Below are 70,002 nucleotides of genomic sequence, written 5' to 3'. Positions count from 1 at the left end.
CAAGTTGTGCACATATTTTATATTTTAATTTCATTTATTTATATGGAATTTATTTTTCTATTTTTTCATTCCAATTGTAGTATATGTATAGTGTGATATGATTTAGTTGTTTTCTCTTCCATTGATTTTTTTGTTATATATATATTTTTTTAAAATTTTAAATTTCACTTGAGATAAGCAGCCATTAATGCAGGTTACACTCTTCTCCACTCCAGTGGGTATTTGTTCAATTTTGCAAACGTGCAGATTTTTTTTCCTATCTATTCATTTCCCAAAGGAAAAGAGGTATCTCAAGTGTAATTGATGTCACTAGTTTGCTTTGATGCACTTGCTAAAGCGTCAAACAATGGAGTATTTTGCTCACTAGATTTTTTTTTATCAATAACTGTGGATTGAATTAATATTAAAAACATGAGAAAATTACAGGGCAAGGGGGCTAAACAATCTTAGCTCCCAAGAACAACCATTAAGCATCAAAAGAACAAAAATTACAAGACAGCCCAAAAAATAGAATGTCTGTTCACCCCTTGTTTAGCTAGACCATCTGCCAAAGTGTTTGCACTTCTTTTGCTCACTAGATTTCACTACCAATTGCCTGGATTTTTGAGTTAATGTTTTAATTTTTGGGTCATTTACTAAAACAACTCTTGCAGTTTCATAAATTTACTAAAACCTACCCTATACTTTATATTTTAATAAGGGAAATTTCCACTTTAATACCCTAAACTTTGGGGATAGTGTCAAGTTAGTGCCCAAACTTCCGAACATGTCACTGTAGTACTTAAAATTCTTGTCTAGTTATTTCTTTGCTTGAAATTCCACTTTAATACCCTGAACTGGTTGAGATGCTTGAAATTCTGGACTAATGAAGTCATTGTCTTCTACCTTTAGATCTGAAACACATTCTTGTCTAGTTATTTATTTGCTTTTAGTTATTGTTTCTCTCCATCATATTTCATGTTTTTTTCTCTTTTTTTTTTTTTTGAAAACAATCGGTTCAGTCTCAAAGTAGAAGACAATGAACAATGTCTTCTTTTGAAGGGTAGTTTTCACATTTTCAACATATAACAAACGGTCGGTTAACGATAGGGACCAACTTGACACTTTTTAAAAGTTTAGGTACTGAAGTGACACGTTTGCAACAGGTACTAACTTGACACTACCCCCAAAGTTTAGGGTACTAAAGTGGAATTTTCCCTTTTAATAAAACACCCCTATAGTTTGCAACCAATTTACTTAAGTGACCTTCTATTAAGAATTCATGTTTTTTATTCCAAATTAAAAGTACCCTAAAACTTTATACCAGGTTCTTGGAAAAAATAAGGTTTGAATTTCAAATCTATCAAAAAATGTTTGAGTTTAGTAGAATAAAGAAGAGAGAACAATGGCATCCAGGGTTTTTTATCAACAATGGTTTCTCTTCCTTCTTCAAACAGACAACAAATTTTATCAAATAGAGTTGTTTCCCATGTTTTGCTAGGGACAAGAATGACATTTCCATTTTTGTTTATTTTATAGATTAAGTAGGGGACTTGGTGTGTAATTAATTAACTAGAGAGAGAGAGAGAGAGAGAGAGAGTGGAGTGGGGGACTTGGTGTGTTTGAGAGGAGAGAGACTTCCCTCTATCAAGTTATATGATGACAACCTATTCAAATAATATTAGTCAGTTAATTAATTTATATTTTATATTTTTATAATATTATATTCAAGTGAACTTAGATCAATCAATTAATTTATATTTTTAATATTCTTTAACATAATTAATTTAACAATTTTATTATTTTTGTGCTTATACTTTTTCATTATTTTTTGCACTTTTAATATTATACCAACAACCTTCCTTAAATTTTAATTTCATTTTTTATGATTTTTACTTTTTTTCCATATAGAAATTTATCACTTTATATTTATATAAATGGGATTCTAAGGTAAGCTAAAGAGGAGGAAATGATTATTTTTAAGAATATTATTGAGGCTATTAATGCTATTTTTTTCTATATTTTAAGAAAATTAGTGTTAAATTTTTTTTTTCTATTTGTTCTTTCATTTGGCGATCTCCATTATTTAGACTAATGCCAAAGGCCCATTTTTGTGAATTTTGGTTAGGTGAAAGCTTTGGTGATGTAGTAGGTTGTGTAATCAATGATAATGCCTCATGCTAGTGATTAGGGGTGGATTCGAGCTGAATAGTATGAGGCTCGAGCTTGGCTTGCCTAGGAAGTATAAGGGTCGAGCTCAAGCTCGGCTCGAGTCATAGCCTCGTAAGCTCAAGCTCGAGCTTGATTTGAGAAAAAAATTTATAAAAATTAAAAATTATATATAAAAAATATTTTTTATTTGATATTTAAAAAAATAAGAATTATAATATTTTATTATATATATTATTTTCTATATATATATATATATATATATATATTTGAGCCGGCTCGCAAGCCTCACGAGCCGAGCTCCATTAGGCTCGAGCTTGCTTGTTTATTAATCAAGCCTGTAATTTGGGCTTGAACTCGAACTCGAGCTTGGTTGAAACCAAGCTGAGCCGAGCTCGAGTAGCTCATGAAGAGCTTGACTTGTGGCCAACCCCTACCAGTGATAAAATACATGGGACCCACAATAAGGGGTTGAATGATTGGAATCCGGATTAGCTTAACTCTTTGTCTATGTATCAGGTTATGGGACCAATGATAATGCCCCACACCAATGATAAAATATGGCCCCATGTATTTTATCATTGGTGTGGGGCATTATCATTGGTCACATCTTGCTAACAGCTATTGCATTCAGCTAGTTCTATCTTAAATGGTGTGGGTTCGATATATTTTTTGACAACACATGAATCAAAATAGAGAGAGAGAGGGAGAGAGAGGTTATGTGGGTCCTGATGCCAAGAGGTTATGGGCCTTGTGTCATAATTAGGGGGAATAGAGCGGCTTATGTGGGACCCTATAGGGCTTAGTGCCGGGTGTTAGCATAGAGAGAGAGAGGCTATGTGGCTTTTAGTTTCTAGGCAATACTTTTTTATTTTAATGAAAATAATTTATTTTTCTTTTATTCAAAAAGATAGTTTATTTTTCTTTAACAAATTATTTTTCTTTTTCTAATGACTTTTAATCTTGCAACCCCCTAAATAAAATTATTTATTTGAAAACTATTTATTTTTTTCCCTTGCAACGTAGGGGTCCTCATTAGTTATTATTAAAGGCTGTGCTTGAAAACAATGCAAATGGAGTGTAAATCACAGTTCAGCGTAAATTTGTACTCAGATTCACTTTGGACTGTTTGGCAACATTACATTTATGCATTGATAAATGACAGATTGATGCATATTTACATTGATAATATGATGTAAAAGTACATCAATAAAAAATAAGTAAATTTGCATTCAAGTGGACTTTTGATAAAAAAAATATATATATATATATACTTTATTGGAATTCATGTTTGCATCCATTACAACTAAAAGTCTATTTGATAAGAAGATAAATTTGCCAGTGCAAAACTAACCCTATTTTACAATTTATATAAATCTTTTTACACTCTACATATTTGTATCGTTTTCAAACACGCCCGAAAAGGCAGAATAATGAAACAACTTTAACCAATCAAAACCCTGTAACCACTTTTATAACACCGGTTGATTGGTTACAAGTTTTTCTAATATCATGTCTTCGGATGTCATAATTGAACCCTATTATTACACATATCCTAACACAACCATCGAGTGCAACTAATTCAGGCTCCAAGGGATTGGATTAAATTGATGGTGTGTGGCAGATATGGGAATTATTAAGACCAATCCGGATCTCTAGGCACTTACACCATCCATAACCAACAAAATAATCCGTTTCAATTCACTGGCTCTGTCTCCTCACTAACAGAATTTGGGCTCGGATCTGATACCCACAAGCTGTTCCTACTTGGGCCACATTCCTACCCACACGATATTGCAGTTGTCAATACAGAGCGGTAGTGTTATGTGGGATCCAAAGTGACAAAATTTGGTTCTCTACTCCGGTGACAGATGGGTTAAGTTTTCTTCTTTGTCAATGAGGAGATAGAGCCAGTGTTGCCACTCTTTGCCTTTTTATTAAGGACCTCTGCGGTAAGTTTGTTTATTTTTGGATAGTAGTTAAGGTTGCGTTTGCTAAGAACGTAAACATTGAACTGAACATGTTTGTTTGCAATGCAAATCTAATATATATATATAAACAAAATACCGAGTGGGTATATACAAGTTTTTTTAGTAAAGTGACATACCTTCATCGTCTCTTGACTATGGGTGGCTTTTGGAAATTCCATCAGGGTTCCAACAACCGTCGTCCCAATAACAATTACAGCCGTGCATTGGAAACATCTACCTCCATGACAAGAGATGTTTCTAATATATGATTGCAATGACTGTTGGGATTAGATCCAGATTTTAGAGTTCTTCCTAAAAAAATGGTTCAATTATGATATCGGAAAGATAAGATATCGGAGAAACTTACACCCAATCAATCAATATCAAAGTAGCAGTGACCAAATTGATCAGTTCATAGGAACGCTTTGAGTCAAAGCTCTTTCGGTAACATATCTTTTCGGAAATCTTTTTTTTAGCGTTGTTGCCTTGCGAGTATGTGATGTCAATGCCTTAGAATTTATTGCAATCTCTGGTGTGTAAGCATTTTATTGAGAGAACCAATGCGAGCTCCTTCTTTCATTTTGGAAAGGTAGAGAATAACGTTTCTGAAGCGCGGATGGAATCTCGACCTTGATGAGATGAGTAATGAGTTCACTACCAACTACCAAGGCAGAATCAAAGGCGCCCACCCAATCCATGTTGTGGCGTATGTGGCCTTGTTATCCACCGTCGGAAGGAAAGAATTCCAAGTTTTACTTCTTATGCGTCACAGAGTTCTGGGAAGTAGATGCACGAGTCCGACCGTCTGTTGAACCAACACCCTATCTTGTCATTCTTGCGAATATTGACCATTCGCTGCAGCTTCCCCTCCCCAGTTTCTAGACTCTCCACTACTTCATAAGTTACGACTGTTGTTGTGTTATATATAGCTCGTTCAAAATTCTCTAACCCATTTGTTTAGTTGTGTTTTCAGCATTTGCACAAACCAGTGCATTCAACCAACAACTTATACTCTCTCCCACTTTGGCTGACTAATTTGGTTGCTGTTTTGTTTAACATATATAGAAAGAACTGATGAATGAGCATATCTTCTTATCGATCGTTTTTTTCTGCTACTTCCTCTTTCTCCATTTTAGAACTCTTTTTACACTCTAATGGAGGTGTGCCAGCTGCTATCTCTCTCCTGCTGGTTGCTAGTTGAGACTTGGGATGAATCTCGGTTTTATCTGGGTTTGGGGATTCTTGGGTTTGTAGGAGTTCACTTTCACTCCTTCCATGAATCTGAATGCACCAGGACACAGGAGGGACTTCATGGAAGGAGGGAAATTGAACTCAGTTTGGGGTAATTGAGTAATTCCCTACGCAAGAAATGTATCTTTTCTCTATACAATTAAAAATGTATAAAATTAATGTGTTCCACAAATGAGTTTGCATCCAATAAGATGTATAATTAGGGGTGAGTAAATGGTTAGGCTCTATTTGGAATCAAATGGAACCAACCTTGCTTCTGCATTAAACTGACCCTATATATCCAGCCTGTTACTGGGTAGAGTCTGGCTGTAAATGCTTAGAACTGACCCTACCCAATCTGCTATTGGATAGAGTCTGGTTTCAAATTCTTAGAACCAACCCAGTTCTAGATTCTAGGAGTTTACGCTACTTGAACCAATCCCTTAGTTGATGCTAGTGGAATAAGTCTTGGAACTAAACTTGTCTAAAAATAAATCCCAGAATACTTTGAGGATGTAATGATGTGAACCCAAGACTCATGTTCCATGGTCTCACTTGACCATTTAGGGGGTGTTCAAAAACAAAACCAACCATGTTAGTTGAACAACTCCTTAATCACTTGAGTGATTTGATCAATGTTTTTTCAATTTAATATTTGAATATGTATAATAACTAATGCAAAAGTTATCACAAAATTTAAATTATAATAATAATTTTTTAACTATATTATTATTATTATTATTATTATTGATGAAAATTAAGATTTTAAAAAACACGTTCTATTTTTTGGGAGAAAGGATTAAAGAAAGAACAGATTCCGCAAGAAAACCCTGAAACCAACAAGGCCAGAATCAACATTAAAACTGATTTTGATAAAATAGGTTCTGGTTCCAAAAGCCTGAAACCAACTTCTACAATATCGGTAAGGATTAAAGAAAGAACAGGTTCCACAAAAAAATAAAAAAAAAACTGAAAAACCAACAAGGCCCGAATCAACGTTAAACTAATCTTGATAGAATAGGTTTTGGTTCCGAATTTGGAACCAAACTTCTACAATATAGGTTCTAGGTTATGCCTTAGAACTGAACCAAATCCATGTTTACCATTATGTAACTCTCCTAGAGAAATAAACATACTCAAGGATCTGTACCAGTGTTTTCGAACCACCATTGATTGGGACAGTTGGATTGTTTGGCTTAAGAACCGTTTAAGCAACTGGTTCTGTTTCACCCCTAACTTGTTCCTTGACCAAAACTCTTGACTTGGTCAGTGACCCATTGACTTGGGTAATGGAATTGTCGACAAGGTTCAAAGTATCGATACGATATACCCGATACAGGGTGTATCGTATCGTATCTTTTAAAAAAGATAAGATACACTACGGACCGTTGTTTCCAGGTGTTTCGAGCCCCTAATTTTTTTTTCATAATAAAAAGCATCTTATATACTTCCCAAAAAACCAAACTTTGAAAAAAAACTATCAATCATTTTTAAGTACCGATACAATACGACCGGAATTGGTATCGTATCGATACTTTAAACCTTCATTGTCGATCCATTCGACGTTTTTTTTTAATGATTTTTAATTATTTTAAACAAATACGGGCCATCCGTTCAAACCGCTTACCCAAAACCGGTGGCCATGCTTTTGTGAATCGGTTTTTAAAACATTGATATGTAGGGTCATTATAACCAGATATGAACCAGCAAGGTATCAACTGAGTACTGACGTTCACTTCTGGTTTCATGTAAACAGTTATATATGTTCTTGCTGCCGGTCACAGGGATTGTTTGTAGCAAGTCCCGTGAGTGACAGGGAAACCTACGGGGAAAAAGACACATTTGCGGTCGGGAAAATTAAAGGTAATGAAGTTGTTCCGAATATTGATATTTTATGAAATTTTGTGATGAACTGATGGTCATAAACTGAAGATCTTCTTCTCTTTATTCCTAAAACCATTGAAATCTGTAGAAATATCAGTGTCAGTGGGGCTTTGATTATTCCTAAAACCGTTCGCGTGATTGGAGGACGCGTGTCCTCTGCTCGTGTAAACGTTTGAAGCATGTGCGAGGTTGTTTGAAACGTTTGACGCCGTTAGCTTTCAAAACCCACTTTTTCGAGTCCCCTCCTCTCGCTCGAGTGTGGCAGGTTCTCTTCTCCCTCTCTCTGCTTCCATCCACCCGACGGTTCTCTTCTCCCTCTCCTGTAAGTGAACAAAAAAATGATAAACAGAAAAATAAAGAGAAACAAGTTAAGAATAAGAAGAAGACTTACTGGAAAATCGGACCACTATATTTCTTAGGAACAACCAGAAATTGAGAAGACTGGAGCTTAGGACGCAATAGAAACACAGTGAATTCCCAATGCATCTGGATAAAGCCCACACAAGAAATGAATGGAGTCCTCTCGGTCGGGCTTCGCTGCATCTTCATCTCAATAACCGATTAATGCCGTCCTCATCTTCATCTCCACCACCAGGAACAATGTTGGCTAACCGCATAACTGATATACTTATCTCTTCATTGCCATAAGTTCGTCGGAGCACTGGACCGTTTGAATCGAGTGCGCCTTTCAGGATTGTGAAAGGAGCCGGTGGGTTCACCTTCTGTGAAACACAAAACGTGGACAGATTTAGGAGAAGTGCTTAAACCCTAGACAAAATTAGGGGAGATAAATAGAAACTCAACACAAATTTAGCTCGACTATTTCTGAGAAATATAGAGAAGGGAGAGTTTGTTTGATGGATTTACTGGTGGTGGAGTCATTTTAGAGACTTCGAGGTTGTGCTCTTTCAGCTAGCGGAGCACGATAGAGTCGACGGTGGAGCAAATGGAGGAGAAGCGACAATTTGATATTGATGAAGGTAGATTTGGCCCGACCTCACAAGTTATGCGACACGTGGCAAAAGCAACAGCTCGGCACAAAAGCAAGCCTAAGGCGCAAGCACCAAGGGGAGAAATCAGCGGTCCGAACTCCTTACTAGGGGGCCCGAACTCACCTTTGCCCCAAACCAAAAAGTAATCCAAACTGGTCTGCCTTGTAATAGCTCGGGATACCCCTCGCCGAATTGGCCTACCTTGTAACAGCTCGGGATGCACCTCGCCGAACTGGCCTGCCTTGTAACAGTTCGGCGAGGTGACCTGCCCTATATATACCTCTGAACTCAAGACTTCGCCTCGCTCACCACTCCACCACATCACCTTCAGGGCACCAAAACCAAACAAACCGTATTATGCCTGACACTGAGGAAGTCTTTACCCGAGGGCGCCGCACCTGACTAACTTGGGATCTAACGCCTGACGGCCGCACTCTAAAAGACCACCTGCCACCGCCTCCTGACACCGCCATCTCTAGTTGGAGAGACGGTTAGGTAGTGACGGTTCCATCCCAACAAAAAGGACGACGGCCGAACTGACAGACGCAAGAGTAATCATACCCGACCTGACAAGGGCCTCGGAGCAAGTGCGCGAAGTGATTATAAAAGCCCTCTGCCCCCAACAAACAAGGTATATGAACTTTGCGCTATCTGGTCTACACTTCGCCTTTGAGAGATTACTGACTTGAGCTTCGGAGCTATCCCATCGGGTTCCCCCTGGAGTTCTCCCATCTTTCCCGTTTCAGGCTCCCCGACGCTCCAGCCCAGAGGCGAGTTCTTTGACAGCTAAGACCGACCGGATTGCGCTCCATCAATTGGCGTCGTCTGTGGGAAAGCTTCCAAAAAGCCTCCCTCTAAATCTCTTTTACCTACCCTTCTTCCAAAAACTCCAACACTGAAATGGCCTCCTCCAGCAGTGCCGAACGTGGAACCAAAACAGCCACTACCGGAGAACAACTTCATGTTCCGGCGGTGTGCATTGGGCAGTTCACCATCCCCCTTTCAGTGGATGGGATCCCAAGTCTGAATGTGCCACAAGCGGTGGCACCTCTGAACACTCCCTCGCTGAACATTCCCCTTCCACCCCCCATCGAAACGAACTTCGCGGAACCAACTGCTGTCCCACTAGCAGCCCGCCAAAACCAGCTAGATGACCTCATGCAATGCATGCGGGCAATGCAGGCCCAAATGCAGCAATTCCAGCAGCACCAACTCCAGCAACACCAGGTGTTGCACCACCTCTCCCAACACAATTATCAACAACAGTTCCCTCAGCTACCCTTGAACCAACCACTGCTTCCACCCCGACACCCCATTTCAAAGCCGGTCAAGGCCTCCCCTCAAAGTGGACGACCTCACCAAGGAGAGGCTTCCCGACCACAGAACCCCCCTAATAGTCAGTCCTCATCCCCGGGCCGAAAGCAAAGAAAGATCACCCCCGCCTCAAAGCCCGCGGGTGGGTCAAGAACCTCGCCAACAAAGTCAACTCGACCCTCCAAGCTCGAGTTCCCATTCACGAAGAACCGTTTAAGCGCCTTAGTAAGGCAGTCGAGGGATACGGCTCGGTTTGTAGAACCTACATCAGTCCTACTTGAAGAGTTGTCTGAGCTATCAAAGCTAGACATCGAGGAAAGTAGGTGGATTCAGGAAGGTACTCACCGGAAGAAAGTTTTGAAGTCTCCGGAGACGGGAACAAGCCAAAAAACCTTGGAGGCTAAGTAACCAGCCTAGACGCGAGCTGAAAAAACTTGGACGCGAGCTGAAAAACTTGGACGCGATCTGAAAAGTTGGACGCGAGCTCAATAGGCAAACTGCAAAAGTGACAAATCGACTGGGGTCCCCCACTATTTATTGCTATAGTAACCAAGAGCCAACCGTGCAGATCAAAGACGATCCGATGACCTACATTCTCGCTGACCGCACGTCCCCTGAGGTCGAGACGTGATTGGCGCACGTCTTTCCGAAAAGAGCGAAACGTCAGCGCACGTCTTTTGAAACCGACATCGCGCCGGCGCACGTCTTTCTGAAACTGACCGCGCCGCACGTCTCCCAGCAACTGACAAAAACCGCCAGCGCACGTCCCTTCAGAATGGCAGTGGCGCGCTTTTTTCAAATTTAAATACCCGCTGTCACATCCTAGCGGCACAAATTTTTGAAATTTAAACGCGTGCTGTCACGACCGTCAACATTTATGAGCAGTAGAAACGTTTCCCGCCTTCTTGGAATCGAAGAACCCTGGCAAAAGCAACTCGTGCAGTCAAGATTCGAAGAACGGGACAAATCCACCTACCACCTCGCAAAACTCCCCGCACCAGGGCAAGACCCTTGGCGCGAGGAGTGGGGGGCAATTGCTGAAGGAAGATTTGGCCCGACCTCACAAGTTATGCGACACGTGGCAAAAGCAACAGCTCGGCACAAAAGCAAGCCTAAGGCGCAAGCACCAAGGGGAGAAACCAGCGGTACGAACTCCCTACTAGGGGCCCGAACTCACCTTTGCCCCAAACTAGAAAGTAATTTGAACTGGCCTGCCTTGTAACAGCTCGGGATACGCCTCATCGAACTGGCCTGCCTTGTAACAGCTCGGGATGCACCTCGTCGAACTGGCTTGCCTTGTAACAGTTTGGGATGCACCTCGCCGAACTGACCTGCCCTATACATACCTCTGAACTCAAGACTTCGCCTCGCTCACCACTCCACCACATCACCTTCAGGACACCAAAACCAAACAAACCGTACTATGCTTGACACTGAGGAAGTCTTTACCCAAGGGCGCCACACCTGACTGACTTGGGATCTGATGCCTGACGGCCGCACTCTAAACGGCCATCTGCCACCGCCTCCTGACACCGCCATCTCTAGTTGGAGAGACGGTTAGGCAGTGACGGTTCCTTCCCAACGGAAAGGACGATGGCCGCACTGACAGACGCAAGGGTAATCATACCCGACCTGACAAGGGCCTCGGAGCAAGTGCGCGAAGTGATTATAAAAGCCCCCTGCCCCCAATAAACAAGGTATGTGAAATTTGCGCTATCTGGTCTATACTTCGCCTTTGAGAGATTATTGACTTGAGCTTCGGAGCTATCCCACCGGATTCCCCCCGGAGTTCTCCCATCTTTCCCATTTCAGGCTCCCCAACGCTCCAGCCCAGAGGCGAGTTCGTTGACAGCTAAGACCGGCCGGATTGCGCTCCATCAGATATCATATGCCATTGGTCCATGGTGGCACCGGTGCCGGCGAAGAGCTTCCTCAACATCCTCTTTCGTTATTCTTCCCGCTAGGTTGATGGTTCTCCGCACCCTGTATGTGGAATTTATTTGTGACCGTGTTTTTGAAATAGAAGTATAGAATCTGGCGAATAGAGCCGACTCGGATTTTGTGACCGTGTTTTCTCTTGCCGCTCGAAGAGCCTCTTGAGACGCGATTTCACGACAGGCTTAACCGCGATTTCACAAAAGACTCTTCAAGCAAATGGCCATCTAATGGCTGGATCTTGAAAGGAGGCATGTTCTTTAACGAGACTAAAACCAGAGAAATTCTCTTCTGCCTTCAACTGCTGCTCTCCATTTTCAAGAGCGGTTAAAACAAGGCTCGTGAAAGACGTGACTGCGAAGAACGGAGATACGGACATTCAGGCGATGTATAGAAGGATCAATTGCCGGAGTTCTCATTTCTCCGGCGACGAACAGAGATTTTAAGCAAAGTGGAATTTCAGATAGCGTGGGTTTTGAAGGCTTAACGGCATCAAACGTTTCAAACAACTTCCCGGCATGCTTCAAACGTTTACACAATTGGAGGATGCGTGGACGGTGCCCTGACTGAAGCAGCCCGGACCGAAGCCGGACTCGCCAGCAACTGTTACTAATCTTGGAGACCGGTGGGTGTGATGAAGCCCGATCTTTTGTTAGGTGAAAAATACATCACGTGGGGTTTTATGCAATTCCAAGATTTACCAGGTAGGCAAGTTGGCCGATGTGTATGCCAAAAGATATGGTGACAATTTTTAGTTGACCCTTAATGTCGGAATCAATTCATAATATGGCCTATCATAACATGCCACGTCCGTAAAAACGTAGGACCCACGTATATGTACCTGACGTGACAAGCATTGGGAAAGAATAGTCAACTGAGACAGCTTTGTTAACCAGAGAAGACTATTAGCTAGAAATGTGGATACCTAATTACGAGGGTAAGAGTAATTATTGCAGCATTTTGCTGACTGCTGAGTGTTTGAATTAAGTCCTGTGTGTGTAATATTCTGTCCATTTTGATGGGTTCTTTGTCTTCCTTACATGTCTGGCCGGCCTGGCCGAAGGTTGAAGAGCGGTCTCTAGCATCAGGCCTCACCAGAGTTCACTGAACTCGATGGAGAAGAAACCTGGTGTATACACTTACGACGCGCAATGGCCGGTTTGTGCAGTAAGTTGGTCAGTTCGTCGCGATAAGAAACACCGCCTCGCCATTGGAAGCTTCCTGGAAGAATACAGTAACAAGGTGGAGCTGGTGCAGTTCAACCAAGACACGGCCGATTTCTCTAATGACAGTCGCCTTGTCTTCGACCACCCTTACTCGCCAACGAAGCTTATGTTCTTCCCCTCCGAGGATACACTGAACCCTGATATAATTGCAACGTCCGGCGACTATCTGCGGCTGTGGGAGATTCATGACGATCGGATTGAGCTCAGGGCCCTTCTCAATGGGAACAAGAGCAGCGAATTCAACTCGCCTGTCACCTCATTTGACTGGGCGGAGTTCGACCCACGTCGAGTAGCAGCCTGTAGCATCGACACCACCTGCACAATCTGGGACCTAGAGAAAGAGGCTGTCGAATCTCAGTTGGTGGCACATGATAAGGAGGTCTATGATGTTTCTTGGGGAGGGCCCGGAGTTTTTTCTTCAGTCTCTGGGGACGGCTCGGTCAGGGTGTTCGACATGAGAGACAAGGAGCATTCCACCATTATCTACGAGAATAGCAGCCCGGAGACTCCATTGTTGCGTGTGGAGTGGAACAAGGCTGACCCAAAGTTCATTGCGACGGTTGGGATGGACAGTAATAAGGTGGTGATCATGGATATTCGATTTCCGACCTACCCAATAGTGGAACTCAGGAGGCATAGGGGGAGTGTGAATGGAATCGCTTGGTCGCCGCACGTCGGACGGCAACTGTGCTCAGTAGGGGACGACTCAAGAGCCTTGATATGGGAACTGCCGCTGAATGGGGTTCGACCAGAGTCCGGTGATGATATAGAACCTGTTATGTGGTATGGAACAACAGCTGAGATCGTTCAGGTAAGGTGGTCATCGTTGGACTCAGATTGGATAGCAGTTGCTTTTTTGAATAAATTGCAGATCTTGAGGGTTTGAAGACTTGATTAATTTTCATTAGTTGATGCTATGTTAGTATTTATTATCAGGTATCATGAATTTAATAGAAACAGAGGCCCTCTTGCTCTTGCTTCTGCTTCACATGAAAGTACAGTTAGGTTCTGTTTGCTTGCAGTGCAAATTGGACCGAATACAAATTTTATATCCGGTTCAGTTTTGCATCTGTTTGTTTGTAGATGTAATATGCACTCTTACAAATTTTCTCTTTGTTTGTATCCGGATTGAGCCCCAGTCAAGCCTAATATATCCAACCTGGCCTGGCCAACATTGAAATTTGCATATATTTATAAATGTATATATGCAAATTTACAAACATATATGTATGTTTACATGCAAATATGTATCTGTATATGCATTTATAATGTGTATAATCAGCTTAGGCTCGGATTGGGATAATATCAAGCCCAAACTTTTGCACCCAGGCCCAGTCCAAGGATGACAAATCCAAGCCCATCCCATGTACGTAAAATTGCAAATTGGATCGGCCTATGCTTGGGTTGGGCCTGCTCAAATTGGACGTTAAATATAAAGTGGTGACCACAATCACCACATCATCTTGCTTCTTACCAGGATCCCAATCAAATAACTCTTGGCATATCTCCATTCTCTTTCATATAAAGTGGGGGCTACTTCATTTTACTTCCGATTTCGTTTCCCACAGAGAAATAAATCAAAAATTACATTCAACTTAATTGCACTCCATACATTTACAGTGGCACAAATGAAATTTCACTACATAACCGAGTTTTAAGATCCCAGTGCCTTTACGTCCAGACAACCACTCCAAAAATTTAGTTCATTTGGTGAAATATGTGCTTAAGGTTTAAAATATCGATACAAACTGATACATCGGTAGGGGTATACTGACCTGTATCAAAACTCACTCATCTTTTTTTTCCTTTGAAACTGGTTCAGAGGGATTGGTCTAAGGCTGGTCTATTCCCTGAACCAGGTCACACCCCGATACAACTCCTGTAGGGGCATATCATTAAGCCAACAATATGATATGCCCAATACGGAACATATCCTATCGAAATTTTGAACCTTTTTGTGCTATTTAGTGTTATCTGTTTCAATTGTGGGATCATAATGCTCATTGCCCACTAAATGTTAGGGCATCACAAGTACATAAGAAATGTTCAATTAGGGTGTTTGACAATGTAAATGATTAGTATCAGAAAGAAGTTGATGAATTTAGTCAATGGAAACAATTCAGGAAATGAGTAGTAGCAACCGATTCATCCCTAAAAGAGTTAGTTAAAAAATATAGCTGTTGTTGCAGGGGGTAGGGGTGCAACTTGGGTTTGGATTCCTTAGTTGAAGATTTTATACATGCTTAGCTCATTACCTCAACCCAGCCCACCCAGCCCATCCATGTATGATAGCATTTCATAATTCCGAAGGTTCAGTTTGGAAAGAATAAAGATAGAAATATGTTCACTACAAATACATATAAAATACAAAGGATTTGCACTCTAAATATTTGTATTTATACTCTTTTCAAACTGAGCCTGAAGGACTGAGGAGATGAGGCTACCAATTCAAGTATGATAGCTTTTCAACGATAAGCTAGTCAGCATGGCTGTCTAGGTGGACTTGGACCCAAGCCTAAAGGAGAGCTGTTGGCCACTAAGCAAAAATACCTAAATGAATAATTAACAAAGCTCGTAATGAGGTCCATGGCTTTGGAGTATTAGAGATAGGGGTCGTAAACTCGTAATCTTTATCCAACATGCACTCAACCCATTAGAATCCATCCAAACCCATCCTTTATTAGCGGGTTGGGAATGGGATGAATCATTCATTGGGTAGATTTAAATGGATTGGTTTTGGTTTAAGTTGGGTCATGGTACTTATTTGGTTAGTTTTTTATGAATAAAATTGAAGGCACACCCAAGGTTTAAAGTATAGATACGTATCAGCCCATATCAGCTGATACATATCGTATTGAGAGCTTCCCGATATGCCCCTACAGAGGTGTATTGGGGTTTTGACCGGTTCAGGGGGAGGATGGACCTTAAACCGGCCCCTTTGAATCAGATTTGAAAAAAAAACTATCGATATGCCAACAGGGGTGTATCTGGTGTATCAATATTTTGAACCTTGGGCACACCTCACTTTATGGAGATACGATAGTAGAGATGTGATCAAATGTTTTTAGAATTCTTTTTTATATTCTATACTTTTATGTGTTTTCATCTTTTTTAATTATTATTATTATTATTATTATTATTATTACTTAATTGTGACATCAAAGGTACTTAAGGAGAGGAAATTGAATGAACAGAAATGTAATAATTCAAATTGCATTTTGTGTCCTTACAATTAGAGGGACCAAATTCAAAAATATGGGTGCAACTTGGGTTGCTCCAATCTAACCCTGGATAAATCCATTTGCAATTTTGGGCTTTTTTATTTTTTGGATTGGGCTATGGCCTAGTCCAAAGTAACCTAGCCCAACTTGAACTTAGCCCAGCCTTGGTCCAACTTACAATTAGAGAGGGACCAAATTCAAAAATATGGGTGCAACTTGGGTTGCTCCAATCTAACATTGGATAGGCCCATTTGAAAATTTGGGCTTTCTTATTTATTGGATTGGGCCTAGGCCTAGTCCACAGTAACTTAGCCCAACTTGAAGTTAGCCCAGCCTTGGTCCAATCCAAGTTGATTGATCACCAGAGCCTGGCTTGGCCTGGCCTGGGACCCAATCTTAGTATTAAATTTTAGTGCAGGTTGGGCCTGAATTGGACAGATTGAACTTGACCTTGGGCTCAGTCCAGGCTCAGCCTTGGGCCCAATTCATAGGATTGGGCCTGGGTTGACCTTAAACCTGGTCTGGCCTGCCTGACTTGCACCTCTACTGAGATAGTCCTGGTTGTTGATGGTTTTGATTGGGTAACGGGCAAACCACCCGTTAGATTCGTTCAACTCATGACCATTTGGCTTTCCTTGAATCTGTGTCAGTTGTTAAAACATTGTTATATGGATTTTATTAAGAGTGCAAAAAAAAAAAAATCTCGGGGTGGCTTGAATTATCATTTTACACAGTTTCAGGCTCAAGTTGTGCAGTTGGGTCCAAGGTTTTTAAAACTGAACTGGACAACGAATCGGTTAGGGGTCCAGTCTCTAGGTTGAACCAAATAGATGGCTCGTTCTGATAAAAATAAAAAATTAAAAAATAAAAATTGATCAAAACCGTTGGACAGTTCGAACAGTTCAACCGCCTGAGTCAATGATTTGCTGACCAAATCAACGGTTTTTGGCAAAATAATGATTCTGGAGTAAAATAAAACCGATCACCTGACTGATTCCCGGTTTTCTGGTCCAGCCCAATTTTAAAAACCATGGTTGAATCCATTCAAATATTGACAAAAGCGGAAAAGCCTAATCCGAGCCACCCAAGTTGCACCCCTATTTTATGTGGTACTGATAGAACGAGTTCATCAGTTAGAAAGGGTCCTTTTCGTTCTTAAATAAAGGGCAAATGCCAGGAAGCTCTGCGTTCCAAAACAAAACCGTGTAGTAAACGTTACCAAGTCTAAGTCCTGATACAAATGCCGGTGCAAAAGCATCTATATCTTAGGTAGCAATAAAGAGGTCTGAGAAAGGCAAGTTTTGTCTTTGTATTGTCTAACTCTAACTTGTACGAGTGCAACGATCAATCAATTAGAACAATAAAACTAAAGCTTAACAGGGACTGGTTTGAGGCTACTTCCAGCTTTGCTGGGACAAAATAATGCACAGACCACGTTACCAATAATAAAGTGTTATCGCTCCATAACCATGGCGGTTGACCCGATTGACTCACTGGGTAAAAACTCTTTCCCTATCATATATTTTCCCTATCACATATTTTTCCTTTTAATTTAACTAAGCTAGATAATGACTAGTTGACCACCCCGTACTATTAGGCGCAACTACTTCTACTTGTCTTCTCCTGTCAATTTTGTGCGGGACCCGTTATTTAAGTGATAAATATGGGTTGAGTTTTTATTTGATTTAGAAGATTAAATTAGATTTTTATCCATTTTACTAAAGAAATCGGACCCACAACGATGACCCATGTGAGGTATTGAAAGTCTTTTACTCAATGTTTTAAAAAACGGCCTGGAATCCAATCGTTCTGGTCAGTGGTCACTGGTTTTCAGGTTGATGGTTTGATCGATTGGTCCGAATGGATGATTTGTTTTGAAAAAAAAATTAAAAAAAGGTCAAAAATTATTGAACGGATCAATAGTTCAACCATTTAAGTTAATGGGTCATTGATCGATTCAACGATTTTTTACCAGAGACCAGATTTGGGATAAAACAGAACTGATTGTCTAAATAGTTCCTAGGGTGAATGGTCCAATTGTTTGTGACAACGATGGTTTGAAAACTATGCTTTTACTTCGTTTATTACTTAGCTAGCGGGGCCCATGAAAACCTGATGTTTAATGTGCGAATAAAAGGGATTAAAAGTAACTTATTTCATTGAAAGAAATCATAAATTAATATAAGTAGAGGTACAATTAGGTAAGGATGGCAATTTTTCCATGAAATCAGGCCCCATACAAGGAAGGGTTGAAGGGACGATGTTTGCATATAATTCCCCAAACCTATTTTAAATTTGATGGTAAACTATTAAAATATCCCTATGTTTAATATTAATTTTTAAAATACCTTTAAATTTCCCCTAAATTCCTAAAATCCAATTTCAAAAATACTTCCAAATTCTCATAACCATATTTGTAAAATAACTCTAAAATTTAACATATTTTTACCTCACTTCCTTCGGACAAGAAAAATTTGGGAATTTGGGAGGGGGTGTCCTGCCCTGAACCTGCCCCCACCGATAGAATATCCTATTAATTATAATATTAATTATATACACATATTCAAAATATACAATTATATTTTGCATATAATATGCATATATTTTTATGTTAATTATTTATATCAAAAATTAAGATTTGAGGCCAAATAAAGGCATTTCTTTGGCAAAAATAGTGGGACAATGTGCCTTTACATCTTTGGAATTTATAGATTGCAAAGAGCTACCCAAAATAAAATAAAAAAGATGACCCTAGCTCAACCACCAAGTGCAAAGTTTTCACATTCAAAAGTTTTTGTATTTTTGTATAAATTGTATTTGTTGGCGAAGGACATTGGCTATTGGACATTGGCCATTAGGTAGTAAAAATTGAGATCGGCTTAGGGCAAGCCCATGCCCACACTGTTCCAACCACCATTTGTAACCTTGCATTTGGAATATCTTCCCATGAAATAAAATATATAAATATGAGATATTTTCAATGTAAGGCTGTAAAGGCTGCTCTAATGGGCTTTGCCTTGACGAAAGCTGAACTTATAAAAATCCATATTGACGGTTTTTGAGACCTAGGAGACTACTAGCATAGAGATTCTTTGAAGAATGAAAATTAGCAATGTGGGGTATGATTTTATGATTTTTTTTAATATATTTTACGACTTTCTTAGTGATGTAGCGCGATCTGGTCACTCCTAGCTGGCATGGACCTCATTCCTAACTGGTGACGGACAGCACCTGAGAAGGGGAAGAAGATGAAGGATTCCCAGGGAGCTCGCCCGACGGGAACACTTCGATGCTTAAGTTAGAACTCGATGGAAAGCTTAGAGAGTAGTAAAGGAAAATGAGCTAAGAGTGGAGATGCACGCTTTTCGATTACCTTTTTCCTTGGGAGTCGGAGCCCTTATATATTAATGCTCTGTCAAATCGGGTGTAACCGCCTCTAATTTTCTGCTATAGCCGTTATTTGCCAAGCTGATTCGATTGGTGTAGGTATCCATCACAGAGTACGGTTCTGTTAGTTGAGAGACGTTATGTAGAGCCGTTGTGCACGACGCAGCCTGACGTGAGACATGGGCGCAGTCCTCTAGACTGGCAGGTGCTGCATTGCTAGACAAGAGACGTGGGAGTAGTCTGACAAGCACAGTCTTGTCGAAGACTCTGGGTTACTCAATAGCAAGCTCCAATGTAGCGAGCTCCCTTGTAGCCAACTCCTCTGTAGCGAGCTCCCTTGTAGCGAATTCTTTTGTAGCGAGCTCCAATAGCGAGTTGCCTTGCAGCAAGCTGTTCTGTAACATGCTGTAGCAAGCTGTCTTGTGGTGAGTTGTTCTGCTAGGGTTTTAGCGAGCTCATTACACCGAGTTGTGGCCAAGCTGTCATGCTGAGCTGTCACTTATGTCGAATCATATCCACGTGTCCCTTAGTTAGGAGGTCGGGTCAAATCACCCTCCAATCACTTAGTATATTATCTTTATTGGATATATTATTATCAATTTGATGAAGTTGTTAGATAAATTGTACTTCGTCTTATTAATTTCATTTTTTATTTTTTTTTATTTTTAAATTTCATTTCTATTTGAAAGTTCCAAGATCTTTTATTCATTTGCACAACTGCCTTCTCAATTGACTAAACTGATTTCCTTTTATTTAGTTTTAAATAGGTGATAATTGCTTCCTTTAAATTATCTTTTATTTTTTTTCTCCATGCAACCAAATGCAAAAGCTTTTCTAGTTATACCCATTTCTACACATTTTTGTCCATTCTAGAATTTTTATTATTGGAAAGAATGCACAAGAGTAAAAATTGAACCGAACATGGCCTTAGTATCTACATCTTAGAAATGTTATCTGAAACCTATTATATATCCATATATGTGTGTATCATACATAAATTTATGGCCAAACAACACTTGTGCTAATGGCATGTATATCAAGTTGCATTTTGATATCCATGTAGTCTTAAACTTTAATATACACTTTTTTAAACAAAGTAGACCCTGATCCTATCACTAACTTTTTTAAATGGAGTTTCACTCAAAAGATATCTTTGGATCACATTACCTTTAGGCTTTAGCATATTTTATAGAGTTCAAATCAGCCTCTCGTAAGATTGACCCCTACAACGTTCCACAGCACATTTCCACCGTGTATTGAGAACATCTCCAGATGATAATTTCAAAAATAATAATGTATCATCGGGAAATGTTCCCAATACACGATGGGGATGTGCTATGGGACGTTGTGGGGGGCAATCTTGTGGGAGACTGATTTGAACTCTATTTTATAGAACAGATCTAGTCACATCCTATAAACAGAATTCCAATTGAGAAATGCGTATTTAAATTGGTGTGACGATTTATATATCCCATCGCTAAAGCTATGATTAATTTATAAACTATGATTATTTTCATTCTGAGTTACTATCTCTTAAAAGTAGAGTGGAGGATAAAAACAAAAATTTAGGAAAGTGAATTGTTGATCAGGAAAAAAAAAAGCACTTAGCTAGGAATGGGACCTGTTTTTATGAGAAATTAGAGGATAGAATAGAGGGAAGTTGGAGATAATTTGGATCATCTTATACTTTAGAAGCATAGGTAATTAATTGGGGCTCTAGTAAAGGAGAGAGGCATGATGACATGGCTTAATGTGAATGGATAATAACCTTTATAACTTGTCTTCATGAAAGGAGCCCAAAGGATAATGGAGAAAGGAAAAGCATGCTGACATGGATTGATTTGATTTACAGTATTATGAAGAGAAGTGCCTAACTCATAGCCTGGAGATTAATTGCCACTCAGTTCACCTAAGATATATGCCATATTATTCAAAAGACTAATTAGAAACAGATAATGGGTCTACATCTTCTACAACTAAGTCTTGTTCCAAATGGATGTCATATATCTATTGTTAAATTATTGGCGCTTACATTATTTCTTTGAATCCTATCAAATCTGATTGAATCTTCTGATCAGATCAGATCTGACATAAACAGTATCAAATTGGATTCAAATATATCCTAATTTGATTCCGGTCCAATCCATTTGCATTTCTAGGTTGTGTTTGATTTATCCCAAATTTATCACACGAGTCCAAATGAACTAAAAACAACATGGGCTAGGCAACCTATCATAAGCAATCACGCCATGATATCGGATATCATAATAGGCGTGGGTGTGTGACTTATACCTTATGTATAAACACTGGCTGTTGAGGATACGTAGCCCGTAGCCATTTTGTTTATAGGACAATTAGGTCATTGTCAATTCTCTTTAAATGTTCTAATCAGTGATAAAATATATGGGACCCATCTTTTATAGTGGGGCTCTGGAATTTATTACTGATGTGGAATTTTATTATTAGTTAATTCATCTCCTTCACGCCCTAATCCTTGGGCCCACATTATGCTACACGAGATGTGAGTTCCCGCGTGCCAAGTACCACCAAACCGCGTACTAAGTCGTGTTTTATAACTCCCTGCCTTGTAGAAACGGTCCATCCCCTACATATTTATTTATTTTTTTTTGGAGAGGAAGAGATGATGACGTGGCATCGTACATTGGCGCGATAGATTCTAATCAGATGGATGACAGAATGGTGTGGGACCCACTTTTTATTATTTTTTTTCTTGTGACCATGGTTACAAGGTTTCCCTACCTTTCCCTTCTTTTCTCTAATTTTATTATTGCAACCAAACACCCTAAAGTTAATATCCTTTTCACGTTTGTAAATTTGTCATAAAGAAATCATTCTCCACAGAAGAATTTACGCTTCTTGAAATTAGTTTCTACCCAGTAACAAAAATTTCTTGATTCAGAAACTGGTATTCATTCATCTCTACTTCTTCCATTTATTTTCTTTTATTTTTTATTTTTTTGAATTTTTGGTAGGTAAGCTGCTAGGGAACTTTTTACTGTCGTATTGAAACCTAGTTTTTGTTTGTTGGATTCTGTTTCTCGACTGAATTGGTGGGGTGAGCCTTGTTTTTCGTCATACCCAATTCAATTGCTCCCAATATTCCCAGAGTGAGTGGAAATCTTCAGTCATCTCCCAGTCGATGCTTTCTCCAAGCTGAGAGGGATGAGATTGGTCGCCTCCTGAGGATGAGCTCTCAGATGATGAACTGGGTTTGTCAACAATTGCAGGATTCTGCTGAGAGGGATGAGCTTGGTCGCCTGAGAATGAGCTCTCAGGTGAGCTGGGTTTGTCCACAGTTGCAGGGTTCTGTTGATCATCTGTTCTTCTCTCCACATCACCTCGTTGTATTGGCGCCAGACTTGTTGTGGCAGCCGGAGGGCGTCGGTCGAATGCTCTCAAGCGTCCAGACCTCACGTATACTCGACACAGACTAAATTCATGCCTTAGCTGCAAAAGACAGAAGTATATATATCTTCAGATATCAGTGGAAACGGAGAGAGAAAGAGAGACTGTAGCTAGTTCAACTTGAAAGCAAGCAATTTGCTGAGAGCCACTGTGTGCAGTGCAGTGATTACTTCTTACCAATGGAGATGCACTGCCAGATGAGGTAGCTTCTCCTTGAATGGCTCTGTACTCATTCATCTTCCATTTGGTCTTTTTTCCAGTAGGAGCTTTGCCATTGTAGAAAACCATGGTTTTCTTCACACCAATAATTCGATTACTTGATGAGTAAACGTACCCAGGAGAGCCTGTAGCCTTCCAGTATCCAGAATTCGTTGTTCTGTTTGGCCTCCCTCCACGGGCTTCTCTCTCTTGTCTAGGAGTGAAGAAAAACCATTGCTCTGGGTCTCCATGGCACAAAGCTCCTGAAATCTCTGAAACCCAAGAAAGAAAAAACAAAGCTTAGTTTTAATTTCTCCTGTCGTTTCCTGTAAGAAAATCCCAAGGGACAAAGACGAGCGACTGTGATGATGACGTGAAGCTCATCAAGAAGAATCAGGTTTAGGCAATTTCTACTTAAAAACTCTAAAATGCTGATCTTCAAAAAGACTGATAATTTAATTTCTAGCTAGTACCCGTCTAAGCAAAGAAACTAAAAGGAAGAGGAGCTAAAGGAGGCAAAGATTCTCACTTGGGAGCTGCCATGGATCAAGCTCGTAGATGTCCACCACAGGAATAACACGTTCTATATCCTGTCTACTCCCCTCGAGCTTGTTATTCAGATAGAACAAAATCAGCTCTTCCTCCGTTGGGTAGAAGCGATAACCTGGTGGGAGATCCTCCATCCCAGTTGTCCCTCTTTCTCCTCTGTACAAAATATAGTATATAGAAGCCAGAAATCGTACGTTCTCTCTCTCTCTCTCTCTCTCTCTCTGCAACTGTCTCGTTGGCTTTGGTTTAATCTCTGCTTTGATTTGCATGTAATTTAAAGAGGAGAAACGAAGAAGAAAAGAAGATGAAGCTCGAGAGGCATAAAGAATTGCCGAGTGGAAATAAGAAAATGTTGTGGGGCTCCTCATCAGTCATCACTGCGTGGAAACTTCCACGCGTTTGTTTGGAAACATTGTATTAGCTGTATGCTTTGCTCGTTCAATATCATTATCCGATTTAAAACCCTTTTGAACCAGTCAATCTCCATCCCTATATTGTGATCCAGGAATTTTTTTCCTGCATCTTCAGGCACGAACATCGATTGTGGATACATCTGCCCCACAAAGCAAATCCAAGACTATTTCAGGGAAGTATGAACCGTCTGATTGAGATCTTACATGGAGGAATTCACACAGACAAGTAAAATTAATAAGGACCTTTTGGATTGAGGATTGAGGCCAGCCTAAACCATGTTTATTTGACGTAGGGGGTTATAAAGATTGAATTAGGCCTGAAAAGAGAAGTGATGTTACAAGCGTAACGGATTGATGGTTCACTTTGGGTTTGTGGTGTTTATTGGGCACATGTGTCACTGATGATCAGAAACTCAGGACTCAGGTTAATTTACCAAAAAGGAGGTTTTGAAGATGGATTCACGGTAATAATAAATGTTTTAAACCAACCCCAGATGCTTACTACCCTCCCTCCGAGACCGGATCTCTCCTCACGGAGGGCGCCTCACACGCATATCCTACCATACATTGGGAACATCTAAATTATTATTCATGGGAGATGTTCTCAATGCATGGTGGATGTGCTTGTGAGGCTTCCCAGTGTGAGGAACAGATCCCATCTCCCTCTATACTTGGGGAGATGTTATCAATTCACGGGGTGTAGTGTATTGTGGGTAAGCATGAATAGAGTTCTTGTGGACAGAAGGTTTAGAGTCCTTGCTAGGTTGTTGCATGAAGTAGCGGTGACAACGAAAACGGTAGGATCATTCGGATTTATCTTTTCTATAATTAATATTTTCTTGGCTTTGGTAATATGATTAAAGTTAAATCCAAATGACTCTATATGTTCCTTTATTTGATATTAGGATTGTCAATGGTTCGGGTTGGAGCCAATGCACCCGAACTAATTGAATCGATTTTAGTTCTAAGAACCAATGTTTAAAAAAAAACGACTCAGAAACGGAATCATTTTGGTCATCGGTTTTCAAGTCAACTGTCCAACCTTCTAGTTCGAACAGACAGCCCGTTATGATAGCAAAGTTAAAATAAAAAAAGTCAAAAACTGTTGAATGGGTTGACGAATAGACAATTCAACCGCCAGACTCAATAGTTGACTTTTTCAACGATTTTTCCAGATTCTAAGATTTGGGTAAAACGGAACCGGTTGCCTGAACAGTTATCAGGCCGAATGATATGACTATTTGGGTCAACGACGATTCAAAAATGTTGCTAAGAACTGAAAGTAATGAATCGGTTTTAGTCCTTGATATATTGTCTCGATTTTTATTAATATGGAATCAATTCCACCAAGTCTAAAACTAATTCAAACATGACCTGATTTAGTTATTAATATTAAATAAATTAAAAATATATAATATTTTTAGTAGGTTTATTATATTTGAATTCACTAAATCCACCAAATCAAAGTATATCGCTGTAATACGTACGATTTACGGGATACACTTCTGTTCGTAGCGCACCCCGTATTGTCATAAGTTGATACCAATACGATACACCATGTATTAGAATTAACATTAGTGTTTTAAAAGCACAAGGCACAAAAAAGGTGCAAAAGCCAATTTGCACCCAATGCAGGTGAGGCGCATGCCTATTTGAAGCAAGGCACAAAAATACAAATATTGCTAAAAAACAAAAAACAATGTCAAAAAATTCAAAAAATGCCAAAAAATTAAAAAGAAATGGAAAACATCAAAAGTATTAAACATATTAATAAGAAATACAAACTTAAAATTTAAAATTAATGGTTTAAGAAACTTATTATCTAAAATTAAAATACATATACATAACATTTAAAGAATATTCAAATGAAAATTTTAAAATAAAATTAAACATATAAAACATTTTCAAGCATGTAAAACCCATAATCTTTTTTCCACAATTGCATTAGTTCAAGTAGTTAATGTCATGTAAAACATATTACATTCCTGATTCTACGAGTCGACTTTGTGCTACACCCCTAGAGGCAAGTCCAAACAAATCCATGCTAGGGTCTTAAATTCTTAATTCTCATACAAAAAAATAATGATTTTATAAGTCCAAACAAGTCCATGCGAGCGAATAACCTGATGTAGATCTTTTATCATCAACAAACCCTACCCAATCTGCATTTTTTTAAGCCTAAATCTTTAGCTAAAATCGATAGAAGATGGGCAAAAAGTATTTGGAAATCAAGGGGAATAAGTAGGGTCTTTGTACCTTCTTGGGGGGCTCCAGAGGTATCGTTACACTCTCTCTCGAGAGGATATTGTGCAGGTAGTGGAGTTAATAGGAAACTTCTTGGTGTAGTGGAGGATGGATTCACATGAGCACTATATGGACCAAGAGGGATTTGGGAAGGTACTTGGTGCTAAAGGGGGGGAGGGATTTCAATGTAATTCACTTTGCTAATGAATCAAATAATCCTTAACAAACCATTACAACAAGCATAAAGAAGTTCAATGATTTTATAAATAATTGCGAGTTAAAAGATGGGAAAACAATTGGGAGAATTGTCACTACACGTAATCCAAATTTCATGAATCACCAACTTGCTCAAAGTTGGATAGGTACCTCTTTAATGATGAAGGATGGGAAAACAATTGGGAGAATTTGATTTCTAGAGATTTACCCAAAGTTACCTATGATCATTATCCCATTGAGTTAAGACAGGAGCCTTTCAGGTGAAGACCCCAACCCCTTAGGTTTGAAACATATGGCTGATACACCCGAACTTTGTGAAGAAGATTGAGGAATGGTGCAGGGTAGAAATAAGGGGAGTGAAATGGAAACGGATAAGATTTCACAGAAAAAAAAAAAAAAGAAAAGTTGGATCAATTTAGGAGAATAGAAGAAATGAAATCTTCCTTGATGTCCCAAATAAAGGATTTGGATGCATAGGAATCCCAAAGAACCATGAACTCTTAAGAAAGAGAGTGGCAGTGGAAATTGAAAAGGGATCTAAAAGAGGTCCTTTTACAAGAGGAAATTTCTTGGAGGCAAAAATCTAGATGTAAATAGATCAAAGAAGGTGTTGAAAACACTAAATTCTTCAACAAACTACCAATGGAAAGAGAAGGAAAAATCTAGTAACTAAATTTGAAGTGAATGGGCTAGTTTATGATTCCCCAGAGGAGATAGCCAATGGTTTTGTTGATCACTTCAAATCAATTTTAAGGAGACCCCTAGGCACTAGAGCAGAATTGGAAGGTGGGGCCTAGCAGAGGCTAACTGAAGAAAGCAAAGGCTAGTTGGAAAGGAATTTCGAAGAGGAGATTAGGCAAACTATTTTCTCAATGAATAGATCCAAAGCATCAAGGCCGAATGGGTTTACTATGGCTTCCTTTTAAGATTGTTGGAATGTAATCAAAGAAAACTTGTTTGAAATTTTTAGAGAATTCTAGGATAACTCAATGATTAGTCGTGGAGTCAATGCTACCATTGTAACTTTGATTCCAAAGAAGAAAAGAGGCTAAGCAACCTAAGGATTTCACACCTATGAGCTTGGTGACTAGTGTGTACAAGATTTTGGCTAAGGTCATATTTCTGAGGATTAAAAAGGTGCTCCCATCCCTCATTAGTCAAACTCAATGTGCTTTTGTTCAAGAGAAACAAATAATTGATCAAATTCTAATATTAAACGAATGTGTGGAGGAAACGAGGAGATTGGGTGATCAAAGTTTCACTTGCGAACTGAATCTTGGAAAGGCCATGATCTAGTGGATTGAAATTTTCTGTTAGAGGTGCTAAGGATATGTGAGTTTGGGGACAAATGGCAAATGGATAAATAGTTGCATTACTTCTTGCCATTACTCTATCTTAGTCAACAGGGTAGTTAATGACAAGGCAAGGTAACCCTCTATCTCTTTTCTTTTTCACACTAGTAGTTAATGCTTTTAGCAGGCTCACATATCAGAAGTAGACAGGGTGGGGTCATTAAGAGGGTGGAGAATAGGCAGAGACAGAGTTCCAGTTACTCATCTCCAGTTTGCAGATGACATTATAATATTCTGTGAGGGGTGTGACGTAAGGGAGGTGAGAAATCTGAAGAGCTTAATAATTCTATTTGAAAAGGCTTCAAACCAGAAAAATCAACCTTGAGAAGGTATATAAGAGTTTCTATCCTACTTAAAAAGGCACCTTGGTAGAAGTCTTCTCTTAACTAAACATGGCAATAAAAAAGTGAAAGGTTATACTAATGCTAACCAAGCTGGTTCTATTGATGATAAAGGTCCACTGTTAGTTACTACACTTTTGTAGGAGGAAATTTGGTCTCTTGGAGGAATAGAAAGCAATATTGAGCTAGGTGTGTGGGATTCAAATCTTATGTCATTGTACTGTGACAACAAAGCAGCAATCAGTATTACTCACAATCCGGTTCTTCATGAGAGAACTAAGCATATTGAGATTGACAAATACTTCAACATTGAAAGAGTGGAAAGGGACAAAATTTGTATATCATTTGTAAAATCAAGGGAGCAAGTGGCTGATGTGTTTACAAAAGTTTTGATTTCCCTACACCATGAAGAGCTACGTGGCAAGTTGTGTACGTATGATATCTACAACCCAACTTGAGGGTAAATGTATTAAGGGACACATTATTCTATGTTATTGCCATAGGGGGTCTTTAGTTTTTCTATTCTTAGGGACCACTTTGTAATATTAGAAGGGATGATCAAGGTTCCATTCTTGGGGATCATTTTCTTAGGGACCACCCTAAAATAATTTAAATCTTGACCATCCCTTCTAAGGTCATTTAATCAGATAAACTATTTGCTAAGCTTTAACCCAAGAGAAAGTGATTCACAATTCCCTCACTAGGTATCTTATCCCTCATGATGTATGCTACAGTCCTTAATTGTTATTCTTCAACAAACCCATGATCACCATAGAATCCTTTTCCACCATTATATTGCTATAATTTAGTGATCCACCCACTCTCAGTCCACGTAATGCCACTAGCAATGCAGCTGTGGAAAGTGTGCTGTTGCATCTTTGTGTGTCTTGCAAGCATCCCCTTAATAAGAAACTGCAGCATCTTGCAATTTAAGATGACAAACTAATTCCTACAACTTAAATATCTAATTTCCCTATATTGGAGCAAACACAAAAGTTCATGTCTTGGCTGACTTAACAATAGATTAACAAATTTTAGCTTGACTGATACATGGAGTTAAATTATTCTACCTGATGAGCATAAATTGTATCATATACAAGTGACCAAAACACTCCAGAAACATATAGTGGAAGGACAACAGTGAGATCCAGATTTCCTCCGACTGCAGCCCATCCTAATAAAGCTGCTCAATTGATGGTTAAACCTAAATATGCTTGAGGCTGCATGCATGAAAAACCACGTCATTAAACATGAAATACTAGTCATCAAAATAGATAGCAGAGAGAGAGAGCAGGGAAAAAATTCATGCACTGGCATATATTCAGTAATGTTATTACCCAATGTGTCACCCTCTAAAGGAGGGGATAGGTGAATGCAAGAAGCAATGATGGTGCCCCCAAAACTCGGATGATGGAAAACATGGAATCTATTAGCTCCAAATAATTACAATTGAAAAAGAAATGTGTGCTCTCAGAAATTGATTTGACCAGATTCTCAAATAACTATAAAAAATTTAGAAATATTTCAAAAGGAATCTCATGCCTACATCACCCATCCTCAACATGACAGTTTTAGCATGATAATCTAATGAAAAAATAGCTAAATCCATATTAAAAAGGGGAAAAAGATATTCAGGAGATGTTGAGAAATGTTAAATTTTCTGATACGTTTAAGAGAATTTTTGTAATTTCAGTTATAGAAGGCATACTTGTAATTTCCTACTTGTATAAGGGTGCACTTATAAATGCCTGTTTCAACTCTAATATGAATAGCTTTGGGTTGAGGAGTTGATAAGATACTCCTTGAAAACCATAGCTTTCTCCTGCTTTCTTCTCATACAGGAACAGCCTACAGAAGCCTACATGATATTAGAGCCAGGGGGTCGAGTCCAAGAAGTTCATAGTTGCTGACCTACACCCAAAATTTCCCATGCAGCTCTAGGCCATTAGATAATGTTCATTCTTGACAATACCAATGGATTCAAATTGAAACAACCTATCAAACCTGCAGATATTTCAAATCATTGTGGACACAATCATTACAGAATACAGAAAGGTTACAAGGACATTAAGATATAGAATAATATGAAGGCAAGGGTGGGCCTTGGCACAACAGTTGGGTTGCTTCATTGCGACCTGGGTTACCAGGGTTTGAATCTTGGAAACATCACCTCTGTGTATCTTCAGGCAAGGCTGCATATATTTGTCCTTCCCCAGACCCGCATTGGTGGGAGCCTCGTGCACTGGTTTGCCCTTTTTTATTATGAAGGCACTTCAACATTAATATAGACATTCAATCAATTTCCCAAGCTGTTCAAATAGAGTGGTTCACATAAAACACGCCCAAGTTAGGCCAAATTAAATAAGTTACTATTATAGCAGCCATTGACATCTAGAAAGCACCTTTTAAAAGAAAATAAAGACAATATTCACCTATAATTGTTTAGCTGAAGGAGAAATTCAAGATACGAAAGCATTTGACACCCAAGAAAGATAAGGCCATGAAATGGTATCAAAAGACCACTTGCAATTGGCTGCGACTTTGTGCGCTCAACCTGCAGGGAAAAATAACTTCTCATATAATCAAGTTTTCATAGTTCATCGGTTTACACAGAGAAAAATGACAGGCATACATGCCTTTCCAAATTAACTTTAAGCTAAAACATCTACCAGCTCAGGGAAATATTTTGTATTAATAAACCAGAATATATATATATATATTAAAACAAGGAAGTCTAGGAATTTTCTCCTTTTTTTGAATTTTTTATTCCATGTCATTTTTTAAACAACCAATGAGATGCTCTCCTTCCCCATAAAAATTACCTAAAATCTCTCTCTCACACCGACACGTTCCCAACAATCTCTTCTCCTAAAATTACTCCTAAACACACTTTCACCCAAGTCATCTCCAATTCCTATTTATCTCCTAACTTATCCCTAATTCCTATTTATCCTCTTCCCCACTATTTATCTATATCTATCTAAAGTAAGTTTAAATTAAAAATAAAAATAAAAACTATTTAAATACTCTAACAAAATTATATTATTAATAATTTTATATTTATATTTTTACAAAATTCATCACAAAATTATGTACTAGTAATATAATTTATGATTTTCCGGATTATTCAAATAACAGAAATTTAACAATAAAAAATTATTTAAATATTTCAATAACTAAACATCTTAAATAATAAAATAATAAAAATATCTAAATAATTATATACAAAACATTTAATATTCTGTAATAACTTTAAAATAAATTAAATTCAAATAATGAAAATTTTTAAATATTTTATATATTATTTGAATATTTATATAAATAAATACTTTAAATAACGAAATAATCAACATAACTATATTTTAAATAGTTAAAATAACAAAATTATGTAATATATTTAAAAAGTTTCTTAAAAATAAAAAATAATCATAACATAATAGTCAAATTAATAGTAATAATTTAATAGTATACAAAATAAAAAATCAAATTATGTAATAATAGTATAAATTATAATTTTATGGATTATTAAATTCAATAAATAATTAAAATTATAAATTTAAAAATTATTAATTAACTAAATAATATCATAAAAACCAATTTCACTTATATCGATTAATAATTCTAGAAAAATAACTTAAAAAAAACAATATTTATTAATAATGATTTTAAAATCTTAATCTATATTTATTATATATTTATATGTACTAAAATTAAATTTTATTGTATTTTCAGAAATTATTTATAGTTTTTGTGATAAATATATTTTCAATAAATATGTATAAATCTATTTTTGTTTTGTTATTTAATAGAAAATTTTAATAATTATTGTAGAATAAATTACTGTTATTTAACTTTTTGAATTTAATTTATTGTACTTATTGTATTTATTGAATTTTTATAATTTATTGATTGATATTTATTAGAGATTAAACTATTATTTGAGATTATAATATTTATTAACTAATTTAATATATTTTTTGGTATTTATTGTATTTTTGTAACTATTGTATTTATTGTATTTTCATTATCAATATATTTTCAATAATTGTGTATTTTTGCTATAAATTTTCAATAATTATTGGAGATTAAACTACTGTTATTTATTGGAGATTAGATTATTAATTTAGCTAAAATTAGGAATGTTCACAGGCTTGTTTAGTTCAGTTGTAGGCTATTTGGCCAACCAAACTACTGTTATTTATTGGAGATAAGACCATTTATTCTAACTGCATTCTCTATTAACATTACATCATCGTTTTATGCATAGAGTTGCCCATGAATACTCTTAAATTTCATGTAATCTTACATGATAGAATTCCTTCATTTCATTTTTCTGGATAGTGGTTTTCATTAGAAATTGAATTCTCCATCATCAACTCTCTCAGTTTCAGCAACATTTAATCATTGTATTGTTATTCATTCATTCTATTCAGCTGGCTCGATTTGATTGGAATCAATAAGATAATTCATTGCTTGCTAAGTGCTCAACAGGTCAGTCTCTTCCTCACTCAATTCATGTTCTCCTAGGACTGCTCATTATCATACTTGCTAGGTTTTAATGTTTCTTATCATTTCTTAGTGTCAATACTTCTCTAGTTGTCCATTTGACCATTTTAAATTAGATTTTAGCTTGTTTCATGTCTGTATTCTTAATCATCCTCATGTTAGTCACCTAATCGCAATGATGTGGTTCTTTTCCTTTGCAACATACCATTTCTTCAGTTTATTAGTTAATTTAGCTTTTTTCCTGATTCAGTTTGATTGCTTAGGAATTTTGTCATTCGCTTTGTTAATTTAGCACTTTCCTTATGATTAGCTCATTGGTTTAGTAAAACCTCTTACTCATTCTGTTAATGCAGTTTGTTAATTTTGTCCCTTACTTGGATTTCATTTGTCAATTTGTTTATCTTAATTGCTAGTTTCTATTTCTTAGTCAATCTCACATCTAGTTATCCTTCTTTTAGTGTATATAAATTTTAATAAAAATTTGAAGTCCAAAAGTTATAAATTTTTTCTTGAAATATTGGTTAAGTAGAGGTTGGTTAAACAGGGTGAGTTTGGGTGCCAAGCACCTTCCGACACCATACCTTGTTCCCCAAACCCCCATATGGAATCTCTGTATACACTGGGCAATTGAGTCAGCTATGAAGCATAATCAAAACAAAACCAGGTTTTCCAAGGTTCCTTTTTTTAAAACTCAGGTGGCGACTACATAAAAGAACCAAGCTGGTTCAACCCCTCCGGGTGACGACCCCACGGGCCCATTTACATTTGGCCCATGTTGGCCCATTGATATTTTCAATAACCAGCCTATGAAGGCTTTTGCTCTTGAAGAAGCAGCAGGACATCAAAATCAACTTCTTGCCACATACCTCATCGCAACAAGCTTGGAGGTTTGGAGACATCATCAAATAGCAGCAATTTTGTCAAACATATGCAGAATCATCCCTGATCCACATGTGTTTGAGGGGGCGTGTAAGGGATTATTGTAACAGATAATTGAGTGTAAGGCTCTTATCATGTGTTTGCTCTTCAAGACGTGTAAGGCTCTTATCCTCAATAGTCAATACCCAGCACCAAAAAGGGAAGCAGGACTGCCTTTAACTTGTCAAGCATATCCTAATAAACTATCATAACCCCATCTGGTTAAACTGTCACCCACAGAATACAACCAGGAAAGTCTATCTATCCTTATCATGTGTTTCTTCAAAATGTGTAAGTCTCTTATCCTCAATACCCAACACCAAAACAGGAAGGGGGACTACCTTTAATGTGTCAAACAGATCCTAAATTCCTAATAAATTATCATAACCCCGTCTGGTTAAACTGTCACCTACAGGAATGGCTGATCTAGAAACCAAAATGGAACAAGAGCTAAATCTGAATGTCAAAGATCTGGCATCTATACTCTGATATCATAATCTTCAGGAGCCCCCCATACTGGTTCCCCTCATTGACCCCATTGAGGATAACGAAAGATGATAATATATTAGAAAAAATGAGATTTAAAAAAAACAACATACTGAATCTATAGTATTATCTGTAGTCATAAATTTATACATGAAAACAAAATAGCAAAATATGGCTGTACATAATGCTTTGTCAGTTCAACACCCAAAACATAAGATCGCATGGTTCCCTTAACCAGTAATCATACTTCACTGAAGCTCAGAAGGTGAATATAGAACATGCACAAACCATAAATGTATTTCCTCAGTAAAATGGGGAAAGATCAAAATTTAATTTTTAACCAGGGACCAAACATCAGTTAAATAAATACCTTGGAGCATGACCCAGAATATCATTCACTGTACATGCAGCACTTCTAAAAATCAATGCCCCACAAGCAAATGGTTACAACATCTTAATATCAGGAAGGGTACCAGGGGATGCGGCCAAGGTAATTGACCTGGAATGACAAACAAGGAGTTAGATGAATAGTTTTAGAATAAAAAATTCCACAGGAAGAAATAATAAAGCTGTTTCTACATAAAGTGATTACTAATTACTACTCAAAACTTCATATGTAAGACTATTCAAGTCAATGTGGGATGGCCTCATATGTTACAAAATTTTGCTTTAAACAATGATCCAATCAGAGGATCAGACGATGTTCTTAAACTTCTTACTAGCAATATCTATTAGATATGAATTTTCTAACATTCGACTCCTTGCCAATGAATGATTTAATCATACACTTGGAAGATAACCTAGAAAATCAAGGGAATGATTGTATAATTGGTTTACAAGGTGATATTTCTATTTATTCATCAAAAGAACAGTCCCTTTTGAAGCCAATATGGATTTTCCTTGATACCTAACACAATGCATGAAAGGATCCTTGACCAACCATAGGATGGTCAAGGATATATATCTACCTCAAATTGCTACCGACCTTCTCTTCCCCTTAAAAAGAAGGGAAATCCACTTAAAGGTGGAAAAAAAAGGAAAATATTCTGAAGATCCTTCACCTTTTATATGGATCAGCTAACTGAAGATTTGTGCTTAATGGTTCTTTCCTTTCTTTCAAACCAATAGAAATGGTGATTGTGATATTCAGAAGTAATACCTCAACCCCTGTCCCTTACCACCTTAAAATTCCTTAAATTGGAGAAAACATTCAGAAGGAGTAATTACTCTACTCCCTGTACCTTCCCTTCTTTCCAAACAATCCAAACATATAATGATGATTTTTTACTTCAAACCAATTTCCATGATGTGGTATTTATGTGCATCTACAAGTTCCTTGTTTTTAACAGCAAGGGACATTTGTTTTAGTATTCGAGAAAAATATATAAATCATTTACAAATTGTGCCCATGTGATACAAGCTGCTATACCAATCACTAAACACCCCAAACAAGAAAGCAGAAGTGTGGCATATAGAAACACAGAGAAGTATGAAGAGTCTACATTGAAAACCTTATCAAATATTACCACCAAGAGAACACCATGCTAAACAATACATGAATGTCATTGTCAGAGAATTAAAATTACAGAATTAAAAAAATTAGTGGATATGGAGCCAATCTACAGAAACAGAACAGATACAATTTACAGAGGACAATAATAGTGCATATGGATAACCTGTAACAATAGCATAGGCTACTTGTAGGGGAAGAACCTATAAATGAGTATTATCGCTTAATATCCCATACACCATATAACCCAATTAGATGATCCTAATGATCCAATTATCTTATTACTTCTTGTTAGATGTGTTAATACTTGTAGGTGGCAGGGAAGATTTGATATTTTATCTTATATTACTTAAGGAGGGTTACTTTGGTTATTGGACATAATTTTAACATCATAAATGGAGGAGGTTGGCAGATGGGTGAGATTGAATTTTTCTCCCCATCGTTTCTCTCTTCTATTCTGTTCATCTTCTCTTTCACTTAACTTCTCATCTCTCCCTATTTCATTATTATATGATTGGTTTTAGGTTACTTTCATGGTATTAGTGCACTGTTAGTTACCTGAGATTAATCCTATTTCTTTATTTATTTCTACGCAAGCGAAAGTGCTGCAAGACAATCGAAGAGGTAAAAAGAGGAAATAAGACCCATCTACATGCTTTGGTGGATTTGTGGTGGAGCTTACATTATTAGCTACTAAGTCCCTCTATTCGGCTGTTCAAAGAGGACTAGTAGGTTCCTGTTTTGAGTGGGTTATACAGGTGAGCTTTTGTGTGGCGCTCAGCCGCTCATAAGTCTAAATAATTTTAGTGTTTTTTTGGCTTAGTTAAGGAGATTGACAATGAGCTAGGGAGGTTCTAGTTTGGTTCATAAACATTGGTAAGGACCCAATCAAACCCATCCTGATTGTTTTTCAGTTTTACCGAGACAGAAATCTTCCCATTAGCTCTTCACAACAAGTGAACAGGTCTTCTTTCCAGGCTGTTATTATTCCTCCTAATGCACCCCATGCTGGTGCAAAACTCCACTAGCAGCTTCTTTCTCCCCAAAAGCTCATAATCCACTTTCTATCAACCTCCTGCACTTTAGATTACTGAATCAAAAATCATGTCTGGATTTACTTTCTTCAACAACACTCTAATCAGTCTTCTTTTTGTAAAACTTCCTAGACCCCTGACACTATGGTAGGGTGATGTGGCGAGCAGCAAGGCCAACTATCCCGTGGACAGTTCGGGAAGAGAGAAACAACAGGATTTTCCAAGGCAAAGAAAAATCAGTTCCTGAACTTATAGAAGGGATCACCATCAAGGCCATACTTTGGCTGAAAACTCTAGACTTGTTCAAGGATGTCTCTATAGATGACTTGACTACAGGTTGGAGTATAATAGCAGGGTCTTCTATTTCATCCTCAACCACAAAAGCAGTTTGGTCCCCTCCTTTGCAGTGTAATGTGAAACTAAACTTTGATGGCAGCTCTGTTGGGATTGGGAACCCTGGCCCCTCTGGAATTGGGGGTGTATTTAGAGATGTGGGAGGAAGAATCCCGGCTATGTATTCCGGGCCAATAGGATTGGGGGACTCACTCAGAGCAGAAGTAATGTCCCTCCTCGAAGGGCTCAGGTTGGCTAAGCAATCGGGCTTTCAACAGCTAGAAAGGAGGGAGACTCAAAGTTAGTAGTAGGATGGTTGCAAACAAATAGTTTGGGAACATGGTCCCTTAGACAACCTATAAGGGAATTACTGAGCCTCACAAGGGAGTTGGGTGCACGTATTATTTGGACTAAGAGGCCATCCGTCAGCAAATGCTTTAGCTCACATTCTAACAAAGCAAGGAGTGAATCAGGAGTCTTTGTTTTGGGTTGTGTTGTAATTTGATTTTATGATCAGGGTTCATCTTATATTTCTGTAGGCAGTGGCGGAGCCAGAAAATTTATTTTAGGGAGCCATGTTAAACAAAAAAAATGAGATAGGGAATATAAGAAGTAGGTTTTGAAGAAAAAAAAGACTGAGAAGGTTGGATCTACTACAGATTTTTTAAAGAAAACATAAACATTTCTTTTATTTTGGGAGTTGGAGGAACGCTAGAGAGTTATCTTTTATATTTTGGTTCAAATTTTGGACAGGCCAAGGACCAACTTTATTACATTTTTTACCATGCCTCCACTTAGTAAACATATAACTAATGATTTTAGTAAAAAGTTTGGGGGCCCAAGGACCCCCCACCAATATACTTGGCCCCACCCCTGTTTGTAGGAGACAGTTGTATTTCTGCTTTTAAGCTAATCAAAGTTATATTTTCCTATCCAAAAAAAAGAAAGGTAAAAGGTTGAAGTAAAACGAACATATTCACTATATGGAAAGACAGGCTAAACGATTGAAAGTAAATATGCTAAAGATACTACTGATCATAAGGCTATTAAATAAAATAATTATGAAATTGTTCTTGAGAAACAAAATAATTGTGAAATCATGTTCATAAAAACCAATACCAAAATAAAATGAGAAGCTCTACAATTTTCCTATTTTTCTTTTTTAATGATTAGAGGAAAAAAGTGACAGCATAAGGAGATTGACGACAAGAAAGTAGTTTTTCTATTATTGGTAAAAGAAATGTCCACACTAAAAGAACAATCAGCAGTCAATAGCTGTATTTATATGAAACATGTAAAATCCTATAATTAATTTCAGAGTCATCCAATGGTAATAGTCATTACCTCTTTGATGGTCAACATCCCGGCAGAGAGCACCACTAAGATGAACATCAATCAAGTCAATCTTGAAGCTGAAAATGATGAGTAGAATGATTTCAGAAGGGCAGAATATCATGCAGGTGCTTATTTGCGCTCCCTATTCTGCCAGCTTTTAACAACCCTCCAACCAAAGCACTATAAGTGAATGAGTTTGGATGTAACCCCTTTTGTTCAATTATCTCAATCAGATCACAAGCTTCTCGAATTCTATCCTGGCGACAAAGTGCATGCAGCATTATGTTGTAAGTGACCAAATCCGGGTCACAACCTTCCCTTTCCATCTTATTCAGCAGGGCCCGAGCCTCTTTGATCTTCCCATAATCAGAAAGAAACTTGACCAGTATAGTGTATGTAACAACATTAGGCTTACATCCCTCCCTCTGCATTTCATCCATAACATGAAAAGCTTCTTTCCATGCTCCTTCTCTACTGAAACCATGAACCAAGGCTGTGTATGTACAAACATTATGACCAATACCCCTCTTTTTCAGAGAACAAAACAAAGCTGAAGCAACACAAGTCTGACCAGATTTGCACAAAGCCCAGATAATTGAGTTGTAACTGTGGTGCATGCTGGGTAGAAAACACTTATCAGAAAGTAAAGAGAGCAGAAAACATGCCTCATGCACTTTTCCTGACCTAATGAAGCTATTAACCAATAAATTTGAAGTGGGTTCTGTCGGAAAATAATCCAAATCCAACATCAACTCTAATGCATCAAGAGAATTTACTAAATCTCCCAATTCCAGAGATCTTTTTAACAATTTTGACAAAAAACTAAAAGAAGGAACAAATCCATTTCTGCACATCTCCTTCGTGAAATAAAATGCTCCTTCCAAGCTACCCAAAGAAAGTGATCCATTCAGGAGAGTATTGAAAGTCAGGGCATTGGGAGATGGCCCAAGTATTCTCATCCTACCATGGACTTCAACTAAATCTTCTATTGATAGATTACCCGATTTCAGATTATAGTACAAAAATGCATTATAGTCATACACAGTAGGTTTCTCGGATACCCTCTTCATGTCGTTCAAGGTGTCCCAAGCTTCTTGGGCCAAACCATAAGTGGCATAGTCCTTCATTTTACGCTGCAAGGCGGTGAATGTATTCGGGTTTTGAGATGGACTGTTACTGCTTTCTTCTTGAAATTCTTGAGCTTCAACTATACGTGATACAGAAACTTTTAGAAATTGATTACAAAACCACGTTTTTCTGCAAATTTTATTCAATAAATACTGGAAACAGGTTACAAAAGAAGGCATGACACAAAGAAACCCCTACACTCTAGCTATTTGATTTAGCTGCTCCTCTAAATAACTCCAAGTTCTATTCAGCAAAACCTTAATCAATGAAAAGGAAAAGTGAAAGCAGACAAACAAAACACCAAACTCATTCTAGTAATGCTTAATTCTCTTTAAAAACCTCATCTGCATGGTTTTAACAGAAACCCTGGAAATCCTCACCATTGAAGGTTTCTGGTTTTGCAGCGGCAGAGAACTAGGGGTGGCAAATGGGTGGGTTGGGTTGGGTTGGGTTGGGTGTGGGCTGAGTACCAACCCACCCATACTGACCCACTCACCCATTTCCCACCCATGTTAGTGGGTCAGAATGGGTCACAACCCACTTTGACCCAATGACCCTGACCCACCCTAACCCACCCATTCAACCCTCTAGCTCAATTTAGACCCATTTTTCTCTATGCTTTGCATAAAAACATAACATTATATATTTCAATTAAAAGACAAAACATAACATTATATATTTCAATTAAAAGACATAAAAATTCAAAATTTTCAAATAAAAAATAAAAAAACATTAAAACACAAAAAATGGTGAAAATATACATTTTCTGTAAGATATAAAAAATTGCAGAAAATTCAGAAAAACTTAGGAAATAATAAAAAAATTAAATAGAACTACAAAAGAGAAATTGTGAAAAACATAGAAAATTGCACAAAACATAGGAAAATTGCAAGAAGTTTCAGGAAAATTCAGAAAAAGTGCAAAAATTACAAAAATAAAGAAAAATAGAAATTGCATAAAAACAAGAAAAAAAATATAGAGATTGTAGAAAATACATTAAATGATAAAAAATCAGAAAACACATAAAATTATAAAAAAAAAACATATATTTCAGCCAAAAGTAAGAAATTGCATAAAATACATAAAAATGGTAAAAAATAAAGAAAATTATATATTTCAGATGTTGCCGAAAAATACAGAAAATGATAAAAATTTAATATATATAACCCAAAAAGTAAAAATCATAGAAAATACATTGAATGATAAAAAATGCATAATACACATCAAATGATAAACAATTCCAAATTTTCAACCAAAAATAAGAAAATGGAAAATTCTGGAGAAAATGCTTAAATGAAGAAATTAATAGAACATTGTAGAAAATTATAGAAAATGAAAATTGTAAAAATTTACAAAAAATTACAGAAATTTTTGCAAAAAAAAAAAAAATAAAGTAGAAAATGCAAAACTGGGAAGTTGCTTTTTGAACGTGTAAGGTAAAAACCCATTGTTGTAAGACAATGTAGAAAATTTTGGAGCTTGAATTGTTTATCTCCCACATAAATTTGTAGTTCATTACCAATATATAAAAATACCAAATTACAGCCTAGTTGATCCTATGACTCATAGGATGTCTCATGGTGTTGGCTCCACCATTAAACTGGGGAACGTCAACATTTACATAGAAATCCAAGGAATTTTATTCAAAAGATAAGATATAATTAACTTGTAAGATAACTAGATAACTAGATAGCAATCCAAATCTCATCATTCATATCATGGTTCTTGTCATTAATTTCATTCAGAGAAGTGAAACTTGGGAGAAGATGAAGAGGAGTCGTTTTGTTTTAAAAGTAGTGGAGGAAGTGATCCTATTACTCACTCACTCTCGTTAGAACCAAGAGCAGCGGCTAGAGATTGGATATCTGCAACTTGATTAACTATGTGATGGGGTTTCTCCGGCGATGGCCGCTGTAAACTTGATTTACATCTTGAAGATCTACAACAGAAACGCCCATTGCGAATATAAATGCATGGTCGGAGAGTCGGAGACAGCATCTCTGCTTACCGGAGAAGGGCTGGAGACAGAGAGACGGAGGCATAGGAGTGGAGACAGAGAGGGTGGAGGCGGAGAGAGTGAGGGAGAGGGTTATGTTCGGTTTTCTCATTTTCAAACCCTAAGGCCTAAACAAGAAAGAAGTGTAGTAACCCATGCTCACCCATGACCCACCCTGACCCAACCCTTTTTCACTTGACCCTAATGGCTCATTTTGACCATCTTGACCCATTACTCAAATGGGTAGGTTTAAAGACCGCTAGCTTTAAAAATCTTATTTCATCTAAATTTTAAGATTTTTTGTTTTTTTTTTTTTTTATAGCAAAAGATGAGCTACATAAACATGGGGCAGTTCTTCCCTTTACATACGCATCACAAATAAAAAGAAAACTAAATTCACTATTACACTCTTGGTTGTTAAGAGCTTTACGAGCTAATCAGTCTGTCACATAATTTGCTTCCTGTTACATATGCTTGAATTTGATATTTACGAGCTAATCAGTCTGTCAATCAGGTTTTCTGGCGAAAGTCTACCATTGAAACAATCCATTACTAACTTAGAGTCACCTTATGACAATTTTTTGACCTATGTAATTAATAGCCATATTAATGGCCTTCCAAGTTGTCCCAAGCTACTCACTCTTTGTAGTTAAACCCTACGATTTCAATGTGCTTACTACACTTCTCCCCTACATATTTTAGGTGTTTTATATTTGACTCTCTACTACTAGAGAATTCAAAGTTCCCACCTTGATCCTAGGGTTGATCATCATCTCCGCCCAATCCAGCATTATCCGGCCTGGGCAGATGACTTTTTTTCAAGGCCAGGCTAGCTCAGACTCTCATCAAGCTCATAACTAATCTGTGTTGCACCCAACTCAAGCAAAAGAAAAATTTTGAGCCCGCTTAACCTACCCTCGGTCTAGAGGTTTTTTAAAGCCCGACCTATATATATATATATGGGAAAATCTATGATGCTAGAAAGACAATGGTAGTGGAAGAATAATATTTGCTTTTATGATTTTAAATAATATACATCTTAATGATACCAAAGATAGTAAAAAGTGTGATTGGGCAATTTTCAAAGTGTCTTGGTCGAGGGTCCTACCTACAAGCACCAAAAGATATCAAAAGCCACAAGGTGTGATCTTAGGGGCATAGAATGTAATGGTTAAGTTAGCGAGGGTGATTAGGAAGTCAAGATTCAGTGGTTCAATCATTGGAATCAAACAAATTTATTTATGACATCATCATATAAAATTTAAATAATAATAATATGTGGCGCATCCGACAAGAATTGCACTTTAATTGTGAATGAGTCACCACCTACCCATCCGACAAGGCCAAATGGGTTGAAAACATTGATATGTGGCGCATTCAATAATGAGAAAAAACAAAGTACTTAGAATGAAATTTTCTAATACAAACGTAGAACACTTCTTCAAATACCTGTCTTATTATTTAATGTTGAATATTGGCAATAAAAAGAGTTGAGTGGAAAAAACAGGATTAATGCAACCTTTTATTATGGTAAGAGAGCTCTTTATTCAAAAAGAAAGAAAGGGCCCAAAATCCCAAAAGGGACAAACTTAAGGAGGAAAAAGACAAAACAGCCGTATCCAAAGATGGCCAAAATCAAAATTAACAAGTAGGGTGAGTTGCAGAGTGGGCCTAACTATTCAACTTGTATGGAGAAGGGGCGTTGTATTCTACAACCCAGGTATTAAGGTTAAATTCGACTTAGATATTGAATTTAATAATATTTTAAATTTTGTGTAAATTGCTAATGACAAAACTAAGCCCTTTGCTATATATTGCACAATCTGAACTCTTTATTTCCATCCAAGAGGGGAAAATAATTCTTATACCTCTTGTCCTGAAGCCAATCATTGAGCGACCACTTCTCTACAGACTCGTAAACATGAAGCTGTCGTAATGCCACTTTAACTTGTTTGTTTCACAAGAAAGGAAAACCCGGTGGGGACGGCTCTTGTAATATACCGAGAGATTGAGAGATAGAGAAAGCGTTTCTAAAGCTTTAAACGTCGGTGCTCAGCCATTGTTCTATCTATCTCCACATTTGAATCTTGAAGCTCCTTTCCGAGTTTAAACCTTCAAACGTGAACAATAAACGTCCGTAGTAAGGAAATAATTTTCTTTTAAGTTACAAAAATAACATAAAACAAAAAGGAATACCAGTATATCACGATTAGACCTCTTCATGGGTCGGGTTTTTGCTCTTCATTAATGGAAATATGTTAGGCCCGAGTCCAGCCCGACCAATAGGCCTACAACTTGGGCCCACACCCGGGCCTGATAAAAAGCCCGAAGCCCAACCTAATAAAAGAAATTAGAATTTTTTCCTATTCAATAATCAATATAAATTAGAATTTATTTATATTAAATTCAAAATTTATTTACATTAAAAAATAATATAAAGAAGGGAAAAAATGTGGAGAAGAAGGTTCGGCTAGAAAAATAAGGAAAAGAGGTGAAAAAAAAAGGGGTATTCGACTAGGGTTTTTAGGTTTAATTATAGGTCGGGTCAGGCCGGCTATTTTGGTAAATCCCAAGCCCGACTCGAATTTATTGCAAACTGGGCTTTTTGGCCCAAGGTTAAACCCGCGGGCCCATATACCTGTTCAAATCCGTCTAGGAGCTAGGCCAGCCCGTCGGGCCACCCGGCCCATGAATAGGTCTAATCACGGCTATGAAAGTCGAGTTGAAAGTGTTCGTTGGGGTGGGAAAATCTCCCGAAACGTGAGTGAAGTACTTGCTTAATTAAGTAGAATTAAAAAAAAAATTAAAAAATTTATAAAATTAGCAAAGAGGAGTTTTGGAACAAAATTTGAAAAGGAGGAAGATGACACGTAAACTGAATCGTTTTATATACATATAATATTTTATATTAAATGATAATATACAAATAAATTTATTTTATATATTATATAACCTTAAAGGCAAGCTTAAAGTACTAAGCATAGGCCCGGCCATAAAATTTGTGGTTCTAATGAAGGTACAAGCTTAAACACCAAAAACTATGTCCAAGTGAGAAAATTTTCAAATGGCTAAAATGCTTACTCTTATTTTGAGCATAGTTTATATGCTACAAAATACCCTTACTTCTTTTGAGCACAATTTTTGTTTGTTGATAGATCTCAGTTTTCTTGTAATGTCAATGATTTAAACCCTTGGGTAAAATAGGTCATTATTCCATTACTTCTAATCAATAATATATAAGGTTTAGGGAACAATCAAGTATTGAATTATAAAAAGGAGAGTATAGTGGTTTAACCTTATGATGACATTATATATATATAATTATTTTACAATTATTTATATTTGTTAAGTGAATGCTAAACAATACAAATACATAATTATTTTAAATTTTAATTTTTAAATAATTAATAATTATTTATATTTTATATATTATTAATAATTTTTTTCAATACAAATAAAAACACTAAATAATTCCAGCTAGGATGGTTCATCAAACTAATAAAACCAACCAACCCAACCTACATATTGTTAGAAAGCATATTAGCATTATGTATTAGGTGTTGAATTTAATAATATTTTGAATTTTATGTAAACTTTTGTGATGGTGCGCAATCCGATCGGTCCTATCTGTCAACGACCTTGCCTCTGACAGTAGAAACAGGTGCCTGAAACGGAGGTGAGGAATCTCCGGGGAGGAACCCGGTGAGATTGCTCTGAAGCTCAAGTTAGTATTCTCTCAAAGGCAAGATAAAACCAGATGGTGCAAATTTCACATACCTTGTTCTTAGGGGGTAGAGAGCCTTTTATAACCACTTCACGCACTCAATCCTAAGCTTTTGTCAGGTCGGGTATGATTACCCTTGCGCTCTTGCCAGTTCAGGTGTCATCACCTTTGCTGGGGCAGAACCGCCACTGCTCTCTTTGTCGGAGCTGTCTCTATAACCGGAGATGGCAGTGGCAGGTGGTAGTGGCAGGTGGCCGTTGAAGTGCGGCTGTCAAGCGTCAGATCCCAAGTCAGTTAGATGCGCCACCCCTGGATATGGACTCCTTCGGTGTCTGGTACAGTTGTTCAGTTCGGCGTCCTGGAGGCGAAGTGCTGGAGTGGTGTGCGAGGTGAAGTCTTGAGTTTGGATAGAGGTGTGGCCCGATACGCCATGAGGCAGACCAGTTCGGGTTGTTGCCCTTTGTGTTCATAAGGCTCGGGGCCTAAGGGAGAGCTCGGGCTCCTTACGGGGAGTTTGGGCTCCTTGTAGGGAGTTCGGACTGCTGGTTCCTCCTTTCAGAGCTTGCGCCTTAGGCGTGCTGTTGTGCCGAGCTATTGCTTTTGCCACATGTTGAGTGGTTACGAGGTCGGGCCAAATCTTCCTTCATCAATTACCCCCCACTCTTCACGCTAAGGGACTTGCTCTGGTGCAGGGAGTTCGCGAGGTGGCGGGTGGATTTGTCCCGTACTTTCGAACTAGTTTTAACTGATAGCGCGAAGTGCGCGTTCGTCAAGATCTTTCCGGGTTTCTCAAGCACCAAAAAGACGAGAAACGCACGAATCTGTCTATAAATGCTGACAGACGTGACAGCCCACGCTTATTTCAAAATTCAAAAAGCGCGCCGCTGGGATTTATATATATATATATTTAAAAAAAATGCGCTGCTGCCGCTTTTAATGCGAGGAGACGTGCACTGGCACTCTTTTCAGTTTCAAGAGACGTGCGGCCAATCACGTCTCGATTTCAAGAGACGTGCGGTCAGCGTGACTTCGGGCCGTTGGATTTGCTTTGATCAGAACTGTTGATTCTCGGTTATTGTGGGCATAAATAGTGGAGGGCCCCAGTCGCTATCATTATCCTACGTTTTGCTTCTTGACCTCGCATCCAAGTTTCAGCTCGCGTTCACGTTCTCGTTCTCGTTGTCTGTTTGCTTTTTTTTCGGATGAGTACTTTCATAGAATCTGTCTTCTCCTTCCGATGTCTAGCTCGGATAGCTCAGACAGTTCTTCAAGGGGGTCAGATGCAGGGTCTACAAACTGAGTAGCATCCCTCGACAGTCCTAGTGAACCTGAGGTAGAACTCGAGGAAGAGTTTGAACCCATAGGCTGAGTCACCTCGGGTAGTTTGGCATCCTCCTCTTGTCGGGGTCAGATGTTAGACAAGTTTGGGCCCTCGACCATGACGTCTGAGGGGTTTCACTCCCTTATTACTCAGTTCAACTTGCCTAGGGAGTACACCTACTTCATACCCTCGGGCAGTTTCCCTTGGGAACACGGTCCTGATGAGATAGTGATATTCCGGGAGCAGCTCGCTGCGGGGTTGCGCCTGCCTTTCCATCCCCTCATCGTCGAGGTTATGAACCACTTCGGCGTTACCATTGACTAGCTTAACCTGAACTCTATTCATAACTTGGTGGGGACAATCTCCCTATTTTGCGAACAGGTCTTGCCTTTAGACATGAAGATCTTCTCTTCCATTTTAATGTTTAAGAAGCAAGTGGGTCCCCTTCCTGGACGTAGGCGGGCGTATTACCTATCTCCTCGCCCGGGTTTTAAGCTATTACACGAACTTCCCAACAAGGTCCCGGTGTGGAAACGAGACTACTTTGGGGTACGAAGTGCATTGGGGTAACCGTTCCAAACCAAGTGGGGGATGGCTGCCCTTGACACCGGTGTTACGCTTGATAAGGAGACGGCGAAGGGCCTCCGGCAATGGGCACGGCTTGGGCTAAAATGCCACCATTATCTGACGGAGGCCAAGCTCATTGAGGCTGGTCTGGGTTCGGGTAGGTTCCTTACTCAGAGGTTTGTCTTTTGTTTTTCTTTGTTCTTTCATTTTCCTGATACCGAGCTCTTCTTGCATGATGGACTCAAAGAAGACTCGTGGTGGGAACCTGTTCCACGTCATGAAGAGGAGGAAGCGAGTCGCTAAACGAACTCGTGCCGAGCTGTCCCGAGATGCAGAGCCCGAGGTACCAAACTACCCATCAGTGGATCCACCTAGGGAGCCTGAGATGGCCCCTCCAGTACATGAAGCGGCAGGGGCCCCTTATGCCGAGACTACCTACATGGCGGCTCCCGCTTACTCTGAGTCTACTTATACACGAGCTGGGCCCTCAGGCTCGGGAGCCCAAGGCGAGTTCAGAAGCGTGTTGTCACCGAACCACGCTCTCCAGAAGAGTAGGGAGGCCATTTATCCTGAGGAGATCGTGGCATGGACCGAGCTTCCTTTGAACCAGGTAGCTTGTCGTGCTGCCACTCATGCCATGGTGGTAAGTCAGCGATTTCTTGTCAGGCTCTTTGCTCTTATCTTTCTTGCTATTGTTCTTTTGATCATTCATTCTTTCCTTTTGGTAGACAAATTCTTCTATCCATGCTTTGGCGGCCCAAGTGGAAAGGAGCTCGAGGCAGGCGCGATTTTCCGAAGAGGCCTTCCGTGCTATCGAGGCGGCTTCCCGAGCTGCTGAGACAGCTTCTCGCGTTGCACAGGCTAGGCAGGCGAGGTCTCAGAGAGATGCCGAGGCCATGGGAGTTGTGGTGAAGCACATGGCGGACCTTAAGCTGGATTTGAAGCATTAGGTTGAATACCTTCAAGAGGATATTAGGGAGAGGACGCAGATCTTTTCTCAAGGCATTGAGGATGCCAAGAAGAAGGCCGTCGATATATACATCGCCTCGTCGCGCTTTGATGACCTGATGGTGGGCTCGTACAGAAGGGGCTTTAAACTAAGCCGGTGGATGATCCGAAATACGTACCCCGAGCTCGATATTAGTGCCATAACCAATTCGCGCATTACTCAAGAGATGGCCGACGCCGCTGACGGTGAGCCGAAATCTAAGGATGAGGCAGGACTTTCCGGTATCGTTGAAGTGCCTTCTGATGGTGAAGAAGTACCTCCGGGCCTGTGAGATCGCTTCTATTTGTTTTTGTTTTTTTTTTAAATGTACACAAAGTATTTTGCAAATGGAATGATTTTCTTTTGATTAAGTGTTGGTCACTCTTTCCTCCGAAGTGGCCGTATTGCCGAACTGACCATATGCCGATGCCCCTATTAGTTCATTGTTGGCACTTTGCCCGAGCTTTTAGTTTGCATTTTTTGCCTTTGCTTGCCCATGCTAAGGTCCTTGTTAGTTCGGCATCCTAGCCCTTTGGCCCTAGTAGTGACTTAGTCCACTTCACTTGGTGATCTATAGGTAGTATCGTCTCAAGTTAACGATGTTCCAAGCTCGGGGTACTTGTTTTCCCTCTAAAGTTTCGAGCTCGTATGCCCTTCCGAGTGCTCTCTTTTACTTGGTAGGGCCCTTCCCAATTCGGTCCAAGTTTGCCCATGCCGGGCTCGGGTGCCATGATCTTACAGAGGACTAGGTCGCCGACGTGGAAGTTCCGCTTCTTTACTCTGGCATTGTAGTATCGAGCTACTCTTTGCTGGTAGGCTACGGTCCGGATGTGCGCGAGGTCTCTTACCTCATCCAGTAGGTCGAGGTTGGTACGTAACTCGTCTCCATTTGTCTGATTGTCATATGCTTCAATTCGTAGTGTAGGTATTTCAATCTCCGCTGGGATTATCGCTTCAGTGCCGTATGTGAGGTTAAAGGGGGTTTCTCCTGTGGTAGTTTTTTCCGTGGTTTGGTGAGCCCATAGAACACTTGGTAGCTCGTCCGCCCACAACCTTTTAGCTCGGTCCAGTATCGCTTTCAGTCCACGGAGGATAGCTCTGTTCATTACTTCTGTCTGACCGTTTGCCTGCGGGTGTGCAACCGATGTGAAGTTCTGCCGGATTCTCATATCTTGGCACCATTATTGAAACTGGATATCCTCGAACTGCTTGCCATTGTTAGAAATCAGTACCCGAGGTAACCTGAAGCAACATACTATGTTCTTCCAAAAGAAGTTCTGTATGTTTCGGGCTGTAACTGTTGCTAGAGGTTCAACTTCTATCCACTTTGTGAAGTAATCTATTGCCACCACTAGGAACTTCCTCCCACCTATTGCTAGCGGGATTGGCCCCAGGAGGTCGAAGCCCCATTGCGCAAAGGGCCATGGACTGGTGAGGTACTTGCGGTCGGTGACAGGCTGATGGTGGATATTGGCATGCTTCTGACACTTGTCACATTTTCTGAGTGTCACAGAGTACGAGCCCGGCTTCAGCAGGTCACAAGCAACGCAGGTAGGAGAGCGTGTACGACCGCCAGTACAGCCATTCATCTATTATGACGTATTTGGCTGCCTGGCGTTGCACCCTCCTGGCTACATTGCAGTCCGCAGGGAGGGTTCCATCTAGCAAGAAGCTCGCGAGTGGGTCAATCCAGCTCAGCTCTGCTTCAAGGACGAGAGTGACATCCTCTGCCCCACCGAGAATGCTATGCTGAGGTAAGTCCTCTATGTATACGGTTCTCATGGTGTTGTGACTCGTGCTGGCTAACCGGGACAGGGCATCGGCCTCAATGTTCTCTGGCCTCGGGATTTGCCTGATGAAGTGTGACTGGAAGTTTAGTAGAGCCTCCTTTACTTTTGCCAAGTATTTGATCATAGTGAGCTCGCGTGCTTTGTATTCGCCCGTAACTTGGTTGACCACAAGCTGGGAATCGCTGCAGATAATTATATGTTTTGCTCTTACCTTTTGGGCTAGGTTCAGCCCGACTATCAATGCCTCATACTCCGCCTCGTTGTTGAATGCCGCGAACTCAAAGCGTAGTGCGTATTCCAATTTTGTGCCACTGAGCCGCGCAACACTATTCCAGCCCCGCTACCTTGCTGGTTCGAGGAGCCATCTATGTGAAGGATCCAGGGCTCTTCATCCTAGTTCGCATTTGGCCTAACTAGGAGAGATGCCACATTGGCTGCTACTTCACGGGGTTCAGACTCTATTGGCTTGGGAGCTCCGGACTCACCCGAACTGGGGATCTCGGGCTCAACTGACTTAGGGACTTCGAGGCTAAACGTGCACTCGGCGATGAAATCTGATAAGGCTTGAGCCTTAATAGCAGTTCGTGGTTTATACTGGAGGTCGTACTTGCTGAGCTCGATGACCCACTTCGTCAGCCGACCAAAAACCTCGGGCTTGAGTAAGACTTGCCTCAGAGGTTTGTCAATCAAGACGATGACAGTATGAGCCTGGAAATATGAGCGGAGTTTCCGAGCTGCAATTACTAGTGCGTATGCTAGCTTTTCTATTTGCGGGTATCTCGTCTCTGCTCCCTACAGAATTTTACTAACATAATAGATGGGTCGTTGGACCCGATCTACTTCTTTTATTAGTACCGAACTGACCACCTCGTCGCTTGCCGGGAGGTACAATTCTAAGACCTCACCCTCCTCGGGTTTGGTTAAGGTCGGTACACTAGTGAGGTAGCGTTTTACCTCGTCGAATGCGAGCTGGTAGTCTCGGGTCCATTCGAACCCTTTGCCTTTGATTGCTTTAAAGAAAGGCAGACAACGGTCTGCTGATTTGGACATGAAGAGGCTCAGAGCGTTTATGCGGCCGTTTAACCTCTGAACCTCTTTCACTTTTCAGGGTGGTCTCATATCTAGGATGGCCTTTATCTTGTCCGGGTTGGCCTTAATACCGCATCGGTTGACAGTGTATCCTAGGAACTTACCCGAGGTGACACCGAAGACACGCATGTTTGGGTTCAGTTTCATGCTAAATTGACGCAGAATTTGGAAGACAGAATCTAAGTCTGGTATTAATTCCTATGAAAACTGTCTTGACGACCATGTTGTCTATATAACATTCTATTTTCGTGCCAATTAAGGACCAAAACAGCTTGTTCACAAGTCTTTGGAAGGTTGCCCCAACATTATTTAGTCCGAAGAGCATGACCTTGTAGCAGTACGTAGGTATTTCGTAGTGTAGGTATTTCGTCTGATTATTTAGGTCGAGGTTGGTATGTAACTCGTCTCCGTTTGTCTGATTGTCATATGCTTCAATTCGTAGTGTAGGTATTTCGATTTCTGATGGTACCACAATATGAACAAGTGTTCCATCTAAAGCACCAACAATACGCTTTGGCAACAAAAGAAAATAACTAGTTTTGATCTCAACCCCTACACCAATCATAATTATGAAACTTATTTGATATTGTTAATTATTTACTTTGAATACTTGTCGGAGTCATTTATGGTGCCCTGGGATGTTTGGGTTTGGGTCAAATGTAGTTGGATGTATCATTTCTCGTGCAAATTCCATCATAGTAGATAGCATTTTATGAAAGTATGTATGCACTGTTTGGGTGGAATGCTGGAATCTTCTCTTTAGAATAGAGAACCTTTCATTATGGCTTAAACACAGCAGAAGCATAGTCATCTTTTACTCCACTGATATGTATCGGCTATCATGCAACTATCCACAATTACGAAAATGGCCACAGCCCCGTACATATGCTTTAACCAGCATCCTCGTCACCTCGATGGTTTGCTGGTTGTTTCCATTTAATAGCTTATGTGTATAAAGACAACCAGGTAGTGCAGATTCACAATCTGGCATCCTTGGAATATGCTTCCATAATCTAAAACCAAATCTATAAGCATGTTGAAGAGAAATATCAAAATATCATTTTCATCCAATAAACTCATCAAGTTTGTGTAAATATACTCAAAATATAAAACAAAAAACAAAACCCAAAAAGTTTAATGCAAGTATATCATCCCAAACTGTTTAACAGACAAAAAAAAAAAAAAAAGAGTTCCATCTAATCAACTAAAACATCAAGTCCAAGTATGATTAAAATCGACAGACAAGTCCTATAATATGTTCATCCTCTTAGCATAAAATGATATCCACCGTTTAAATCGCCTCCTCATTGGGTGTGTCATAAGATTCACACCAATGGATCCATTCCCTTCTTGCTTTTAGGCTTTCCACAAAGATGACCGAAGCCTCTATATATAAAGGAGTATTAGGTGTCTAGCCAAAATCATGAAGCTTCTAAATACATTGTTCTACAAATGGTCCTCCATCCTCAACAATCATAATATCAAGAAGCTTCTCCATCTTAGCATTAAGCTCACTAGTGAACTTTTTTTGCCTTTTAAAGTGGTGTTCACTTTGACCTGTAGACTCCTTAAAAGGTTGTTGTGTTTGAGGCTGGGACCTTGCGGGAGGTGTGATTGGCGTATCATCAATGTCAATAGGATCACCATCTGGTGTCTCACTATCAAAATCAGTACCTAGTGAAGCATTTGATGAACCCGTAGAGGCCAATGGTCTTGACCTATTTGCAATTGGAGTCCAACCAAATTCTCCAATTGAACAGACCCCATTGAACAATATTGTACACTCATCGGCAAATTGGAGTCCTGCATACCTAAAAACCTTTGCATTTGGCTAGGCTCGTTATCATACAAACAAACAACCTATCCTATTAGATCCTACCCACATATACATTACCTATCAACAACAAAAATTCAAGGAAACCTTCAAGAACTCTTCCCAATACTCATTTGACCAGTCCACTGTACCAGTAGACGGGTTGTATCCATTTCGAGTCCTATTGATGAGGATCACCCATAATTGATATTTTCTCTTTAAATAATCGAAGCCATTTTTAAGTTGCTTCCATGAAAAATTCTTATGGAGCTTTTCCATTATCTTTTTTTCTGAATTCGTGCCCATGATTCTTTCTTAAGTGACCCACCTTGTCTCCTATGAGTGGACACCTCATCAATGCAGAAGTCCACAATAGTTTTTGTAGGGCCGGGTCCTTCCAAAGTGGCTCTATCAAAGTTATCTCCGGTAGCCATTCCTAACCCCTATAAATGATAATGTAGGACCTATGTCAAAAGTAGAAAACCCAATCTCAAAGCATAAAGAGTTAAAACTAAAAGAAACTTCTTGAAGTTAAAGAAGAGAAATAAGAGAATATACTCATATTTATATCAACAAAATAAACATATACATATCAGCAAAATAAACCTTTGGGGGGTGTAAATTCAGTATCTCTAGTTATCTCTCTAAGTTTGGGAATCTTCTTTCACCTATTGAGGTGACTAAAGGCAACAACAATGGCAGGCTAAGCACAGAACTAGACTTTTTGAGTCGGCAAGTTTGAAATCAATGCGATATGGGTTTGTTTCTGTTCCAATTGTTAATGAGGTTCTCTGGCCTGCTCTGTCAATCTCAATGTATAAAAGCAGGATGTTAGCCAAGTTCAATACATAAAGACAAGCAGAGTCCACTGTAGGTATGTACAACAATGGAAATGGGTCAGCTGTAGTTCAGTCCAGATCAAGGCCGACTGAATTTGGAGATCAGTCAGGGCTAGTAATCTCCTTATTCTTGAAAGAAAGAAACAATCACTAAATTTGTATTCATGATTCATCTGGAGCCACAGCTGGGGGAGGGGGGTTGCACCATTTTGTGAGGGGTTGTCACAGGCTCTTGGGGCATGGGCGTCCCATGACCATGAGCTATACAGAAAACGACCTTTCATTTGGTTTTGACAAACATATATCTATGGATAAGGAATTATCTTTGTTCCTAGGCCATATACGTAAAGCAGTGCTTTTCCTATCATGGCTCTTGTTCTCTAGGAAAGAGAGGACGTTGGGGCGATTCAGGTTTCAGATTTATGAGCAAAAGCCTTGTCTACTATCTTACAATACATAAAGATGTTAAAAGTTTCTATAGGATAGGTTTGGATTTCTATGAACGTGCACACAGACACAGTGCACCTACTCTATGCAACTCATTGACACCTATTCCTCAAAATACCTTGCCGACTCAGAATTCGAGTCAACTCAGCAAAGCAGGGACCTAGGATCCATGTTGCAATTATATATGGTGGCGCTAGCTGTTTAAAACTATGCTTACGTGAAAATATATTACAGCGAAGAATCTCTCTCTCTCCAAAATGAGATAGGAGGAGCCAAAACAAAATAATTTTGTTGAGTTCATATAAAACTAAAAGTTTGGGACTTGAATTAAGATCCAAAATCCCACTGAATCAGAACCGAACTCATCTCAATCCAACCTGAGCATGGCAGGACTACAAAAGCCCAAATGCAAAATACAAGTGTAAGAATGAGTAACTTGGTCTTCTAAAACTGCTAATTACTTGCTTAATCATCTCAAAATACCCTATAAAATAATAATTTTGTGCAATATGGAATGACTACTAAAGCAGCAATTTAGTTTTAAACTACATTTTGAAAGAAATTTTAGATTTAAAATGAAGCAACAACTTGGTCTTCTCAAGTTAAGGTGAGCTCTAAATTTTGGTCCGTGAGGAGATCAAGTTGTTACAAATTCGGCTAAACTAGCCTTCCAATTATCCAACAGAAACAAGAACACCAATGGTTGGAGCAATCGGTGATTGAAGAACTTCAGTATGGTGTCAAATTGTCAATCTCTTTGACAGAAGTAAAATAACATATATCAATAGAAACTGTAATTTAATAGCTCACAGTCTCATATAATATCAGGAAAGGCTAGCAGAGAATGGACATCAGGAAATGTAACCTAAAGGAATGTTTTCTTGAGTTTTACCAAAAAAAAAAAATTAATAAATAAAACAAAAACAAGTTGATTGTAAAGCACTAAACCTATCTTCCATATTCTTCTGAAACCTAAGTCCTAGCCCTACCCACAAGTTATTTTCGTTGATGCAGCAATGCAAGGCACAGTGGTCAGTTCTTGAGCCTATCCTCAAGTTCTCAAAGGGTTAGTTCTTCCCCCAACATACATTACCTTAACATTATTATGGTTTATGATAAATCTTACAGAGAATCTGGGTAAACCAAATCAAACGAAAATCATTCCTATTAATCCATATACCACAAAGAAAAAGAATCCGAATGGTTGAATAGCATAAATCATTCATGTCTATCCAACAAGCATGGCAATAAAAAAAAGAAAAAAAACTGAAGATAGCAAGGGTTTTAATAATAGAGTGAGGGAGCTTCTTCAGATTCGGTTCGAAGAGAAGGTTCTTCAGTTCGAAGCAAGAAACATACCTTTGAGAGAGTAGATTCGGTTCAAAGAGAAATGGCGGTGGAGCTTGCTTGTAGAGAGGGTTGGCCGTGAGCTTCTTCTTGGTTCGAAAATGAGGGTGAATGACCTAATTTTTTGGGTTTTATTTGAAGGACAAAATGTTGTCATTTATAATTTTTATGAGGATAATATTGTCATTTACTCATGTCTGAATAGCGTCTGAGTGCGTTATGAGGATAATATTGTCATTTACTCATGTCTGAATAGCGTCTGAGTGCGTTATGAGGATAATATTGTCATTTCGGATCTAATATTAAGAGGCACATACAAATGGCTGTGGTGTTTGAAAAGCAACTATTTCAGACTTTAGACGTCTGAATAGTGCAATCAAACGCCACCTAAGGTTGCGTTTGGAAATGGTGTAAAATCTGGTTCTATGTAATTTTACACTTTGGTTCAGTTTTATAGTTGTTTGGTTGGAGTGTAAAATAAAAATGAATATTGATGTAAACAATCTTTTCATTAGATTTTTACATTGAGAATCGATGTAAAAAATGCATCGAAAAAATCGATTTGGAAACCTTTTCTCATCTCTCCATTGGTGTAAAGGTAGTTCTTCCAGTAATATATCTCTTCCTCAGTGTTGCTGCTTCTCCGATGAGTGTGATTCTCTCTCTCTCTCTCTCTCTCTCTCCCAAAACAACTGTTGTGGCAACCACCATGACCTCAGACATCCAATTGCGATCACAATCACCACTTTGGTCAGTCAGCGGCCACCACGGTGCAACATCTAGGATTCTGAGATGGAATCAATCGATCAGCGATGAAAACCCAAACATGTCTTGAACAAGAGAAAAAGCTTCTGTAACTACATGGCTTGGAGTTGTGGCAAGGAAGCTTCAATCCTAGAGCCATTTTTCTATCCCAAATTGATTTTCTGTGGGTTTTCCTATTACTAGATTTCGTCTAGAAATCCTATGAAGCTCTTGTTCTTTCTCATGTTTTTCCCTTTTAATTTCTTGCAAATATTTAACACTGATCCATCATTCATCCATTGATTCAAGATAGAAAAATTGGGGTTCCTGTTCTACGATGAAAACGAAAACTTTTATCTCAGCTACAACTTTTTAGGCTTTTGAAAATAATGCTCAATGTTGGACATGGAAAAAAGAGGAGATGGGCTGAGCAATCAAAGGCTTAAGGGACGCTACCTTTTACATCGATCATCCAAACACACAAGAGTGTAAAAGGAGTATAAAACCAGTTTACTTTTTTATGTAAGAATAAATAAATGGGAGCAAATCAATCCTTGGTCTTGTAGAATCATACCAATACAATTCATGTATGAAGAACAAGAAACCATGTTGCACCCCAAAGAATATCATGCTATAGTTATCAAGGAGGTTTAAACGTACATACCTGCATCCATCGCAGTAGTGGAAACCCTTGCGGAATGATTGATGAACTAATGGTTGGTCGACTGGTGTGGTTTTCCTCAGTTAAATCTTCATTATTCCTTAGGTTTTCTCAGCTCTTGACTCTAATGGGGTAGAGCAAGAGGGCGGCTAGATGATTTAACATATTGGGAATTATAACCTAGGAGCCTTTATATTTTGACCTAATAAGATCCCATTAAGCCTATATGGGCCAAAATGTGGTATCCACTCATTAAGCCCTATACCCTTTTGTTGAAGTCTACGGGCTTTGCATAAATGAATCACTTGATTTAGCCCACTTACAAGATAGGCCATCAATGCAATTGTTTCGCTGAATATGTAACCCCACTTAATAGAGATTAAAACCTAACAATCTCCCACTTGGGCTACATATGAGAATTGAAACAATTATATTGAAAGAATTCCTTATGTATACACTTCTTATGCTAATTTCTTTAGACTTCTCCTTAGTTTCAATCTGGTCCATGTCTTGTACTAATATGAGACCATGACGGCTTTTGCCACATATATGCGTAACTAAGCCTTTCATGCTCACCGTATCAATGCATTCAATGACATAGATCAAGTATGGATGAGTGGCATGGAAATTACAAGCAATGTGATCTCAAAACATGCCTATTTCCAATTGGTTTTACTTTATTCTTTAGAGAGATCAATAAAAAATCGCAAACATATTCAGAGATGTAGATGATGGAAAGAGTCATAAACTTTATTGTGTGTAAATGTAGACATGCAAACATGCCTTAATCCATAGTGCATCCAAGAGCAAAAGAAAAGAAAACTCCCACTAAATCAAGGTACCATAAAACATGCTTGTACCCATACGAGCAGTGTGCTCATGAAAGACCTTAGGTGGCAATCCCTTGGTCAATGGATCCGCTATCATGGAGTTTGTCCCTATATGCTCTATGCAAATTTGACCACTCTGAACTCTTTCCTTAACAGATAGAAACTTGATATCAATATGTTTCGACTTCACAGAACTTCTATTGTTGTTGGAATACAGAACTGCGGATCTATTGTCACACAATAACTTTAATGGCCTTTCAATGCCATTAACCATTTGCAGCCCCGTGACAAAGTTACACAGCCATATCCCATGATTGGATGCCTCAAAGCAAGCTATGAGCTCTACTGCCATAGTTGAAGGGGCTATGAGCGTCTGTTTGTCACTTTTCCAAGATATAGCTCCTCCAACTAACATGAAAACATAGCCCGAAGTGAATCGTTTGCTGTCTTGGCATCCCGCAAAATCAGAATCAGAATACCCAATGATTTCCAAACTGTCCAATTTCCTGTAGATTAACATGAAGTCCTTTGTTCTCTGTAAATACAACATGGCCCATTTGGCTCCTTTCCAATGATCCAGTCCTGGGTTACTCAAATATCTACCCAACAGTTCCACTATAAATGCTATATCGGGACGAGTACAAACTTGAGCATACATCAGATTTCCTATAGCCGAGGCATAGGGAACCTTTTGCATCTCCTTTATTTCAAGGTCTTTTTTGGGGCACTGACTGAGATTGAACTTATCTCCTTTAGCCACAGGTGTATCACCCGACGAACAACTTTTCATGCCGAATCTGCTTAGCAACTTTTTGATATAGCCCTTTTGTGACAATCCAAGAACGCCTCTAGAGCGATCTCGTAGTGTTTGTATTCCTAGCACAAAAGAGGTGTCCCCAAGATCTTTCATCTCAAAATTCTTAGTGAGAAATTTCTTAGATTCGTGCAGCAAGCCTATATCATTACTCGCTAGCAATATGTCATCGACATATAGTACCAGGAAGATAAACCTGCTTCGACTGAACTTGTGGTATACACATTCATCAACCACATTTACCTCAAAACCATATGAGGTAATCACTTGATAAAATTTTGTGATACCATCGACAAGAAGCCTATTTGAGACCATAAATGGATTTCTTTAATTTGCAGACCATAGACTTTGAATTTTTGGATTCAAAGTTTTCTGACTGAACCATATAAATCGTTTCATCAATGTCTCCGTTGAGAAATGTTGTCTTTACATCCATCTGATGTAGCTCTAAATCAAAATGAGCTACAAGTGTCATTGTTGTCCTAAAGGAGTCATTCGAAGAAACCGGAGAAAAAGGTCTCTTTATAATCAATGCCTTCCCTTTGAGTGAAACTTTTGGTGACTAAACGAGCCTTATATGTTTCGACATTGACTTTTGAATCCCTTTTGGTTTTAAATATCCATTTGCAACCAATGGGTTTCGAGCCTTCAAGCAACTCAACAAGATCCCAAATGTCATTGTCTTTCATGGATTTCATCTCTTCTTGCATGGCATTGATCCAATGTTGAGAATTAGAACTTTAAAGGGCTTCGCGAAGGGTGATTGGATCATTTTCGCTAAGCCTACCAAATCTTCTTGTTCTAGGAGGAACATAATATAGTCATCTGGAATCGTACTTCTTCTTTGTCTGTTGGATCTCCTCGATGGCACTTCTTGAGGTTGTTGAGTTTGCTCTATGGAAGGAACTTTATTGTTGTCTTGAACCGGAATCGCTTCATGAACAGTGTTAGGAATTGTTGTCTGATCACTGGCGATAATAATATCAGGAAGAGAAATGAATTTCTCTTCTTGCAAGACAACTGTTTCGTCAAAAGAGACGTTCCTTAATTCTTCCCCTCCAAACTCAACATCTTCAAGAAATCTCGCATTTCCTATCTAAAAGAAGGAGCGGGTAGTGGGATCATAGAACTTGAACCCTCGAGAACATTCCGCGTATCCAACAAAGTAACAACTAACTGTCCTAGAGTTCAATTTCCTTTCGTTGGGCCTATAAGGCCTCACTTCGACTGGACATCCCCAAATGTGTAGGTGCCTTATGTTGGGCTTTTTCCCAGTCCAAAACTCATATGGGGTTTCAGTTACTGCTTTGTTGGGTACTCTGTTAAGGATATACACTACCATTTTTAATGCTTCTCCCCAAAGTGATTCAGGTAAAGAAGAATGACTAATCATGCTCCTCACCATGTCCTTAAGTGTCATGTTTCGTCTTTCAACAACACCATTCATGGTGGGTGTACTCGACATGGTGTATTGTGGGACGATACCACATTCCTTTAGGAAGTTAGCAAAGGGTCCTGAACGTTGCCAACCTGATCCATCATATATGTTATAGTATTCCCCGCCACGGTCAAATTTGACAGCTTTAATTTTCTTACCAAGTTGAAGTTCAACTTCAGCTTTATAAGATTTGAAAACGTCTAGGGATTGAGACTTCTCACTTATTAAGTATAGGTACCCATACCACGAATAGTCATCTATGAACGTGATGAAGTACTGCTGGTCATTCCATGCAGGCATAGGGAATGGCCCATAGATGTCCGTATGTATCAGTTCTAAGACTTTCGTACATTTATTGGCACCTAATTTCTTTGTGTTCGTCAATTTTCCCTTAATACACTCAATACAGATTTGGAAATCCGTTAAATCAAGGGAATCAAGAATTCCATCCGATACAAGCTTTTGAATTCTCTGTTTAGAGATGTGGCCTAAGCGCTTATGCCATAAGGAAGCAAAATTCTCGGTTAATTTACGCTTTGCATCTTTAGTACTTGCATGCAGGATTGCATTGTGGGAAGCAATAGTTTCTAACATATAAAGACGGTCAATTAAAATACCAGTACCAATAACATTTGAATATAGAGAAATACTAACTTTATTATTTCCAAAACCACAAAAGTAACCAGATTTGTCTAAACAGAAAATAGAAATTAAGTTACGTTTAAATGATGGAGTTACAAACGTCTCAACTAAATTCAAACAACAACCAGTTTTTAAAATCAATCTAAAATGTCCTACAGCTTCCACAGGAACTTTATTGCCATCGCCTACATAGATGAATCTTTCAGCATCAGTTGGCGGTCGGCTCCAGATGCAACCCTGCATAGACACACTTATGCGAGTAGTAGCGCCAGAATCTATCCACCAAGTGTCTATAGGTACAAAAGCTAAATTAGCCTTAGAACAAACTAAAGTGAGATACAAACCCTTTTTTATGTGCCAGGCGACGTATTTGGGACACTCTTTCTTTGGTGTTCTTTTTGTAGTATCCTTAGTCCTCTTCTTTTTATTATTCTGAGAGGTTGATGCTAAGTGAGCACTTTCCGTCTTTTCTTTCTGGATTCTTTCTTCTTCTTGCACACATTGAGAAATGAGCTCAATAAGAGTTCATTTCTCATTTTGAGTATTATAACTCACCTTAAATTGACTGAATTGTGCAGGAAGAGAAATGAGAACTAAATGCACGAGTAAATCATCATTTATCTCTAACTTTAGTGCCTTTAGTTTACCGGCAAGATTCGACATTTCTAGTATGTATTCCCTTATATTTCCTTTTCCATTGTACCTCATAGAAATTAGAGTAGCTAAAATGTTGCTAGTCTCCGCTTTCTCATTCTTGATAAAATACTGTTGTATCACCACAAGGGATTCTTTAGCATTATCGCTCTCAGAAATAGAGCCCCGAAACGCTTCTGGCATGAAACGTTTCATAATCATCAGACTCATGCGATTAGAGCGATCCCATTTCTCAACTTTGGCCTCATTGGAATTGTCCTCAACCGGGATGGGTCACTCCATCCTTAACGCAAGGTCTAAATCCATGCAGTCGAGAACGATTTCCACATTCTCTTTCCAGATCTTAAAGTTTGTACCATTCAGCATGGGAATGGCACTGATTTGAGCAGAAACATTATTTGCAGTTGTTGAAACTGAACAGAGAACAAAAAACAACATATAATCAATAATAATATAAATTACAACAATACAACTTGACATTTAGTGTTTGCATAGAAACATCAATTGTAAATGGTACTCTCAACCTAATAATCAAACATTGATAATAAATCTTGTCAGACAATAACCTTTCTTTGGACCGACTACTATTCACATGGATAATAGCTTTACAATATCAATATTCATCATCGCATGTGTGTTCACTGCCCGACCAAACATCAACCTTTCTTTGGGTCGATCAATGTCCGCATGGACAATGAACACACATAATCTTTATATTTCAAATCAAATTAATTTTACACTGCAGAGGCTACTTTGGTAACATGCTGCTTCAATCAATTTAATTTAAAAAGGAAAAAGTATTCATCCAAAACTGTATTCATCGCATGCATGGCAAAGTCAAAAGTTCAAGGTTACTTCCATGCAAAAGGAGAGAATAACTGACACATGGAAATTACTTACGTGCATGCAAATCACGATTCCATTTTTTTTTTGAATCGGTTCTGTAGACGTATCGAATCACTGTTGCGAATTCATTCTTTCCAGAGGTGCATCGCAACACTGATGCGATTTTTTTTGAGTCGGTTCGCAACCAAAGACGCAACACCGATGTGTCTTCTATTTTTTTTGCTTTCAGAGACGCATCGCAACATCATTGAATCATCATCATGATGCATATTTGTTTTTACTTATTTATTTATTTTTGGTCGACTAAAACCGAAACCGAATCATCAATGTGTCTTTGTTTTTTGGTCGATTGAAATCGAAACTGCAATGAATCATCATGACAATGGTCGACTGAAATTGAAACCGAATCATCAATGCACCTCTCCCTTCGACTAAAACCAAAACCGCATTGAATCATCAATGCGTCTTTGTTTTTCTTTTTTTTTTTTGTCGACACAACCTTGCTTCATGGCTGTTCGACAAGCACACACAACTGAACGATTGTATCCATCGATCGAAAGACAACCACAATGAAATCGATTCAAAAAGAAAAATGATAATCCTAATAACCGAACATGATATAAGGCTCTGATACCACTTGTAAGAATAAATAAAGGGGAGCAAATCAGTCCTTAGTCTTGCAGAATCATACCAATACCATTCATGTACGAAGAACAAGAAGCCATGTTGCACCCCAAAGAATATCATGCTATAGTTATCAAGGAGGTTTAAACGTACATACCTGTATCCATCACAGTAGTGGAAACCCTTGCGGAATGAGTGATGAATCAATGGTTGGTCGACTGGTGTGGTTTTCCTCAGTTAAATCTTCATTCTTCCTTAGGTTTTCTCAGCTCTTGACTCTAATGGGGTAGAGCAAGAGGGCGGCTAGATGATTTAACATATTGAGAACCATAACCTAGGAGCCTTTTATATTTTGACCTAATAGGATCCCATTAAGCCTATATGAGCCAAAATGTGGTATCCACTCATTAAGACCCATACTCTTTTGTTAAAGTCTACGGGCTTTGCATAAATGAATCACTTGATTTAGCCCACTTACGAGATAGTCCATCAATGCAATTGTTTCACTGAATATGTAAGCCCACTTAACAGAGATTAAAACCTAACATTTTACACTAAAAAATCTGACCGTTGTAAAATTCCATCTGTGTAATTTTGTATTTACACCGCAAACAAACACAACCTAATTGTAGATTATGTTTTTTGAGAGTTACAGCTACACTATGTATGGATGCTATTGGCATTCCAATTTGAATGAATAATATATTGTTATCAAATGGTTGGAGCAGAGTTATTATTCTTAAACAATTGGATTAGAGTGAGAGCAGCTAGAACAAAGTGGCATTTTAAATGGGTATGCCCATTCTCTCTCATCCCAACTTCTATATGAAAAACGTTTTTTTTAGGATTTTTCCCCGGAGACCACCTTCTGGGAAATCACCCACGTCGATGGTACGACTTGGGTGTGAAACATGTCTGAATTTTTTCAACCTGAAATGCTATTATGTTCACTATTTCGAGTGAACACAATAGCCGATTGTTAGGTAAAGACGATGATTCCAATGGGGTAGGTTGCATCTAGCGAATCTCTAGCGTCCATGGCTTGATTTGGGTGTGAAAGAAGAGCCTGGATTAGCTAGAGACATGATTGTATACACCAGGTTGGGCTATTTATCACAAATGAACACGCTGGTGTTCATTATGGATTCCATTTGGGCCCCTTTTGTACTAAATATTGGCGCGTTCACTCGTGATAGGTAACCCAGCCCAGTATGTACAATCTTATCTCTAGCTCATAAGTACGTACAAAAGAGGGGTGCCTATTTCTGCCTAAAACACTATTATGTTTTTTGTTTTTTGTTTTTTTAAGTAAATGAGCAGATTTCTATTAATGAAAATAAATAATTGAATACAAAAACCATGAGAGGTTAACCAGCATAGGTTCTTGCCAAGGATTGTAGCCAATCGGGACAATCAAAAACTAGGAGACCCCAATGCACCGGGCCATTACCTCTCTTGTTTACAAAAGAAAAAGAAATAGACAAAGATGTAGTAGAAGCTAGAATATCTTTCACAAGGGACACCAATTCAATTGGAACACCAGAAAAGCTTTTATTGATGGCTTTGATGAGGAGTTCCTAACAGTCCGATTCAACTGCACAGTTGGAGAACCTTGCCAAATTCACCAGGTCCAGGCCTTGCCTCAGTGCAATGGCTTCAGCCTAGAGAGTTGAGGTCACAAAAACAGGCCCAAAACGAGCATCCAAACAAAAATCTATGTGATTACATCTACATAACTACCTAAATTATTTTGTTTGAAGCCTCCATCAACATTAACTTTGACTTGACCAACTCCTAGAGGAAATCAAAAAGGGGTTTGGGTCCGGGGGACCTCAGATGCAATTATACCTTTTGAAGAGCTCCTTAAAGTCCAGCGTGCCAACATCCAACAACATCATATTTGAAATTTGGTTAGTGTTTTCAAAAAGTATTTTGATTCTAGCTTTCCAAATGACCCAAAGCAAATAAGCAGTGTTTTGAATAAGATGGACCCGATCTTCTTTCAAACCCTTACAAGATTGGACCCAATGTAGGAACCAATCACTAAAGAGAAAATCATGTGGGTAAGCTTCCATATGAGCATTGAAACAGCTCCCAAACCATACCATCTTAGACAACTCACCTTGACATAAAGCATGAAAAATGGTTTCAGCTGAATTGCCACTCACTTGACAGACATCAAAGTTCATAACTATCTTGATTGCTAGGTTTGAATCTATAGGGATTGTATTTTTGCAACACTTCAACAGGAAGGTTCTGACTTTGGGTTCAATAGGAATTTTCCAAACCATTTTCCATAGAGAGCAGTTTGGGGTCAAAATTCTCATTATTTTCTGTGTACAACTTTTGTTTGGCTAAGTAATAGGCAAATCCAACACTAAAATTGCCTCTGAAATCAACCACAGGACTTTTCTTGAGTAAGCCTCACTCACGAGTACTTGCAAGATCCATGTTATTGGTTAATTAGCTCACTGAAAAATTGAGGAAAATCTAGTCCCGGATTTGGTCCCATGACTTTGAATCCTTCTACACTCGATATCGAATTGTCTAACCAAATGGATATATCCCTGCCCTCGTTGGCCAGCCAGCATGCCCCTTTTAGTACTAGTTCTCTCCCTAGCATGGTGCTTTTCTAGCCCTATGAGCCTTTGGAAGGTAAATTGTCCCTCAAAAAACTTTTATTTGTGAAATACTTACTTTGCATGATTTGAGCCCAAAGACTATCTTGTTTGCTTGCTAATCTCCATGCTAGTTTTGCTAAGAGAGCCAGATTGAAACAATGGGGGTTCCTAAAACCCATACCATTATTGTTTTTATTTCTAGATAAGATGTCTTAGGAGACCCTGTGAATCTTGGCTCTATCATTGTGGTTCTTCCCCCACTAGAAGTGTCTTTGAAGTTTATTAATTTCATTATAAATCTTCTTTGGAAGAAGAAAATAACACATGGAGTAGGCTGGAATGGCTGCTGCTACTGAATTTAGTAATTTCTCTTTCCCTGCTTGGGTGAGGTATTTCTCATTCCACACGTTTGTTTATTTTGCACCCTCCCAACCAAATAGGAAAAAAAAAGACTTGTTTTGGTTCTACTGAGAGGGTAGGGAGACCAAATTACTTGGAGGGCATCCTTATTAGTTTTACCTTAAGGCACTATCATCTTCTTGAATTCAAGATTGAAATGCCTTCCACCATATGAGCCCCTTCTTGAAGTGAAGCTTTGGTGAAGATATAGTTATCATCTACAAAAAATAGGTGAGATATGGTGGGGTAGTGAGCATTTAATTTAATACTTGAAATTGTAGAGTTTTGCACTAGCTTTGTTAGGTTGGTAGAAAAGACCTTAGAACAGAGGATAAAATGGTGCAAGGGTAGATTCCCTTGTCTTATACCCCTCATTGGAATGATTTTCTTAGTGGGGGAGCCATTCACTAGGATTTGATAAATGACAGTGGAGACACACTCCATAACCTACTAAGTTCGTTTAGAACCAAAACCTAGCTTCCGTAGGTTTTTTTTTTTTTTTTTTCAAGGAAGGGATATTCCGATCTATCATTGGCATTACTCATATCAAGCTTTACAGCCACCATCCCATTTTTGCTCTTTGAAGTCTTCATGTAGTGGATTAGCTCTAATTCTTATACACAAGTAAGGCATGGTATTAGGCTAAATCGAACTCATATATTGAATTACTAAAATACATCTAATGCTTATACACAAATTTTAATGGAAACCTTAAGCCTTTCTCACCCAAGAACTCTTCCTCTTCACCTAGCATATATAGGTTTTTATGTGTTTCAATCAAATAATTGGAAATTTTGATGCTTATTCAAATAATTTTACTTATTTATTAATTACTTATATATAATAGGAAATTAGATGTAGTTCTACAAGGTGGGAGATTTGGAGAGGTAGAGAGGATCATCTAGAATTTACAAATCCCCCATCCTTACTTATAGTTAAGGATTGAAATAGCGTATCAGTATTGTTAGTGTATGGCACGGAATATGTTATGGAAGGTGTATCTTGCTAGTTGTGCATGCATACCGGGTTGATACAATCAATGCAGACCAATATACAATGATATGCTACCCATGAGACACGAATGCACATGCACATACCCTTCTAGTAAAAAAGAGAGAAGCAGGGATTCAAACCAAAGTCAAGAGGCAAGAGAGTGCTTAACATCTGTGCTCGTAAGCCGCTACATTGCTCCATCTTTTGTGTTATGAATAAAATAAAATAAATTTTATTACTTTATTGTTTAAATGCAATTCAAATAAATAATACATATTAAAAGTTATCTCTAACTAAAAATTTAAAAAGTAATATTTAAAATTAGTATTTTATAAAATAAGAAAATAAATAATATATCAAATCTACATTTATATCAAAATATTATTTCAATCTCAAAAAATTAATACAAATATAATATTAATAAGAGAATAATTATTTTAGTACTTTAACTTTATGAATTTACACATGATATTTAAATTAAAAAATATATATTTTAATTTACATTAAAAATCATATTTATTATTTAGAAAATAAAAATATTATTTACAAAATATTCAAGAATATAATATTAAATTGAATCTACCAAATCTACTAATCTACATACATATAAAAAAGGATATTTAATTTTAGAAAATTATATAAATAAAAGTATAATAATAGAATAATCATTTTAATAGTTAAAAATTATGAATTTGCATATGATATGTATCTTAGAAATTTTAATAGATTTTATATATTTTAAGTTGAGATTATACATTTTATAAATTATAAATTAATATTTTAATTTATATAGAGAAGTTAATATTCAGTTGACCTCTTTGTTAATGTAAAAAAATAAAAATAGTAAAATAAAAAATTGATATAATAGTTAAAATATAATAGAAAAATATGTTTTGCATTTTGGACTCTTGATTGATTTATTATCAATAGAATTGTATGTTATCTATGCAACCTATTTTGTTAATTGTAATATATTTTTTCATATACACCATTAAAATATATATTTTTTTATGTATTTATACATTTTTTGTGGTTATTTGACCTTAAATTTTATATTATTAATGTATTATGAGTTTTTTATATGTTTTTTTAATGCATCCAAGAGTTTTCATATTTTCCGTTTATATCCATGTGTTTTAATAGCGTATTTGTATTCATATCCAAGTTGTCTGATATGATACTTTAATCCTTTCCTATAATTTACATGTTTAGAAAATAGGCATTTATGTCTTCTAGTCCAACAACAGATGACATCCACTCACTTTGCCACAAAAACCTACAAGCTACAAGGAGGATTTGATGCCACACTTTCATTGAGTTGTAATCATTTGCCAACAAAATAAGTTCCAACACCCTATGATTATACCAATTTATCTAACACCATACAATTTTATAATTAAAGTGGGGCCCACCATAAAAGTGGAACCCTCTGTATATGAGATGTGCCTTGTCAGGTGTTCTTATAGGGTGTTGGAACGGACTTTATTATTGGTAGGTGATCTCAGCTATTGGGTCATCGGGGACAGGTAGGAGTGAGCATTTTTTTTTTTTGTTATTATCGGTTGATTCGGTTAAACCGAAATTCCATTACATGACAGAGTTCAACGCTCAGGCCACAAAAATTACAAAAATAAACCAGAAATAAACTCACCGGTGCTGAACAAGGTAGGTTATCCGGAGTTAGATTGAAGTTTGCTTGCTACTTGCTAGCTCAACGCTGCAACTGAAGATGCCCGAAGAGTAGAAGACGAAAGTGGCATTGAGAGTCGAGACTCACTCAGACTCAGTTACTCAAAATTCCAGTTTGGCAGAGTTCCAAACTTCCAGTTCTTGTGAACAATCAGGTGGGCCTGCAAGCAATCAGGACACTGTATCTGATGGGGGGGGCAAACAACAACAATAAAAAGATAGACGACCGGGTCAAAGGAAATGGGCAGCAGATAGACGTTTGGGAAGACATCAGCGAGTTCAAGAAACTCACTCAGAATAGCTGGAACTGGAACTCTGCCAAACTGGAATTGAACTGGAATTCGCCAGACTACCTATCAAGTATCAACTAAATGCGCCGTTGCAAGCGTGCAACTAAGGTCGCCGGCGGTAAATATAGTCATACTAATGCCTCATGGAATTAAACCTGCAAGCCGCAACTAACACCCTGGGAAATAAAGTTGCCGACGCTAGGGTTTTTACCAAACTCCAAGTCCAAACTAGAAGTCAAAGGTCGAAGCTTTTTGGCTTTGCCGTTTTGGGTTTTGGCCTAAGGTTAAAACCTTTGGGCTTCTCACTCAGTTTTTTCGATTAACTGAACCACTGATTCACTGAATACCATAACTGAAACCGAAACCCGAAATAACCGAATCGAATACATCAAAACCGAAATTTGCTCACCCCTAAAGGCAGGTTAGTTAGGACCTTAATTAGGCCGCATTGGCTTCATTAAGTTATTTATCGTAAATTTCATCCTAGTGGTGTACAAATATTAACCATTCCATTTCATCAAGAGCAATCACGGGTCCTGTTAGTGAAAGTTCTTCCCGTATCATACCTCATTTATTATCTATCGTAATATTGATGGACATCTAGCTGATTGGAGGAAGACCAAGACTATTCATATTATTCGTTCACCGGTCTCTTGTCCCCCTATTCTTTTCTTTAAAAAAATGACTGTCGTCTCTTTTCCATTCTCATTTCTCTGCATCGATTATTACCGGTTGCAATCAGATATTGTCTTAGGTTTCGTTTGATGTGTCTTTTTGTGCGGACTGTCAATTTTTTACAAGTTTCCAATAATATTCTCTTATTACCTGTTTCCTTAAGAAAAGATTTAATCGTTGAATGCTACAGTGTCGAAAAGATATGGGAAGTTCATTTTGGATTATTTTTGGAAAATTCTAAATAAAGTTTTCTTTGTCTTCTTTCAACTCATCTTCAAACTATTAAAATCTCTCACTTATCAAACGACCCTTTATTTTTTATTTCGCTGAGAAAACCAGATCTTCCCATTTATCATATATAATAATAAAAAACTGATTCATTGTCGATTTTTTTATTTCATTTTAATTTATATTCTCTTCCTTCTCTTGTAATTTCCTTGTGGAAAGGGTAGAAAAGTATTTGAAAAGGATCATTGTCCACTTGTGGACTACTTAACATCGCTAGTCATGTCACCTCAGAATAAAGCGATTTATAGTTTTTGTTCCCTTCATTTCTTTTCTTGAGGCTCAAACCTCCAATTAATTAATGTCCCAAGACCTTGAAAAGGTTTTCTCTTGTTCGAAAGTCGGTATTCAATTCTTTCTTTTCATGTGCATCGCTCTTTAATTTCCATGCGATGAATCGGTGACAGTGAAGTTTGTGGAGCAAAGGGACTCCTAGAGTCATTGGTGACACGACCCATAAGTCATAGTTGTCGTTTAGGGTCTTGGCAGCCAAGGTTCAACATATGGATACGTATTGGGTTGTATTGGCCGATACGATATTAAGGGCTTTTTGATATGTCTTTATATGGGATGTTTTAGG

At 38.3% G+C, this 70,002-nt stretch overlaps 2 protein-coding genes and 1 pseudogene across 22 annotated transcripts; 1 reads left to right on the top strand and 2 right to left on the bottom strand.

Annotated features, from left to right (window-relative positions):
• The first annotated feature begins 11,237 nt into the window (after window positions 1-11,237).
• LOC148871269 (WD repeat-containing protein LWD1 pseudogene) lies at window positions 11,238-13,821 on the top strand (annotated as a pseudogene). 2 transcript variants are annotated; one of them, XR_016108224.1, is made up of 3 exons: window positions 11,238-12,177; window positions 12,298-12,410; window positions 12,537-13,821. The product of XR_016108224.1 is annotated as a WD repeat-containing protein LWD1 pseudogene, transcript variant X2 (transcript). The 2 variants fall into 2 exon arrangements; XR_016108223.1 differs by having other exon boundaries at window positions 11,238-12,410.
• Window positions 13,822-22,181: 8,360 nt separating this feature from the next.
• Window positions 22,182-23,802, bottom strand: LOC148871268 (NAC domain-containing protein 90-like). Its single transcript, XM_088972626.1, has 3 exons — window positions 23,461-23,802; window positions 22,911-23,203; window positions 22,182-22,775 (listed from the first exon to the last, which is right to left on the bottom strand). Exons 1-3 carry the CDS (start codon window positions 23,747-23,749, stop codon window positions 22,401-22,403), a joined length of 957 nt encoding a protein of 318 aa, XP_088828752.1. The 5' UTR covers window positions 23,750-23,802; the 3' UTR covers window positions 22,182-22,400.
• A 5,179-nt stretch (window positions 23,803-28,981) lies between these two features.
• Window positions 28,982-55,315, bottom strand: LOC148871267 (pentatricopeptide repeat-containing protein At5g57250, mitochondrial-like). Of its 19 annotated transcripts, none has more exons than XM_088967478.1 (7): window positions 41,119-41,457; window positions 38,178-39,375; window positions 34,327-34,455; window positions 30,479-30,600; window positions 30,217-30,355; window positions 29,755-30,050; window positions 28,982-29,266 (listed from the first exon to the last, which is right to left on the bottom strand). In XM_088967478.1, the coding sequence occupies exon 2, from the start codon at window positions 39,293-39,295 to the stop codon at window positions 38,270-38,272; it is 1,026 nt and encodes a 341-aa protein (XP_088823604.1). In that variant the 5' UTR covers window positions 39,296-39,375; window positions 41,119-41,457; the 3' UTR covers window positions 28,982-29,266; window positions 29,755-30,050; window positions 30,217-30,355; window positions 30,479-30,600; window positions 34,327-34,455; window positions 38,178-38,269. The 19 variants fall into 19 exon arrangements, 18 of the variants coding, with proteins under 18 accessions (XP_088823604.1, XP_088823597.1, XP_088823593.1 ...); XM_088967471.1 differs by having other exon boundaries at window positions 41,123-41,449; XM_088967467.1 differs by having other exon boundaries at window positions 38,178-39,425; window positions 41,119-41,435.
• Window positions 55,316-70,002: the final 14,687 nt, after the last annotated feature.

The sequence above is a fragment of the Nelumbo lutea genome, chromosome 2 (genome assembly GCF_056320005.1).
Source record: "Nelumbo lutea isolate HS-2025 chromosome 2, American lotus-T2T, whole genome shotgun sequence".
NCBI classification, from domain to species: Eukaryota; Viridiplantae; Streptophyta; class Magnoliopsida; order Proteales; family Nelumbonaceae; genus Nelumbo; species Nelumbo lutea.
This window is presented reverse-complemented; position numbering and strand designations above follow the sequence as displayed.

Excerpts from the sequence above, each read along its gene's own strand:
- LOC148871268 (XM_088972626.1), bottom strand. The coding sequence starts at position 23,749 with ATGCAAATCAAAGCAGAGATTAAACCAAAGCCAACGAGACAGTTGCAG. Across the intron at positions 23,204-23,460 it reads TGATCCATGGCAGCTCCCAA|AGATTTCAGGAGCTTTGTGC; the intron begins GTGAGAATCTTT and ends CTTGGGTTTCAG. Across the intron at positions 22,776-22,910 it reads CTGGCAGTGCATCTCCATTG|CTAAGGCATGAATTTAGTCT; the intron begins GTAAGAAGTAAT and ends TGTCTTTTGCAG.
- LOC148871267 (XM_088967462.1), bottom strand. The coding sequence starts at position 41,294 with ATGCTGTCTCCGACTCTCCGACCATGCATTTATATTCGCAATGGGCGT. Across the intron at positions 39,426-41,118 it reads CTTGGTTCTAACGAGAGTGA|AAAAACGTGGTTTTGTAATC; the intron begins GTGAGTAATAGG and ends TAAAATTTGCAG.